Source organism: Meriones unguiculatus, chromosome 4, assembly GCF_030254825.1.
Source record: "Meriones unguiculatus strain TT.TT164.6M chromosome 4, Bangor_MerUng_6.1, whole genome shotgun sequence".
NCBI lineage: Eukaryota > Metazoa > Chordata > Mammalia > Rodentia > Muridae > Meriones > Meriones unguiculatus.
The window spans coordinates 12,853,270-12,925,358 of NC_083352.1; positions in this window are offsets into that span (position 1 = coordinate 12,853,270).

Sequence of the window (72,089 nt, forward strand, 5' to 3'; positions counted from 1 at the left end):
TAAAAGATTTTTTAAAAATATGCAGGCTGACTACGCATCTCAAGGGCAGAGCTTAACCCGGGGCCCTAAATTCAATGCCGGGACATCAGCAATAGAATGTCTAGCTCAGTATTTACAGAGTATGTGACTTATACACAGGTCACAGGTTCCTTCCTGATAATTTCCTACTTTTAGATAAGGCCACTCTTCATTCATATAAGCTCTTTACCTTAAAAGTCTGCTTTAACCCCTACATCACTCAACACACCAGCTATAATGTATCCTAAAAAACTACTTATCATTCATTCATGTCAAATTTTCTAGATGACTTAATGTGTATTTTTTTTAATAAAATACCGCTATTTTCTGAAAAGTTTTGTTTTGTTTTTGAGACAGGGTTTCTCTGTGTAGCCTTGGCTGTCCTAGACTTACTTTGTAGGCCAGGCTGCCCTCGAACTCACAGCGAGCAGCTTGCCTCTGCCACCCTGAGTGGCCCACCATGCCCAACTTTCCTGAATTTTTTAAACCAAATCAAAAATCTCTTTTGCAAGACCTGTAAGACCTGGGGTCTCACAGCTCAGGAGTTCAATCGCGCCCTTCCCAGAAACTTCCCCAGACCAAGACTCGTTGCAAAAGCAAGAGGTTTATTAATCATTGTACAACGGGGTCACCCCTGCTGGTCAGCAAAGAGTGGCACCGGGAGACAAAGGCCTTTAGGTTTTTCAAAGAAAAATTGCGGGAGATTTGAAGTTTTAGTTTTGGCAATTTAGGATTGGATGAGGAAGCTATAAAGTAAGATAATTGGTTAGTCTTAGGTGCTCAAGCTTGGCCAGTCCTGCCAAGTGTGGATGCAGCTGCAATTGAAGGTGGGGGTGGTTAGCTCATCCTTGAAGATTAGGGGCTACAGACTTTTGGCTGGAGGTCAAAAGCTACTCAGAAGAAGTTTAGGTTCGTTGCTAAGAAACGCTATCTCAAGGACAAGGGTCTGGTCCTCCTTTTGGTGAGTGAAGGTCATTGCTTGCTTGCCCTTTTTTATATCTGTCCTCACAGATAGGGTCACATTCCTTCACTCTCTGGAAAGGTACCAAGAGGCTTTAGCTTAACCTGGACCTAAAACTCAAAACTATAGGCTTTAGAAGACATATAGGTTACAAAGTTAGCCTAACCCTTTCAATACATCAATCCACTTCTGTTAGTTAATATGGACAGAATTGGCAGGCTTCAGCTCTTGTTTAACTGAGGGGTTTGCTGCTGCTGTGATTGGCTGAGGCTAGGTTGCTTAGCTACAAAAGGGGATGTGCTTGCATATGAAATGAGTGTATATGTCACCACATACAGATGCCCTCTGGACAATTATTCATTCTTCAAGTATGGTAGTTGATTTAAGATAGTTTATTTATGTTACCTCTCCCTCTTTCAAAGGTATATGTAAAATGGAGCATACACAAATACAAAATTGAAATTTTACTGCTGTAAGAACCAAAGTTTAAACAATCCTAGCTCTATATCCCCGGTTTTTAGGCTCTCATCTCAAAGAGGAAAGCAAGTTAGCCTTGACTGAGTAAATAGTTTATGATTTCCCTAGAGAAAAAGAAATATTTGATAAAATTAGAATTTCGCTGAAAATATCACTTCAGTGCTTGAGAAAACAGAGCTTGAGAAACAGCAAAAAGATGACACCTTAGCAGTGAAGTGGAGAATGCAGTACCAGGAAGAAAGGAAACATGGCAGGTTGGAGGAAGGCACATGTTGAGAACAACCACCCCCAAGCAGGAAATGGCTTCCACACAGGATGTTCACAGTTCTCGGACCCTTTCAGACAGTCTGACATCTGGTGCTATTTTGTTGCTACACCAAGCATCACTGGAAAAAATGAGAAGATATTCTGCCCTTCATTCTGTTGCCTGAATGCTGACCCCAGGGCACACACAGAAGGTAGCAAGTCTTTATTCTTCGTTGCTGGCACAGAGGCCCCTCAACCTTCAGAGACTCTGAATGATGAAGGTGGCTACACTCCTTGGGGCTCCTCGGCAGCATTAGTATGGGGAGATGTGGCCAGAGAGGAGAAGCCTTGCCTCTTCAACTCTTTGTGAGGATGGAAGGGCTGCGGGTAGAGTCAGTCTCATCTACTTAGCGAAACTTCCTTAAACTCTCTGAGCAATTGGGTTTGAAAGATTCCAGATTTGTAACCACACCACGGTGCTGATGGCACCTTGCAGAGGGCCTGGGTGCTCACTCATGTAGTTCTTCCTGAGTTGTGCCCGTTACAATAAATTAACAGTGAGTTCTCTTCAGTTCTGGTAGTGTTCAAGCAAACTTTCAGAGATGAAGACCACTCTATATCCTTATGTTTACAACTAACTGGTCAATGGCAAGAACATGAGAGACTCATGCTTTGTGTCTGAGAGTAGTGGCAGTCTGAAGGGACATAACCTATCACCCATATTTGCTGTGCTAAGCCTAGGCAGTCAGTACTGTAATTAAATTGGTAAAACACAGATGAAAATCAACAGATGTAAGAAAACTTTACTTGTGTCCCTGAGTAGGTCCCATGAAGTCGCAGAAAGCCCTAGTGGAGTTCAAGGTGTGAAGAGGAAGCAAGGTGGTGGGCTGGGCCTCTAGATGTTCTGAGGGAGCTGAGATGCCAAGCTGTCATGACCCACAGTAACCTGCCCTCATGATTGCAAACATCAAGCCATCACTTGCTTCAGTGTATGCAAGAGGAATAGTCTGGATGGACAGGAAGTTATGGAAGACTCTTGGAGAAGGAAGCAAGGCATCCCTCTGCTGACCATGCCCAAGCCTGTGTCCTGTGACAAACTGCACTTCCTTACATCTTTTTATGGAATGAAAGCTGACAGCATTTCTCTAAAATCTCACAGGGTTGTATCTCTTTGCCTGGTGACTACCACAGGGATAAATATGAAAGAATAATTTTCTTTTCAATTAAGAATCTTAAATTGTTCTATTGTAGAATTTTTCAAATGAAGAATTCACATTGTACTCTCTGTTCTGAAGATGTTTTACAGTATATAAAAAGGTGATTTTAATAGATCTGTTCTTAAGGACAGAAATACTGACTTATAAATAGCTAAGAAATCAATAAATTTCATCCATAAAAGGCAAATCCTTTAGTCAATTTATTAGCTGCATCAGGGAAATTTTAATGTTGGCTGTGTTGTTACGTTAGATGAATAGCAACAGCTGAGGACATCATTTATGTAAAATCTATAGGGTGTGAAGTTTAGGACCGTGCTGTAAACTCAATTTTTTAATTCCCTCTGTTAGAACACGGGCTGTAGCTTTAGGTCCCATCCTGCATCCTGAACCGTGCCATCCCTTCTGCAACTCTCTCTGTGATACAGTTAAGCAGCAGCCTGCGGTGGGAGTTGACAGCTCTCAGTGACTAGGCACCTGGCTTGTCCATGCTCTTTGTCCGTTATGCTATGTTGGACTAAATCATGATGAAAAACTTCCTGCAATCCCTATATAAAAGCTAGACTTTTCCTTTGCTTTGGAGATTGGTCCAAACTGCTCAGGGAGACTATGGAGGGGTTTGGTTCAGAGATGAAGGCTGTTCCCTGAAGGGCTCCTCTGGCCTCACCTCCACCTCCTACCACCATTGTTCTCATGGCAGTTATCTTTCCTTTCTCACCCTCGCTTATTTAAAGCATCTCTCCACTGTTAAAGTCCTTCCTTCCCTCTAAGGTGCCATCATGTTTAGATCTCTATACAGTAAATGTTTTGTTTTTATTTTATGTGTATGAGTGTTTTGTCATGTATGTGCCTCACATATATGCCTGGTGCCCACAGAGGCGAGAAGATGTTGTCAGATTCCTTGGACTTAGAGTTATAGATGGTTATGAGCCACCATGTGGGTGTTAAGAACTGGGCCTGAAGCAGGAAAATCACAAATTCAAGACCAACCTGGACAATTTATGTTGTTAGTTTGAATGAGATGAACCCCTTAATCTCAGACATTTGAATATTTGGTTCTGAGTTGGAGGTGCTGTTTGGGGGAGGGGACTTAGGAGGTGTGAAGTTGCTGGAGAACATGTGTCACTGGGGCCCACATATCATGACCAATTTGCCAAAGATTCTGCTTTCTTCTGGAGACTCGAGATGTGAGCTCTCTGCTGTTTCAGTCGTCATCCTGTTGCTGCCATGGTTCCTCGCTGTGACGGTGAGATACTCTTGCCCCTCAGGAACCATGAGCCAAAATGAACTCTTGGTCACGGTCTCTTATCATGGCAATAGAAAACTCTGATTCAACATTTAAACATTAAAAAGGTGAAGTATTATGCCACATGGCTATAACCGCAGAACTTGGCAGGCTGAGGGACAACTGAGATAAATTCAGGTCCAGGTGATATGGTTTGTTCCAAGCCAGCTGGGGTTACAAAGTGAGACCTCATCTCCAATAAGAAAATAGAAAGATAACACAAAGAAAAAGAGATAGCACTGAAAGAGCTTTGCCTTGGCATACATAAGACCATAGGTTCAGTCTTCAATGCGCTAAGTATGTAATAAATAGACACACCGCAACCAAACTCGCAATAGGATAGGATCCAGACAGTGACCGGTTTGGAAGGTCAAATCCTATAAATACATCATTGCCATTGACAAGAGAGCCAGAGAGGGCCCATGTCCCCTTCCTGGCAACAGCGACTGAGAGAAGGCATGATGCCCCAGAAGGCAGCCCTCAGCAGAGACCGGCAGACAGCTATCTCTGCGCTGACACAGATGCACAGATGATTAATGAGAGGCCGCCAGCGAACTTTGTAGAGTTGGTTACAGAAAATACTTTTTGTTTGGTTTGTTGGTTGGTTTTGATTTTAGTCTAAGTTACAAATTGAGATAACGTGGCTATATCTGAGACCGTTAACCTCAAAAAGATTTGCAAATTGCAGTGAGGTGAGGAACCGTTACATTGATCCATCACAAAAGACACCGAACAGCTGACGGCCATAGCAACACATTTTTCTGAAAATATATCTTGACCTCAAAGGGACTGAACTTTCTCCAGACCTCATGGCAAACTTAGTAACACCCACTGAGATCATTTAAGATTCTGTATTTAACCTGCTGTCCCACCTGTTTACCCTGCTCAGCCTGTTTAAGATTAACTGCCTTTAAGGGAGCAATCTAACCAGCCTTACCTTGAGTCCAAGACTCACGCAATCAGCTTTTTATAGCATAACCTAATACTACGCACCTTTCTATTTCCCTGACATAGAATGATGTACAAGTGGATGTGTATGCTGTGGTAATCATTTGCTGAAAGCAGCCAACAATTTGGAAGCAATTTTATACGACATATATCTACCATAAATGTTAGAATCAACCTGTAGATAAAGCTTGATAGCATGCTTGCAGTAGTGAGTGCAGCTGGAAGAACTGAAACGGTGTCTTACCTTGTAAAACTTTACTAAAGTTTTCTCTGTAAAGAATTCCCATTCCTTTCCCTTGTGATTCTTCAGTCAGATAAATACAAAGGAAAGCCCTTGTTAGAGGCAGACATAGGACAGGCATGGCGTCACAGTCAGGCATCAGAGAGACACAGCAGACAGACTGCAGACAGGTCAGTAACTGCAAACTATAGATAGATGGAAAGCACTGGGAGAAGGGTGGAGGATTCAAAGCTGGGCTCACTCTTGGTCAAACTAATACAAGAGGACACGTTTCATTTCCATTCCTTAATGCAACACCAAGACATTTCTGAACCCCCAAGGTTATCTTTTGTGTGTTAACTGATTTTACTGCAGCTCATCTCTCCAGAGAGTCCACAGTGCTTGCAAAGTCAAGGGGTGTCAGGGCCTGGCCATGCACACTGTGGCACTCAGCCAACCCCACTTCATGCTGCTGCAGCCCTGTACTTGGGAATGAATAGTCTTGGAGGAGATCCATGAATCAGTCCTGGGCACTCTTCTAGGGAGGTGCCACCTCTTGTCCTCATTAGCTAAGGGCCTCTTAACCCTAGCGGAGCCTAGAGCTGATGGCCCTGCAGCCTCTGCCCAACTGCAGATGGTGCCTCCCACCATCAGGAGTGTCATTTATGGAAGAAAAACAGCATTTTTTTTTTCTTGCTACAAGCTAAATAACTCATCCAGGGCTCTCCGCCTCATTAGCATGGTGATTTAGCCAACTGAACAAATTGCCTCTGGCCATATGTTCACAGGCTGTAAACAAAAAGGAAAGAAATTTCTGGAAGTCCTCAGCCCTCTGAATTGCTTGCTGACTGGGGTTCCTTAACTCAGTCAAGGATGGTGTTACTGCAGCAGCAAATTGCTCAGGCTAGCAACAGTGAACTCTCCTTGTGACAAGTTATGGAACTGCAGTCCATTCTACCCACATTCTTCAGACTGGAAGACCATACCACGTGTTCTGGAAAACACAAGCACAGGGCAGAACATGCAGGAGGAGACGGCAAGTGCCTCTCCTCTTTTTTCCCTCTTTCAGCCTGTGGGACTGAGACCCTGAGATTACAGACACATATTGAGTGTCCACTCAGTTCCGAGCACTGTGTGTGACTGTCTTCTTCCATCTTCAGCTAATGAGGTATGCACAGCTGATTCTCTTGTCCCTGAGAGAAAGCCTGCTCCCACTGGGTCAGTTTCAGGGAGTGGATTCTAAAGTATCCATGTCTAATACCACAGATGGTGGAAGAGGAGGAAGATTAGAAGAGGGTTTTCCAGCATCTTCTCAGGGGAACATGCTGGATCCAGTCTCTGAGATGTATTTCTGAAGATGTCTGAGAAGCTAGAAGTCACAGTAACCAGTCCAAATGCAAAGCTCAGAACTAGAAACAGACATGGTGCTGAAATCTGATCCTTCGTAGTGGGAGCCAAATCCTCTTACCTTCTAACCAGATGCTTCTGTTTAACACACTGAAGGTCAGAGGTTATATGGAATGTGCTAGAACCAAATGCAAGTCTTTGGAAGGAATTCCACATCTTCCAGCAGAGGAAGAAAGGGGAAAGACGACAGTGATCTATGTCAGACTGATGCAACTCTTTATTGACAGATAAAAAACAGGTAGGAGCTGATTACATTGCTCAGCCATGAACATGGCTGAAAGGCTGGCCATCACTGTATAGGCTGTGGTGCCGTCCTAGCATGGAAAGGGCCGCATTCAGACTGTGTAAGAGACTCAAGTGTCCACCACAGGAGGAAAACAGCAAGCAATGAATGAACATTTGTAGAGCAGTAGGAAATCATGCCTAAAGTTCTAATTAATGAAAAGCAAAACTAATCAACCTCTGTTCACCACATGGGGGTGGAGGAGGGACTTCACAAGTGGTTTCTAGTTTCCGTTCTGAGATTTTAACAACACTGCCTTTTCAATGAATTCGATGTGCAAAGTGCAGAAGAAAAAAAAATAGTAACTAGCATTCTTTAACAGCCATGAAATAGTCTTAATAGCAATTCACATTTAAAATTACCAAAATAAATGTTCATTCCCACAGAACTTTCATTATGTAAATGTTTATTATATTGGAGAGTTAAAAGGAATTTTAATATATGCGAAGCAAAACATGCATTCACAGGGCATCTAGAATTGAAAGAATTCTGTCTCTCGGATCTCATAAAGTACACCTTGGGATTTCTGGGAAGTAATTGCTTGCAAAAGCAACAAACAACCCAAGACACAAATTATGTCTAACAAATCTCTGCTTTTCAATTGCACAAAGTAACAGCTGTATATTAAATTCTTCAATATAATGATGCAATTATCTTTCCATGAACCTTCACACACTTGCTCAATAAATTTCTATTGAGCACCTACTAATTACCGTGCACTTGGCAGGTTCTTAGAGGACAAAGATAAAGTTCAAACAAGTATTGACTATAGACTATAGACTCTCCCATAGCCTCCCACAATCCCCTTCAAGAAGCTGGGATGGTCTCCCAACACTAGACTTTCCCATTGCCTTCATCCTCAGACAACTCAACACAGACATCTCAACCTTCAAAATCTCAGCAGAGACTTCTGAGTGATGGCTCAGCAACAGCGGAAGGTTCTGAAGCACCTCCAGCACTACCCATGACATGAAGTCAGTGGGTGAGACAGAAACCAGGCTCCGTTAAATAGAAATCAAATGTGTAAAAAAGAAACCTTTCAACAGCTGTGAAGTAATAGGAACTGCTCTATTCTCTGACATTTGGTCCATGCATTAGTTTCTTTCCTGTTGCTGTCACAGAGCACAGCCCAAAGTCAGTCGCTTAAGGAAGAAAGGCTTTATGTAGGTCACTATTCCAGAGAGATAGTCCTCCTGGCAGGAAGCTGTGATACTGTGGCAGGAGCAGCTGATTGATCACGCTGCATTCACACACAGGAAGCAGAAGGACAAACAGGAAGGGGCAAGGCTACAATCGCTCAAAGCTCTGCCCCTGTGACTTACTTCCTCAAGATGCTACCTCCTGAGGGCTCCATGTCCTCCCCAAAGAGTGCCACCCACTGAGGACCAAGTGTTCAAGTCCATGAACCTGTGAGGAGGGGTGCATTCCTCATTCAAACTGGAACAGTCAGTAAGGGTCGAGACCACTCAGTTCTCACCTGAGCCAGGGCTAAATAGCTACGTAAGTACCCCCTAGGTTGTTGTCCATCCCATCACATGGACACAGAGTAAGAACGTTTTGCACAAATTGCAATCAAGATTGGTGGAGTAGTTTATGATCTGAAGCAGGCTTGATGTTTTTCCTTGATGTAAAAACTCAGAGGAAATGGTAGCAAGAAACCTCACAAGACCCCCAGGACGTGAAAAGGAAATTGAGTCATATCATATATGCATACCATTAGCTGTGAAGCCCTTTACCTAATTTGATATAGAAAGATCCTAAGAGACAAAAAAGAAAGTGATTTTATCTCACTCAGGATAGTCGTGACTTCAACGGCTTTTATATAGAAGAAAATAAGACTGGGAAAGAATCAAGGACTTCACTGAAGTACTTTGCTGAGAAAAGTGTGTCAATAAAGCTTCCTTTGAGCCTCCGATCTTTCTCTTTTTCCTTAAGGAAATTAACTTGAATCTTATATACAATGTTAGCTTGACCCTTAAACTTCAAAAAGCAGCCAATTAAACCCTCTCCTGTCTGCTAAAGAGTGTTTGCAGCAAAACACAAAGAATAATGCCTCAAGGACGTCTGTAACACCAGAAATCAAATCCATGTCAGAGCTGACTGACATCACACAAGCTCCCATGACCTCACTGTGGTGAGCTTGCAAAGAGAAGGCCATGGCTTAGATGAGAGTGAGGTTGTGTGTTCAGTCGGCCCTCACTTCCCTTTAGGAAGTGAAGTTGTAAAGAGATAAGCGGGCTTTGGAATATCCTGAGCTTGATGGCATTGCTCCCTGCCTCATGACTCATCACGGGAGGGTTATCCCTCCGCATCTCTAAGGCCTGCCTCAAACATGTACAGGAAGAGTCTCTAACGTGCAGTCCCAATCAGAGGATCCTCTTTCCAGTGAATGGTGGTGGATGCAGACACCCAGGGTTACACAGGAGGCTGGGAGGAAGTGACAGATGAGGGTTCAGCTCTAAACAAGACACTTATACCACCTCTGTGCAGTTTGAAGACCATTTCATAAGAGGGGAAAAAGAGAATGCAAGAGCCAGATGGCCGGGGTTAAACTGAATAGGTCATAAAATGAAACCGATGGTCACAAATCTGATCAAGGGATGGTGGTGGGATGAGCTGGGGGTGGAAAGGAAAGGCGTGGGCAGGAGATACAGGAGGACAGGGAGAAAGTACTTACTATATGCGTGTGTAAAACTGTCAAAACAAAATTAACAACAACAAAAGAACCTGTTGTGTGTCACGGCACTGGAAATTACAAGAAAACATAGTTAGCAACAAGCCAATAAATATGTTCTAGAAGCTAAAACACATACTACGGACTTAGAAAGAAAAAGCAAAGATATATAAAAAAAAAAGAGTATGAGCTTTTAGTCTTCTTAACAACTAAGAGAAAATAAGCCCAACGTAAGCTTCTTGATTTGCCACATTAGTGTAACTGCTTATTATCGGAGGGAGAACTGTCAACACGCTCTGGCTTTAAACTTCAGCTGTTTTCCTTCCGCACAATACTCTGCTGCCACCCACTATGGCACACCAAGTAACCTCCGGAGACTAAGTGCCATGGCCAGTTCTTATCACTAATCACAGTCTGCAAGCTTTCCTTTATTTTAAAGCAGAATGTATTTCAAAGGATTATATTTCATCAGCTTGCACACATCATTTGTGAACAGGAAGATGAAGACAGAGACTAAAGCGTTGTTCTGAAAACCGTAGGTTAGAGAACAAGATCTGAAGAGATTTCTGACTTTTCCAAGACATGAGGCGCTGTGTCATGTCTTGTCATGTCAGTGGGGAAAATCCCATTTAAATGTCAGATGCACAGAAGGAAAAGAAATGTTGAAAACAGAAAAATCAGGCACTAACTTATGTTCTTAAACTCTTGGATTTACCAGTTCCTGACATCTGAATCCATAAGTCTCACCTAGTGCTTGTTTTATGAATAAGCAGACTGAAGACAGAGCCTGTCTGCACAGAGGTAACTGATGGTGTGTTGTTTTCCAAATTCTGTATGCACCTAGATCCTTATATCACTATTTTATATATTTTGAATGATGGAAATAAATGTTCTGAATATTTCTCTATCTCATGATTAGTTAGGATGGAGATCTCCAAATGGCTTGAAGTTGGTTTTTCAAAGCTCCTGGGACAAAAACCTCTTGACTCTCATCCTCTGAGTGCTTCTAGGGAGATGATAATTGTAATGTCCTATTCTGCCTGTCATATTTTATTTCTTAAGCTGCCACCATAAGTTCAATCTAGCACCTACGTTTATAATTAATTACATCCCAAAATAGAAATGGCAGCAGAGAAAAGACTGTGTCGGCGTTGGAACCATCGAGATACATTCCGCTTTCTTGGTATATTTCTCTGCAAGCTGTGCAAACATTTCTTGCCTCATAAAATTTCAGTTAAAAAAAAAGTTTTCCATTCTCTGACATTAAGAAGAAAGTCATTATTCTTTTATTCAGTAGCTTCTGTGCCATGATAGGTTTCATCTTTAAAGCACCAAATAGACTGATTTTCACTGTCTTCCACCACTGGATGGGCACATTTCTCCCCAGGGTCATTCTGAAGGATTCCTGTTCCATCTCCTTAGCCCGGCAGCGCTAATATGCATGTCAGGCTCTCTGCTCCGTGTGTCCCCTCCTCTAGCCAGGCCACCGTCACCATGCATCAGCCTGCCTGTGCCTTCTGTTGAAGATTTCATTCTGGTTAGCCTCTCTTGGGGCTAGTGACTCGACTCCTCTGTACTTCTTCATTGTATCAAAGTCTTTGTCTCATCCCAGCTCAGTCTTCTTGTCCATGTCGAACCTTCCTTGAGGTTTCCCTCTGGGCCCATAACCTTGTTTGTGGCAAAGCAATATTCTGAAGATATCTCTTACATTCTAAGATAGGTGTACCTTTTGCTGGACCCTACACCTGAAGTAGATCATACACCTTGATAAGACTTAAGACTGTATCTATTCCTCAACTGAGGGACATCTGGGCTGTTTCCAGATTCTGGCTATTACAAATAAGGCTACTACAAACATGGTTAAGCAGATGTCCTTGTTCTGTACTTGAGCTTTTATCTTTTGGATATACGCCTAGGCATGGTAGAGCTGGATCTGGAGGAAGCGCTATTCCTAATTGTCTGAGAATGCACCCAATTGATTTCCAAAGTGGTTGTACAAGTTTACACTCCCACCAGCAGTGGAGAAGGGTTCCCCTTTCTCCACATCCTATCCAGCATGTGTTGTCACTTGAGTTATTCATCTTAGCCATTCTGATGGGTATAAGGTGAAATCTCAGAGTTGTTTTGATTTGCATTTCCCTGATGACTAAGGACATTGAACATTTCTTTAAGTGTTTCTCTGCCATTTGATATTCCTTTATTGAGAATTTTCTGTTTAGCTCTGTACTCGTTTTTTAGTTGGATTACTTGATTTGTTGCTGTTTAACTTCTTGAGTTCTTTATATACTCTAGATATTAGCCCTCTGTCAGATATAGGGTTGATGAAGATCCTTTCCCAATCTGTAGGCAGTCGTTTTGTTCTGATGACAGTGTCCTTTGCTTTACAGAAGCTTTTCAGTTTCATGAGGTCCCATTTATTGATTGTTGCTCTTAGAGCCTGTAGTGTTCTGTTCAGGAAGCTGTCTCCTGTGCCAATGAGTTCAAGGCTCTTCCCTACTTTTTCTTCTACCAGGTTTAGTGTGTCTGGTTTTATATTGAGATCTTTGATCCACTTGGACTTTAGTTTTGTGCAGGGTGATAAGTATGGATCTATTTGCATTTTTCTACATGTAGACATCCAGTTAGACACAATGAAATATTACTCAGCGATAAAAAAAATAAGGAAATCATGAAATTTGCAGGTAAATTGTGGGAACTGGAAAAGATCATCCTGAGTGAGGTATCCAAGAAGCAGAAAGACACACTCATAAGTGGATATTAGACATATAATATAGGATAAACATACTAAAATCTGTACTCCTAAAGAAGCTAATCAGGAAGGTGGACCTTGGCTAAGATGTTTTAATCCCTATTCAGAGAGGCAAAGAGGATGGACATCGGAGGAGGGAGAAAACAGGGAACAGGACAGGAGCCTCCCACAGAGGGCTTCTGAAAGTCTCTACCCTGCAGGGTATCAAGGCAGATGGTGAGACTCATACCCAAACTTTGGGCAGAGGATAGGGAATCTATGACAGAAGTGGGAAATAGTAAGACCTGGCGAGGACAGGAGCTCCACAAGGAGAGCAACAGATCCAAAGTGTCTGGGCACAGGGTCTTTTCTGAAACTGATATTCCAACCAAGGACTGCTCATGGAGATGGCCTGGAACCCCTGAACGGAGGTAGCCTATGGCAGTTCAGTGTCCAAGTGGCCTCCATAGTAATGGGGATAGGGACTGTCTCTGACATGAACTGATTGGCCTGCTCTTTGATCACCTCCCCCCTAGGGGGGAGCTGCCTTAGCAGGCCACAGAAGAAGACAATGCAGCCACTCTTGATGAGTTTTGATAGACTAGGATCAGAGGGAAGGGGAGGAGGACCTCCCCTATCAGTGGACTGGGGGAGGGGCACGGGTAGGGAAGAGGGAGGGTGGGATTGGGAGGAGAGGAGGAAGGGGGTACAGGGGAGATACAAAGTGAATAAAATGTAATTAATAAAAATAAAAATAATTATAAAAAATAAAAATAAACATCATTTCTGATGTTCTTAAAAAAAGACTTAAGACGGCTGGCCTACTGTACACTCAAGCTGTTTAAACTGGTTTAAGAGAACAATTAGCCTTAATTACCATGGATTTCTCATATAACCAACTTTTACAACCTAAGTTAATGCATAAATAATCTTAAATTATGGACTATCCCATGTCCCTAGCATTATCCCAGATACTGAATGTGTATCATTTGCTGAAGCAACAAATATACAAGTTGAAAGCAACCTCCTAACCTATCCAACCTTCTCTACCATAAAAGCTGAAAGTGACCATTTGTAGACATTGGTTGATGAGAACGATGTTTGTTACCTGGATGCACTGGAATCAGTTGAAGCCAGTGGCTAAATCTCTTGTTGAACTCTGTTAAAGATTTCTGTTAAGTAACCAGTCCTTCCCCATGCAATGACTTTCATGCTGTTCAATAAATGTAGAATGTTCTTAGGGAGACACATACAGCACAGACAGACAGACACACGCAGACAGAACAGATAGGTAGGGATACAAATGCAGGTATAGATTCAGATTCAGGAACCAGACAAGGAGAAGATGAAAGACACAGGGAGCATGAAATAGAGACTTCAAATCTGTACTTATTCTTCTTTAAAGGACTCCAAGGAGAAGTGCTTTTATTTCTTTCTTTAATGAGACACTGATGCATTATTGATGACTCATAGTAAATCCCTTAATTATAACATGTTTAATCCAAGCACTTGTTGATGACCCTCTGTGCTCTCCTTTCACAGTCACAGCGGGGTATGAGAGGGTGGTCCGGTGGGTGCATGCATGAGTCAATCCCCTCAGGAAGTCAGGAGTACCATCGGATCAGGAACCACCTCGTGGTGGATCAAATTAGACAATGATGAAACTGCTTCATCAGATTTTATATGAAAGAGGTTTATTAGATGGAGATGGAGAGAGAGAGAGGAGAGAGGGAGACATGATGGGGAAGAGGGGGTTGTTCCCCAACAGAGAAGAGGGAGAGGGCAAGAGCCAAGAGAGCAAGAGGACAAGAGAGAGACAAAGTAGTGGGTTGATCCTCTTAAGGAGTAACTATGCCTGCCAGTGTGGCTACCTGGCTGGCAACACATGATGGCATCATCAGTTGCTAGGCAACCCAGAAGTGGGCTGCCATAGTACTAACACCTCAGTTTTATTCAAAAGTGAATGCTTAACACTGAATTACAACCATATATTAAACTCTCATATTAAAGTTTATGTTTAAGGCAATTTGTCAAATTTTCAAAACTGGATATTTGTGTTGCCCTATTAACATGTGAGCAGCTGGACCTGCCAGTGCTAGGTGCCCAAGTCCTTTACTTAAAGTCTCTTAAAAAAAAAAAAACTAACAGTGTTTACATAGATAAGTGTATCTTCTCACAGGCTTTAAATCATCTCTAGATAATTTATACCAAGAACAATGTGACTGCTATGGCGAAGTTGTTATATTACATTGTCTAGGGAAGTTCCCACAGGGAAAGCGCAGGTGTGTGTTCTACAAAGACGCAACTCTCCGAACCATCTTCAGTCCTCCCGTGGCAACAATGTTCCCAAGCAGAGAGCAAGCAGCGGCCACCGTGCTTCAAGCATGCTGCTCTGTGGATTGTCTTTATTTGAGACGTCTTCCCATCCTCAGAAGCTCTGTGATCCATAGAGCAGCTGCCTCAAACCTTAGCAGCGTAGCATACCTGTGAGATTGTTTTATCAAGGGATCTCACAAAACCCTAAAGGCAGGATATGTGGGCAGATGAAAGAACACAGGAGAGCTGCAGTCAGGGCAAGAAGCCAGGTCACCCATCATGTGGTAAGCAAATATTTACTCTAGTTTTCTTTAAGGTTTATTATTGCGTACCCCTCTCCCCATGTGCCTGTGTGCCCATATGCCCATTTGTGTGTATGCCTGTGTGTGTATGTGTGCTTGTGTGTGTGGCTGTGTGTATGTGTGCCTGTGTGTATATACATATATATGAGTGCTCCTGTGTGTGTTTGTGTGCATGTGTGTGTATGAATGCATGTACCCACTGAGTTCAGAAGATGGCATTGGCATTGGATCTGGAGCTGGTTATGAGCACCCATCACAACTGCTGCCAACCAAATCCAGGTCCTCTGCAAGAGCAGCACACTCTCCAAACTGCTGAGCCACCTCTCCACCACCAACATTTGCTCTGTTTTCTCGCTGCCCCAGTCAATTGTGTTTCTGCAGGTGCCGTTGGCCCTCCCACAGTCCCATCATCACCCGCACAGGCACCAGTTCCTCCCACCCCTACCTGTGGTCAGCCGTCCTCACAATACAGGAAATCCCATCCAGCCCCAGACTTAGAGCCTCCCTTCTCCACAGTCAGACACCTCAAACTAGTAACCAAGGAATTGTTGAGTCTTTTATTTTAACTTAGAAAAGGAAATTAGGACGTACTTTGTATTTTGTTGGTTTTAGCTCATGGATGGGTACAGTTGTGTCTGCTATGAGGACGTAGCACAGTGGTTTCATTTTCCCTTGGCTCACACTCTGCTCCTTATGGAATGTGAGAAGCAGGAATCTATAAACTTCTTAAAACAGTTTGCTTTCCAAAGGTGTTCATGACACCCTGTCTACAGTGAAAGACGATAACAAAACAGGACCCGAGGCTACTCTCACACCTCTTGAAATTGAACAAAGAGGACAGTCATTAGCCATAAGGTGAAGTTCATCTTTGCAGTGGAATGCCCCTTGCCTATGACAGAGCTGTGTGATAGCAGACCATGCAAAAGATGTATGCACATTACACACACACACACACACACACACACTGCTGTGGCAAGTATATTATCTTTGAATTGTATGTCATCATTATCATTCTCCAGATGTACCAGGTAGGCTGAGATTTACCTTGCAAGACACTATAAGCTAACCAGAAAGCTATACTAACAAAAAAGATAAAGTCTGGGGAAAGAAGACAAATGAAACCAGAATGTCACATGTGAGTTTCATATATGATTAACAATCCGGAAAGGTTACCTCCTAAATGGGCTTGGGAACATTTGCTGGTTAGTCTTTGTCATCTTGACAAAAACCAGAGCTGTCTGGGAAGAGGGAACATTAACCAAGGAATTGTTTCCATCAGAGTGGCCTTTGGGCTTTACTGTGTGATGTTCTTGATGAATTATAGATATGAGAGGTTCCCAGCCCACTGCCAGCTGTGCCACCCCTGAGCAGGTGAGCTTGAACTGTATGAAAGAAAGAAAGAAAGAAAGAAAGAAAGAAAGAAAGAAAGAAAGAAAGAAAGAAAGGAAAGCTAATCAGCCCTGGAGAGCAAACCAGTAAGCAGCAATCCCACCCCACCCCACCCCTCCACCCTTCCTCTCTGCTTCAGTTGCTGTCTTCTGGTTCCTGTCCAAAGTTGCTTTCACCTAAATGTCCCTCCAAGATAGACTGTAACTTGTAAGCTGAAATAAACCCTTTCTTCCTCAAGTTGATCTTGGTCACTGTTTCATCACAGCAACAGAGAAGCAAACTAAAACACTACCTGTATGTGTAAAAATAAAATTAATTAAGTCTGTCGTAGGTATGATTATGTCATCATCACAAGCATGTGGCCAAAATTCCTTCCTTGGCCTCCAGGTTTCTTGGGATCCCCACATGCCTCAGCTCCAGGTGGTAAGGTGGAACCACTGATCAGTGTTTCCAGTGCCAGGCTTGACCAATGACATGCTGTCAGTCATATTCATATTCTCCCCTCCAACACACCCCATTTCTCTGGTAGTCCTATAGCCATTTGGAAGTAACAGAGCTTCAACGTAGAAGGAGCCAGGGATACTGAACTAAGTTTTAAAGAACAGGTACCTGCCAATCAAAAGTGTTCATTTTTTAACTCATTTGATAGAAATCAACTGTCATTGAAAGAGACCTTCAAAATCTGTGGCATTGTTAAAGAAATCTAGCACTCAGTACAGACCTCTTCTTTATACCACATCCAACATGACTCAGAAGTCACAAAACGTTGTAAAGGTGGGAACTTTTCATTCTCTCTAGAGTGAAACAGGAAAATGGGGTGATTGGTAACATTACAGTAAGAACAGAGTGCTTGAGCAACACACTAAATAAAATTGTAGTCATGGGGTTGGATTGCTGGCTCCATGGTTACAAATGCACACTGATCTTGCACAAGACTCCAGATCAGTTACCAGCATCTACCTCAGGATGTTTAAAGTCATCTTCAGCTGCAGAATGAATCTGAGGTCAGCTAGGGCTGCATGAACCTGTCTCAAAATGAAGTAGTTGTGTTGCCTTCATATGATTATTACATAGGAAGATGTCCGTGGCCATCAGTGGAGCAATAACAGAAAAAGAGTGCTCTCTCTCCTTCCCCATCTTTCTCCCCCTTTCTCTCTCTCCTCTGACATAGGGGATCCATCACCCCCTTCTGGCCTCTCCCAGTACTGCACTCACACACACACACACACACACACACACACACAGACCTATATGCCAAAGACATTCACACACAGACTCAAACACACACACTCATAACTAAAAACATTTTAAATGACAATAATAAAGCATTTTCAAAATCAAAATAAGATGAAATATATATGTGTATACACACAATTATAGTAAGTCTCATAATGACATTAAATTAAAATTAATTAATTAAACTAATTATTAAATGTGAACCAATGAGGGGAAATAATTATACAACTTTTTTTTCTACACTTTAGTTCCACATCCACTAAAGAAGTGGCCATTTATCCTTTCTGCTCAAGATACCCTGATGAAAAGGAAGAAATAGAAGGAAAGTGGCTGAACATTGTTGGAAAAGATATTGAATAAAAAGAACAGGCAGAATTCAGGATGGGATCCAGGGGCTCTGCTCTGGACAGGTACTGCCTTTTATGTTACCACAGGTGGAAACTGAATGCTAGCAGTGATTAAAACCATCAGATGGACATTTGATAATGCGCCATAAACAGGATCCAAAACTAACAGAGGGCCTTAATAGCCTGGAACACAGTGGGCATTTTCACTTGGGGATCCAATTAGGAACCTGGGGTGGCCCCTCTGGTTGGCCTCTTGCTAGGAAGCCATCCAACCCTCTCAGTCAACAGCATACATTGCGGAGATAGGACCAAAGTTCACCTAGCTTCCTAAAGCTACCTAACTTGGCTGTACATATGAAAAACTGCTAAAACTGGAAAGTTCTCAATTTAGAAAATCCCTGGGGAGGGGGCAGTTGCCAGGAAGTAGCCACCATAGGTTAGGAGGAGAGACTGCAGGCCTGTAACCCAGCCTGCTCCTGACATGGCCCCAACACTCACGTCTTACATGCAGTTCTGTGCTTCTCCTAAGCATGCAAAAGGCACAGTGAAATGATCTGCACTGTTTCATAAGGTTTGTTTTTTAAATGATTCTCCCAAACAAAGCCTGTGCCCACTGTGGATTTACAGCGCCTGGCATACAATGGGTTAATGTTCTCATCAGCACCGACCTCAGCTCTGAGTGTTCAGATTTCACAGCGAACTGTGCCCTCACCTTGCTCCAACCCTCAAAGATGCAAGAGAAACAGCCATTCCATGAATTAATATCGTCTTCTACCAGCCAGATTGATTTTTTTGCCCATTTTTCTTCTGCTTCTGACTTGGACAGGATGAGGCTGGGAGAAATCACCAACAGAAGGACCCTCTAGGCTACCAGGGCAGCTACACAACGTATATCTGTCACACCAGTTCATGCAAATTAAGTCACTGACAAGGATCATTTTATAAAAGAATAAAAAGGTTCCTTTTAGAGTACAAGAAAGAAAATGCAAATGAAGAAAAAAAAATTTGCCAGGAGATGTATGCATGTGGAGTACGGCTTTCAAAACTTTGAAAAGTGCCTGGGCCCATCCTCCAAGAGGCTGCCAGTCAGGGAGAAGATGTGAGTCCCACAGAGGGTGAACCACGAGCCCTCAGCCTCCCACGCATTCAGCAGTCTCCCGGGCGAAGCAAACAGCTAGAACATAGCCTGGATGCCTGGCCTTGACTGTGTTCCTGCGGACACCAAGGAAGGAGCTGAAGTTGGAGCAGCTGAGTCAGAGGGTGCGGGGCCCAGCTTAGATGGCAGAGTGCTTGTCTGGCATACACGGAATCCTAAACTCATTCCCAGTGCTGCTAAACATGGCATAGCCTTGCATTACTGTAACTCCAGCTCTTTTTCCAGGAAGGCCAGGTGTTCAGGGTCATATAACAACTACATGGTAAGTTTGGGGATAGCCTGGGCTACATGAAACCCTCTCTAAAGGACCTAGTCGCCTTAATGCGATTTTTCACATAGGAAGCTGCCTATGACCATCAGTACAGTAATAGAGTTCTTTCCTTTGATGTAGAAATTTCTCATGTAGTCTAGGAGGAGCACCCCATACCTCAGGGCCCTGATTTTTCAGATCCTTGGGAGCATGGCAGGAAGCAGGTGAAGCTTAGGACATGGGGACAGACAGAAGGAAAAACTGTTCCATCACAAGAAGCAAGCTAATCTGTAAAAGAGTGGGGAGCAGAGTGCTGGCCATTGCTGACCATTCCACTTTGAGGTTTTCTCTGAAGAGTTATATGATTTGGGGAGAGGGGGGTCCTCATCCCACTGCTATGTGCCGGAAAGGTCCACGTGTCTCCTCTGACATAACTGGCTTTTCCAAGCCATTTTCTTTCTACGTTTATATTCCTACTGGTGCAGCTGGCCCTCTCTCTGCCACGTGCTAGTTAGTGGCTGCAGTGATGACACACAGGTGGAATACACCTGACCCTAAAGCCAAAGTTGTCTGTCTTCAAAGCAGCCCTTCACGAACACCTATCCTTGTTCATCTTTCTATTTCTCCAACCACATTTAAACAAATCTGCCTGCGCAACTAACTTCTCCAGACTACGGAGCCAAGAAAGAAATGTATCATCTTAGATATTAAAGAGCCCAGAGGAGGTTCCAAATGTCCATTACTCAAAGACACCAATGCACACATTTTATTTTGTTGCTAGAGAGCTGAGATGCATTTAGACTTTGAGAAATGCCCACGAGGAAGATCCTCACCTAGGAAGAAAAGCATAATGGCACAGGAGAGAGATGCTGAAGCCCATGGAGATGCTGAAAGCCTGGCCAATCTGAGATCTCTTAATGAAGGTGAGATTGAAGATGTACTAGTTGCCTCCAAAGCACAAATTGATTACATAAAGTTGTATATGAGGCAAGAGGCAATGGGGATGTACATACAGCCTGTGTTTTTCTTTCTGGAAGATAAAACTGCTGTCATCATTACCACAGAGCTGGACCTGATATCTGAGCCTTTGGGTGCTGGCTCTCCAGCCCCTCCCCCACCCTCTGTGCCCCTTCCTGTCCCTTTATCTATATATCCTTTCTGTTCTGTGTAACCTGAGGCTTCATGGTTCCTTGAATGCTACCGATTCCTTTGTTTGGCTGTATTTCGAAGTACCTGTGGGTACATCTCCTGCCAGGACACTCCTCAGGCCCTTCTTCACCCTAGTACCCGCTGCCATTTGCTGTTGCTCTAGTGGCCCACGCCTTGTAGGGACTGTAAGAGGTCCAGGGGTTCTCTCAAGCTTTCCAGACATTTTCCCATGATTGTTTTCATTATCTCTTACCAACAATTTGGAGGGCTGAATGTCAATTTTCTCTGTTTCATTTCCCGGTGCTGGGATGAAACACACTGGCAAAGGCAACTTAAGGGAGAAAGTATTTATTGGGTTCATAATTCCAGGTCCACCACCATGGGGGAATTAGGGTGGCTGGAACTTAAAGTAGCTGGTCATATTAGATCCATAGTCTAAGTCAGAGAACAATGAATGAATGAGTGAATGAATGAATGAATGAATGAATGAACGCTAATGCACAGCTTATTTTCTATGCCACTATATAATCCAGAATCTCTTTCCCAGGGAACAGTTTCACAGTTGGCAAGAAAGTCCTATAATCAAAATAATCCCCCATAGACAAGCCCACATACTATCCTAATATCAATAATCCCTCATCGAGACTCCATTCCCAAGCGATTCAAGATTGCATCAAGTTGATGAATGAAACTAACCACCACATCACAACAGCATTCCCACTTTTTTTTTAACTCTGTAAATTGCACAGTTCAACTGTCACTTCCAATAACTGACTAAATTTAACCCCAAAACCTTTCTGAAGATAAAACAACAGCTAACCTGACCTTCAATCCTAAGACTTGAGATAGATATGAACATTAGTTATCAGCCACAAAACTATTTGCTCAACTATGTTCGTAGCAGCTTTATTTGTAATAGCCAGATGTCCCTCAGCAGAAGAATGCATAAAGAAGCTGTGGAACATTTACACAATGGAATACTACTCAGCTATTAAAAACAAGGACATCTGAACATTTACAGGTAAATGGATGGAACTAGAAAATATTGTTCTGAGTGAGGTAACACAGACCTAGAAAGACACACATAGTACATACTCACTTATATGTGGATATTGGCCAATATAGTATAGGATAACCAAGGTACAACCCACAGACCCAAAGAAGTTAAGTAACAAGGAGGGCTCAAACAAGGATGTTTGAATCCCACTGAGAAATAAACTAGATATTGGAGGTGGAAGCACTGGAAACTGGGTGAAAGAGAGTGTGGAGAGGGGAGTGGGGTGGAAGTCAGGTTGAGGGTGAGAGGGCTGGGAGAGAGAAGGAATATCGAGTTTGGGGCATCTCTGTGACAAGCTGGAGATCTGGGATTGAAGAGGCTCATGGGAAGATATGAGGGTGACCCTAGCTGCGACTCTTAGAGGCAGGAGATACTGAGGCTGAAGTTGCCACATCTTGTAGCCAGACAGGACTTCCAGTGAAGGGATGGGAAAAACAACCCAACCACAAAATCCTCGCCGCAAAATTTATCCAGTCTACAAGATGTGCAGGGATAAAAGATAAAACAGAGATTGGGGGAATGGCCAACCAATGGCTGGCCCAACTTGAAACCCACTCTATGGAAGAGAGCCAACCTCTGACACTATTAATGATACTCTGCTATCCTTGCAGACAGGAACCTAGCATGACCATTATCCGAGAGACTTAATTCAGCAGATAATGGAAACAGATGTAGAGACCCACAGCCAAACATGAGGGAGAACTCAGAGAATCCTGTGGAAGAGACGGAGGGAGCTGGAGGAGTAAAGGATACCACAAGAAGACCTACATAGTCAACTAACCTAAGCCCATGGGGCCTCAAAGATCATGAACCATCAACCAAAGAATATGCATTATCCCCTATATGCATGAAGCTGATGGACTGCTTAGTCCTCAAGTGGGTCCCCTAACAACGGGAGTGGGTATTTTCTCTGACATGGACTCTGTTGCCTCCCTCTGGATCCCATTTCCCTAGCAGGGCTGCTTTATCTTGCCTTGTCAGTGAAAGAGTCCTGATATGACTTGATGTGCCAGGGTGGTTAGTACTGGGGGAAAGGGCAGGGGACGGGTGGGTGGAAGAAGTGGGTGGAAGGGTGGGACTGGGAGGAGAGGAGGGAGTGGGGTTTCGATTGGGATATAAAATGAACAAACACATAATGAAAAAAAAATAGAATCCTAATAAGATTATAGGGACTGTGGGTCTCTATGCTTACCAGTAAGTCAGGGTCTTCAAAGATCCTACTATAGCAAGAGAAATCTTTGAGCCAAGTTTGGTCTGTAAATGACAACTAAGCTAACTTTAAAGATGGATAGTTCATGACAGGTGCAAGGAACAAAACACAGAGATAGATGAAGCTGACAGAGCCCTTGGAGCAGGAGAGAAAGTGGCACAAGGCAGAGGGTGTCAAGGAGATAAGGGACAGTACTCCCAATGCGTGGGGAAGTTAGATGGCGGGAGAGGGAACTGATTCGGGAGACATTAAGAAATTATTTTGGATATGAAAGAAGGGGGAGTTTGTATGACGGGGAAAGGATAGGAGCTCCACAAGGACCCAATATATCTGGGCGCAGGGGTCTTTTCTGAGACTGACACTCCACCAAGGACCATGTATGGATATAACCCAGAACCTCTGCTCAGATGAAGCCCGTGGTAGCTCAGTAACCAATTGGTTTCCCATAGTAAGGGGAACAGGGACTATTTCTGACAGGAACTCAATGGCTGGCTCTTTGGCCTCCCCATCCCCCCCAAGGGAGGAGCAGTCCTGCTAGGCCACAGAGGAGGGCTTTGCAGCCAGTCCTGAAGATACCTGATAAAACAGAATCAGATGAATGGGGAGGAGGTCCCCCCCTATCAGTGGACTTGGAAAGGGGCACGGTGGAGATGAGGGAGGGAGAGAGGCGATAAGGGAGGGAGGGAGGGTTTGGGAAGGAATGAGGAAGTGGGATACAGCTGGGATACAAAGTTAATAAACTATAACTACTAGTACTACTACTAATAATAATAATAATAATAATAATAATAATAAAAGACATGTAAGACAAAAAAAGAAATTATTTTGGATTGAATGATATTAGTGGTTCAAGAACAAGAATTCAGCATTGAAGTTTTATCCTCACAAATTATCCAGAAGAATGGAAGTCAGTAGAAAAGCAAATGTAAGACAGAATAAACCCAAGACACACCTGTAAATAACCTTTCCAAAGAACCTGGGATAAGACAAAAATGAGAGAAGAAATGCTACCACTACTCAGGCTTGGAGAAAAGCCCAGGAGAGCGTTTTGAATTCATTATCCCATTATTAAAAGAAAGTAGCATTATTTTGCTTCTTGGCTAGTGTTCTAGTTTCCTTTCTGTTGCTGTGACAAAAACAATGACCAAAAGAAACTTATAAGAAAGATGCATTTGGCTCTATACCTCTAAGTCACAGCTCATCATTGAGGGAAATCAGGACAAGAACTTGAAGAAGAAACCATGGAGGATGCTGCTTGCTGGTTCAGTCTCAGGCTCATGTTTAGCTAGTTTTCTCATACAGCCAAGAACTGTCCACCAGGGATGATGCTACTTATAATGGGCTTTGCTTTTCTACATCGATTAACCATCAAGACCTTCCCTCACAGACTTGATCTGGGTAGTCCCTAAGACTCCATTCTCAGATGACTCTAGTTGTGTCAAACTGACAGATAAAGGTTACTCTAAGTGTGGCTCCTCAGGGGTAGGGAACAAGTGAAGGCCTGAGTGAATGAAGCCCTGTATATGTGTACTGTTGACATGGCCATGGCCATGTGGAGGACCTCAGTGCTTTAACACCATGGGAGTGGCAAGGCTTCCCTTGGATGAGGCTTAGGGAGGATTCTGAAAGCCTCATTTGGGAACAACGTGTACAAAAACGAGCAACTGCTGCTTCTTCCTCCCATAAGTTTATTGACTGAGACTGGTCACCTACAGAGACCTCCTACCCAGGCTAGCTCGTGCCAAATGTCGTGCCACCTCCCACACCTGCCTAAATGCACCAAAGTGCTGGGTTGTTGCCTAGTTCTGACACAGCCCACCCGACACCAGCTTTTCTGTGCATGTGTCTATGTGTCAGTCCTTTATTCCGTTGCCACCTCTAGTCTGGGTTCTGCACGAGACACACCAACGCCAGCTTTTCATCTTGCCTACCAGGTTCATACTTCTGGAATTTTCAGGATTTCATCAGAATTTCTCTAAGTCAAACATTACCTGAAAAGCAAGTTTGTTTTTCTCCAAGTTACCTACCAACAATGAGCCTTGAATATTTACATCTCCTCTCCTGCTCTACTCTCAAGAGTTTGCAGCTGAACATTCGTGACTATTCAATCAGCACAGACTGGTGGGTGGGAAATTAGATGTCATTTTATGATGCCTTTGAGAATCATATTTTCTTCCTCAAAAATTCAATAAACACCCCACAGCACTAGCCATCTTTAAGTTCAAATCATAAACCTGCTACAAAATGTATATGATAAAGAAATGTACAAAATTCCTCAATTATTTATTTTTCTTTGTTTTATGCCATTATTTCAATTCTCATAATCCTTCAGATGATGACTTGGTAGAATGTTTCAATTCCAAAGTCAATGAAAATGATTGTAATAAAATACTTGACTGTAAAAATCTACTATAAAAAGGAGATGGCTTACACTTGCCCCTGGCCAAGTAATTGGTTGAGAACTTGAACATCAAAATACTTGGTTATAAAAATGTCTCTACAAGGCTGACAAGATGCCAAGAGAAAGAGAAAGGACCTTAGCTCAGTTCCCTGGCCACGATGGTATAGGCTTGTGACCCCAGCTATGGAGAAGCATAGATGCACACAGTGGATTAAAACAGAACTGCCTGGCTTGGGCTTCTCCGACCACCAGCTTCTAGGATGGGGCCACTGGGTTTTCCTGCATTCATCCCACCGCACACCCATTGAGGTCCATATCCCTTCGTAAAGCCTGCCCTGCAAGTTGGGCCTTCTCCTTCTCCATGGCCTTTGATTTTACCTTTGAGGTGTGTGTTGGGGGGGGATTTATTCTGCATTGCACTGTAGTCACTGATACCTTCACACACGGGCCTGTAACTCATGCAGGGCTCATTAACTCACCCCACACGGCGTCAGCATCTTCACAGGTGTTCGGCAATATCCGTTAGATAAGTTCTTCCCACTTGACCTTCAGCCTTCCCTGTTAGATATTTTCAGAAGAGTGTTGGCTGATTGTACTTCCGCAGTCAATGAGAATAGAGTCTTCAAGACAAAAATCCATCTATCGTCTCGTCAGGCCACACATCAAGCCCATCTGTGCCTGTGCCACAGACAGCTTGAGTCGCATCTGTTAGCCACACACATTAATGGGACTCTGCAGCCACATATCCATCAGAATCAGTAAGGCAGTGAAACTAATTTAATACACCACAATCTCTATCCAAAGCCCGCTAACAATGAAAACTGGAGATATATTATACCCTCAGTAATTCCTTTCTGTTAATTTGGAAATCATCTACTGCTGTTGTCTCATAAGAACAACACAGCCCAGAAGACCTGAGGAGGGGCTGGTTAAATATTTATTTCATGATGGCCCTCATTTAGTTTTATATTCAAACAGACTTCTACAATCCATATATTTTGGCCACATCCCTGTTCCTTCCTTTCTAAGAACACATCATCTCTCCACCTCTGAAAAGAGTAATTTATTCTAAAGATGCAAGGCGATGTTCCTTGCAATCCCAAGAAAGACAATTTCATCGCGATTATATTTTCAACAAATTTAACTTTTAACTTTCACATTTAGTTTGAAATACCACCCCCCTGCCATTTTCATTGAAATGTTTGCTTTGCAAACATTGCCAATACAAGTGTTAAGAGAGGAACATTGTTGGAGAAAACTTTATCCAATACTATAGCTTGATTAACTAGCAAATGATTCTCTATCAGCAGCACCGTCCTTCTTGATAGATGAGGTAATATCGCAGCAAGAACATATGGCATCCATCAACATACGAAATGGAAATCTAAACACTGGCCCAACATCTGAGCCTGGAGATCATCTGGAAGTGCTCATGCATATATGTATGACTTCTCAACCAAGAGCTTTGGAGATGCATCTTCTGTTAGAAAACCCTCACAATGTGACTCAAACAGAAATCTGAGTGGTAATTTTGAGAGACTTCATTAGTTTTTAGGGCTTTCCATTGTTAAATAAATAACCTTTGCTTGTGTGTTTTGCATATGTGAGGAATTTGATGAAGCTAGTACACACTAAGAAAAACTTAAGAAGTAGTGGCATATAAAACAATCCAAAATTCAAGATGGGTGGTCCAATTTTAATGAATGGGCCATGTGGCAAAGCCATACTCATGGGCAGTTATTAGTTAAGCTCTAATTAAATGCATGACTCAACCTCATAAAAACTCAGAAAGGTGGAGTGGTCAGTCTCTTTTAAAGTTCACAAGGATGAAATTATAAACTTTTAAACCTTAGAAACTTGACCATTTCCACAAATTCAAAGCAAATTCATAAAGATAAAATGAAAACCAAAACTAACATCATAACACACTACCAGAAATGGAACTAGATACATATCTTTAATGTGTTACTCTGTCTTATTAACAAAGATCTGTTTGGCTCCAGACTGCAGTCTCTTTGCTTCATGGCCGAATGCATATGGGCAGAATAGCAGAGCACTGGGAATATGAAATCTTTATACTTCTTCATTCAACTCAAGACAGACCGGAAGAGGAGAGAAGGGAGAGGCTGAGAAACTGCTATCTCCTCAAAGGTCCCAACCCGGGGACTCCAACAAGACACTGCCTGCTCAAGAGTCTTCCAGTTTCAAACAGCTTTGACACTGAGCCCATGGGAGAGACATTTTTCATTACCTGACTTGATGTGGTCATATTTAGTTATAGCAGTGGTGTATCATGGGAAAACTATATTTCCCCAGAGAGTATATAATAAACCACTTTTAGGCACAGGATATGCAAAGTAGACCTGCCTACCAATAGGCCTTCCAATGTGGTGGCATCCCTTACTTATATAAAAGTATATGTTATCTTTTTTAACAATTGTCTTTCAAATGTTCTTAACAAGAGGTTTAAAATTATCCATGAGCTAGTGTGAAGTCATTATTAAAAAGTAAACTCATTTCCATAGTAACTGAAATCTTTGTCCCACCAACAAAGGTGGAATGAACCAAATTCATGTAACACATGAGAGCTTCGATCTCATCCTTCAGAGTGCCTTATCAAAGGAAGTCTCCATAGAACCAGCTCTCAGATGAATTCTTGTGGAGCACATGAGCCCAGCACAAGTATTTCCTTGTTGCCAATTGGCAATATCTAAGAAGAGCACCTTTCCCCCTGAAGTCCTCCAAATCTACCTACCATTTTCAAAACTGTTATCATTTCTCTTTTACTGTCAGCTATGGTGCCATAAAAACAAAATGATTCCATGTTGTCAGAACGGGAGCTGGTTTTACAGCACTTCCTGAAGGACCACACAAGACAATGCTGAAGAATCAATAGGAAAACAAAAGGACTTTTAGAAGGCTGCCTGTGACATCGCTTTGTCCTCTATTGTAAGGAAAGGTGCAAGTTGCTTTACTGTGTTTAACCCCTGTGCACTGCACAGTTTATTTTTATTTTTGAAGTTCTGGGGGTAGAAGCCAAGGTCTGCACGTGGTAGGCGAGTGTTCCATCTCTGAGCACACACACAGACACACACACACACAGACACACACACACAGACACACAGACACACACACACACAGACACACACACACACACAGACACACAGACACACACAGACACACACACACAGACACACACACACACACACACACACGCCTTTTCTTTTTATAAGGAAGCAAGCTGCTACCTTTTGAGACAAAGCCGCTTTAAGCTGTGAAATAGGCCGGTGTCTTCCTGCGTGAGAGTGCTCCTTTCTGCAGGGTGCTCCAACAACTCCCAAGGCACCATCATTCTGGGTCTTTGTGAAGAAAGACCAAGGCAATGCCACGTGGTAGTTTAATTCCAGTGCTTAGTTCCCCATCTCTGTAGACCATGCAGTCTGTGCTGACGGACAGAATTAAAGTTGGAGGATGGGGCCTCCATGCACTACAATGTCATTTTCAAAAAGCAAGAATATGACATATCAAGCAATAATGCCAATAAGAAAACATTTAGAGAACAATAAGAACAAGTGTTCTTTCTTTTCTAAGAATGGGGTTTGAGGGGGCAGGGAAGGAGCGAGGTGGGAAAGAAGATAGGAAAGGAAGAAAAGAATCTGCCTATAAAAAGAATTACGGCAAGATCTTTAAGTTGTCTGGATCTCTCAGCTCTCTTATGTGAAATAGATCATTGGAGGGATATAAAAGATAACCATTAGCAACAAACTAGAAACTAGGGCCCTCAAATCTCCCATCTTAGGCATGTTTAAGACCTCAAAGGCAGAAGAAGACAGTATAATGGATGCTTGTTTTAACTTCCCTGTAGTTGCTGTAACAAATTGCCAGGAATGTAGTGACTCCAAACGGCAGAGGTGCCTTTTCTTATGTGAATATTACCAAAGGATAGAGACACAAAGTCCACATCACTGGACTATGGTCAAGGTCACAGATGGAGGCCAAGGCAACATGCTCTCTCACCACTTCCCGAATCTTTGGCTTGTGGCCAGTCTCTCCAGCCTTCCAGGTCAGCAGTGCCTTCTCCTCTGCACTCCATCTCACACCACCATACTCCAGCATGCCCGCAACTTCTGCTGCTGCCTGTCCCTCAAGCCATCCCTGACGCCGTTTACAGCTCCCTTGGATAATCCAGAATGATCCAGTCTCCATCTCAAGACCCCAGACTCCATCGCATCGACAGAGGTGCTTTTCCAAAGTGGTGCAGAGCTGATAGAAGCGAGCCAACTCTGATGTCCGGGAAGATGTCTGCATGACAGTAATCACACAAAAGAGGAAATAAAAAGAAACGTTTCTATCTTGTGCCTAGTGATAAATTTACAATTGCTTCAAAGACAACAGGTGAAGACACTGATTTGCTTGCCCAGACTCCACTCATCCTTCCTACAACGCTCACATGTGTATGCAGTGTGTGTGTGTGCGTGTGTGCGTGTGTGTGTGTGTTTACCTATGCCATCTAAAAAGACATGCTCTGCATTTCGCTGTCATGCACGTCCATATGTTTACCGCAGACACCAGAATGTACTGCAGACATGTGGAATTTTCATGCTGTAGTTTTTACAACATGAATCCTGGCACCGCTGAAGAGCTGTGCCAGTGTAAATAAGTAGCATGCTGTGGTCCTCATCCCCTGCTTGGGGACTGTGCTCTTATGTTCAAGTCAGAGTTTAGAAAGGAATAAAACATCACACCTGTTGGTGTCTCCTGCAAATTGCCTTTTTCAGAGGTCTGCATATGAGAAACATTTCTGCAGTCTTCAGCAGGTGAGCGTGGCAATATTTTCGTTACCTGAATGGGATCTCAGATGGAAAATCGATGGCGTTGCCCAAAATGACAGCAATTTTATCCTGCTGCCCAAGCTTAAAGACTAATCCCTTCCCAAGTGTCCACATGTGAGCTGAAAAGATGAAATCGTATTCTCTGGCCAGCGGCTGTGTGACATGCTGAGGTCAGCAACCTATTAATCTTAGGGGAACACAGCCTTGCTTCATGATTGCTCCTTGAATTTCTGCCTTTCCTGCTGGAATTTTTATTTTTATTTTTTGCATATGCTTTTTATATCTACTAAAAAAAATGTCTCAAAGAAGACACACCTGATATGTAGCCTGTAGGTGAAAGGATGCTATTGGAGACCTCCATATTACATGGTGTGATGTGTGGTTCCTAGATGTTACAAAAATATAAACTCCTATGTGACATGAAAGGAGAGATCAAACAGCCCAGGCACAAAGGACTAGGTGGAGGGGAGAAGGAGAAGACAGAGCTGTGAGGAGAGGAAACACCCAAGGCACACACAGATCTGTTTGAAACTTAAAAATGAACAAATAAAGCCAGGCACGGTGGCACATGCCTGTAATCCCAAAACTCAGGGAGGCAGAGGCAGTTGGATCTCTGTGAGTTTAAGGTCAGTCTGGTCTACAAAGTGAGTCAAGGACAGCCAAAGCTACACAAAGAAACCCTGCCTTGGAAACAATTGAAACAGCAAAAAAAACAAAACAATAAGAAACTCAAATAAGTAAATAAGTTTCTTATAGATGTCCACATTTCTTTTTTGTGACTTTTGAAATTTTCTGTGGGGAGGGAAAAAGACCTTTGAAAGGGCCCATCTGTCCTTGGAAACATCACTAGAGAAAGGCATTTTCAGAAGAATGGAGGTTTGCAGAGACCCTGAGCATGGAGCATTAGAACCAGAATTCTGCAGATACATCTTTGGAGTCAAGCACAAGATCATGTTGGCAAAGACCCAGCCCATGGAAGAGCAATGTGTGGCCTCCAAGATTTAGGGTGCAGCACACATCATAAGGATAACTTGAGGGACCAGAGCAAATGTTTCAAAAGCAGCATCTCAAAAAAAAAAAAAATGGTGAATAACTAGGGGAGACAAATATCAAGAGATCTAGGCAGCAAGGAACTGAGGGGCCGGGCAGCTGTTATTTAAGATAGCCAGACTCTTGGACATTCTAAAACAAAGTAAGTTAGTTTGCTAAAACACTATGAAAACACAAATGCAAGCATTCCCTCCATCATTCAAGGGAATGACTGTTTATTAAGACAACTGTTAGGAATTATAAAAAAGATGTCGAGGTTACACAGAGGTTACACGCGGGTCCACAGATCACACCACGAGATTGGTTCCACGCGGGAGGTTTATTAGGTAGAGGGGGGTTACAGAGAGGGAGGTAGATAGAGAGAGAGAGAGAGAAAGAGAGAGACAGACAGACAGAGAGGGAGAGAAGAAGGAGCGAGAAGAAGAAGAAGCAGCAGAAGGAGAGCAAGGGGAGGGGCCCCAGTTCTCTTATAGGGGGTCCAGAGCATGCGCGGTGGTTCCAGGTGGTCAGCAGGTGGTCTGGGTGTCTTTCCAAATGCCTGATACTTGCCGGGGTCTGCCAGGCCCCAGGGGCTGCCTGTAGAAATGCCTGCTTGCTGATCCCAACAACAACAAAATAATCTTCCAAAATATCTAAAAGGAAGTCCTAAAAGTATAATGCATAGGGCAAACAGTGCAAGTAAAAATGACTTAAACTCCACATTTAAGAGACAGAAATAAGTAATGGTGCTGAATGTGGTAAAGAGAGGACTAAACAGCAACAAAGAGAGATGGAGTTGTGTTGTTTTACAGATAAATCTCCCCTGCAGATGTGATTAGGAAGTAACCTCCCACGCACGCCACTTGCCCAGACGACCCAGCAGCAAACCCTTTGAAGTTGTCTCTCCTCTGTTGGGAAAACAGCCTGCCTCATGCTCACCTACAGAGGTCACAGATACCATGGTGACAAGGGCCTGGGGAGTGAAAATGACACAGGCATGCTGCCATCCCTGGAGGTCACAGGCCTGTCTAGAGCAGCCAACTTACTGATGAAACCAAGTTCCATTTCCCCTCGCCTGGCAGGTGGAGGCAGGCATCCACCCAGGGTCCTGTTCATTTTGTTCACCCTGCTCCTTCCGACCTCACAGCACAGGCTGGCAGCCCTCTGTGTGCTGCTGCTGGCTCTTTTATTCCAGTGCAGGACTCTGGGGTGAGCGTTCAGTTGGAGTTGGAAGGAGGGACAAAACAGCCCTGGTTCAGAAGCACAATGCGCATGTCTCTTCTCACCATCAATTGAAAGTGTTCTCACACCACAAAATCATAAAAGACTAATAAGATGACATCCCAAAAGTGACTGCAGCATGGACAGTTTTTGGAAAGCTGCAGAGCAGCATAGCAGAGCCTGGGTGGGAAATGGCTTCCTCTCTGCCTCCTCTCATGCCTCAGAGTAGCATGGCTGACCAAAGGCTGGAGCAATAGATCAGCCGATACAGTGCTGGCCTTGAAAACATCGGGATCTGAGGTCCAGCCCCTCGCTCTTCCCTAAAATTTCCAGCAGGTGTGGTACCACCTGCTCGCAATTCTCGTGCTGGGGAGACGGAGACAGGAAGATCCCTGGGGCCCCTGGCCAGTGGGTCTACCTACTTGGTGAGCTCCAGACCAAAAAAGACCCTGTCGTGAAATGAAAGGTGGGTGAGGAGCTGGAGTTGTCCTTTCCAGTCTCCACCAGTATTTGCTGCTGTTGTCCGCACATGTACATAGATCAAGATTCACAGAGGACTGACAGATACACGATTTAGACATCTGTTCCTTGGACAGAACAGTTACTTCAGATCTGCAATCACCTCGCAGCCCGCCCCAAGTCTTCCAGGATGGCCTCCCTTATTCCCCCGTATTTAGGAAAACAACAAAGGCAGTTTGGTTTCAAATACAGAAAGGAGAAACTTTTCCCTCAAGGTTAAAAGATAAAAGAAGGAAATAAAATGATACGGTTTTCCCACTTAAAATGCTCTAAAGGTCAGTAATATATTTTTTTGAACACTACCAGAAAATTTAGCATGAAACTTTAAATCACCATTAAATCATGGCTGAGAATCCCTTTTCCATTCCGTGTCAGAGTGGTACACAGCCACAAAATGCCAACAGATGAGAAAAAGGCCTCTCTACTGTGCGACAGTAGATAGGGTGGTTTCCCAGTTCTCCAGAGTGCCAGTTTCAAATGTCTAGAAAAAGTAAGAAAGAAAGAAAGGAAGGAAGGAAGGAAGAAAAGAAAGAAATAGAGAGAGAGAGAAAGAAAAGGTACTTAAGAGTTCTTCTCTCTGTGCTAAGAATAAAAAAAAATTATTTTTGTAAGCCTCTTGAGACATCAAGTAACAGTCTTTCCCAACAGTAGCATCTCAGCTACAGCTTCAGTGGTCTCTTCTTCCAAAACCCTCCCACTGTCTCCATTTGCTTTTGTTACCGTGGAGAACATCCTGACCAATGGCAACTCGAGGAAGAAAGGGGTTTAATTTCATCTTACACTTTCAGGTCATGGGCCGTATTTGAAACAAGTTGTGGCAGAAGCAGAAATATGGAGGTAGGAATTGAAGAAAAGACTGTAGAGGGGCACTTTGTACTGGCTTGATCCGAGGCTCACATTCAGCTACCTTCCCTGTGTGGCCCAGGCACACCTGACTAAGGGATGGAACCACTCGCAGTGGGCTAGGCCCTCCTATTTCTATTAGCAATGGAAATATGCCGCAGCCGTGGATATCAGCCAACAGGAAAGACTCAATTCCTCACCTGAGGATCCCTCTCCCCAGCTGTGTCAAGTTGACAGTGAACATTAGCCATGACACCCAGCTAACAAGTAAAGCCAAAGAAAGATCGCCCACCCAACTTGCAAATGACATTGACACTCTGAAACAGCCAGTGCAACTCCCATGAGGCCTGAGCTCACCATTTGATGGGACATGGTTGGTTTCCAGCAGGGTCCAAACAGAATTTGGTAAGGCAGGAAGACAAAAGCCAGGGCAGATGATGTCACTACAAGCCACCTTCCTACAGACATCTATCCCACTTCCAGGCCCTTCATTTTAAAATCAGGCTTCAGATCAGCAGGAGACAAGTGGCAAACGTTACATCTTCTATCAGAGAGAGTTTAGTTGTCTGCCTGTAGGATGGACAAGTACTGAATGTCTTCTTCCCAAACTTGATCCCAACAAGGGGGAGGAAGAAGTCACTAGGACCCAAAGAGACAATATGTAGGAGGTACCAGCTGTAGGAGCCACCCAAGCTCTGAGCTCAGAGCTCAGAGTGGTGTGAACCCCCTGGTCTCACTTTCCCTGTTTCTACTCTGATTTATTTCCTATTGCTGCCGCAGCATACACTGAAACTAAAATAAATACAGTGTATGGTTTAATGTAACACAAATGTGAACTTCTTTTAAATGTCTGAAGGTCAGAGGTCAGAGTTGAGCCTCACAAGCGTGGCTCCTTATGCAACGCTCATGGGTGACCAGCCATCTTGCTGTTGTGGTCAGCACTGGCTCACCTGATCTCTCATATTCTGCTGGCCCTTACCACTCCTGAGCCCAGCACAGCTGGGGCCAGAGGAAGGTCTTTCTGCAGAGGAAGATGGCTGCCTCATAGGTATCATAAGTCGCTAAACAAATTGTTCTTACCCTCATGTCTTGCAACAGTGAAGATGGAGGATTTTCTACCTACTTGTAGATGAAATTTCCCAGGGAACACACAACCACTGGAGGCTTTGCCTTCCAAATGTCTTAACACCAAGGAGACTGACAACGTTGACCTCATCAGATGCTGTCGAATAAATTGAATTCTGTTCATTGGGGAAAGCAATGAAATAATTTCTTGTATACGTGTCAGGAGCTCTGGGTACTGCATTAATTACAGTTTTCACAAAAGTCACCTGTCAACTTCATAATTGTTACATTTCTGAAGGTTATACATTTGCTGCCTGAATCAACTTAATTTTTGTTGACAACGTGCAATGCTTCTTGTCCAATTAGCTGTTATGGTTTATATTCAATGCTTAATCTCTTGATACATTTTCTCCAGATTAAGGTAGATAGGTGGTTCAAAGTTCTTTCACTGAAGCAAAGCAACGAAATATTGAAGAAACAGTAAGCCAAACTCTAAAATTTAAAATGGCACTTGCATTGCTGCGTTGATCAGATGGGTGGCACCAATGAGAGACCACAGACTGGGCAGCTCAGATGACTGGCATTTATCTTCATAGTTGTGGTTCCTGACCATCCAGATCCTATGAAGCCCTTTTCTTTGGCTCGCATATGGTTTTCACCATTATGGAACCCATAGCAGGAACAGAGGAGAAGTGAAAGCAGGGGGTTGGGGAAGAGGGGAAAAGGGAAGAAATGTGGGGAGGGGAGGAAAAGCGAAAAATTAGGACAGATGGGCTTTCACAGCAAACCCACTCTCAAGACGTCCCTCCTGGGATAATGGCACAGGGACCTGTGAATGTATGCCGCCCCTCAATACTGTCGCAGAAGGGACGGTGCTTGCACTCACACTCTAGACACACATTCGGGTCACACACAGCCCCTTACAGGTCTGAGGTCTGACATCAGGAGTGCAGCTGTCAACATATGTGGGGCTGGAGAGATGACCGAGCGTTTAACAGCACTTACTGCCCTTCCAGATGGGGGATCCATTCCCAGCACCCAGATGGTGGCTTACAATCATCCGGTTCCAGGGACCGGAACTCTCTTCTGAACTCGCCAGGCAGCTGCACGGGGTGCACAGACACACTCCGGCATACACATATACACATCAAATTAAGTGAATGTTTTTAAAAGAGTTCAACATATGGATTTGGGGGACACTGTAAACAGAATTTCCTGGGGAACCTGGAATCTGAAATAGCATAGATTGAGATAACTTCATCCAAAGTATAATTATAAATAGTGAAAAAAAAATTAATCCAATATAAATTATGTGAAAATTGGGCTTTGAATAAATGGATTGTCCATTTAACCTCAGACCATAAGTAGAAAAGTGTAAAAATGTTTTGAAGAATATGATACAACCATCTTACAAAATCTTCAAAGACAGTATAGTGCCCTACCTGAAAAACCCACCTGATATTAGTGCCAGAGAGAAGTGAAAATTAATATTCTCCACCCAAAATTGGTTTCTCACCTAAAGAATGCTGAGAAGAGACCAAAATCTAAATATACTTACAGACCAGTATGCTGTCCCAGGTGGAAGAATAAATCTCTTAGTGTAATACGGAAAAACCTACTGTGTTCCAGGGAGCCACAGCTCATCTCTAGCCTGTGGGTTTTACTTTCTACTGGGGACACAGTAGTCATGCAGATGAGCATGGCCACTTCCAGATTGCAAGAGTCCATGGAGAAAGTAAAGGCAGGAGGCCCAGAGAACAGCCGAATCCCCATGAAGCCGGTTCACAATGACTTCCGTGGGAAAGGTGACCCTAGAGGAGAGAGTTAAAAAGAAGAAACACACCCTGCCATATAGAGAACAAGGAAGGAGACAGGTTCCAGGTCTGGAATGCAAGAAGGTCAGACTGGTCTAGAACAGATGCTGTCATGGCTGCGGAAGACAGACAGAGATGTCGTGAAGCAGACAAGATGGCTCAGCACAGGGCTTCCTCCCGGACAGCATCCCAGTACCACAGTAGGATCCGGCTTGTGGCTCGCCAGGCTTCTGAGCACAACCTGTTCACATCTATGTCGGGAATTCTGCTTGAGTGGGGAAGTTCTCTGTAACTCTTAGGTCATGACTAACAAGATCTTCAAGCCACCAAAACACCTGTAACTGTAGGCACAGTGTCCTCAGTCCACATAATGAAAAGAGAGTATCCATTCGCATGAACTTGGACTTTTCACAAGGAAGCTTGCCTACAGCTCTCCTAAGGAGGTGATGAGACTCCTCAACCCAGTCAGCAACATAAGGCAACTACAAAGATCACGTGGCTTACACTGTTTTATTTGGACTTCATGTTGGTAATGATACATTTTTGGCTTCGTTTTGTATTTTTGAATTTCTTTTTGTTTTTCAGTTTACAGATTATCAGCCCTGATTAGAGAAACACCATGCAACAATAAATATGATTTTCTATTAATTGGCAAACACCCTTTAATGTTTTCCTTGTCTTGTGTGCTCTAATTTGATTCTCTTCAAGGTGTGAGAATGGCTGTTCTATGTCTAGACTTCATCACTTGTCAAGGATCAAATGGTCTTGATAAAGGGAATGGTGCCAGGTGCCTGCAAGAAAGGAAGTTTGTTTGGTGATATCTAGGATGCATTTTATCTGAACTCCAAAGTTCAGAGGGAAGAAGGAAATCCCTTGTAAGAAGAGGCTAGGGGGCTGGACAGGTGAGATGCCTGGAGAGCAGCTTTCATACTCTCAAGGTTTGAAAGGGGACAGAGCAGCTGTTCCCCCTCTCACAGACAGCGAGGAACTTTGAAGTCTCTGGCGCTCCATGAAAGTGCAAGGATAAGAAGGCGGGGGAGGGCACTCGTTTGCTTACAAATGAACGCAAACAGACCAGCAAGTCACAAAGGGCACACCCCTTATAAGGAACGGAGGCATCTGAGAAAAACGGGTGAAAGAAATTCAGCCAGAGCACAGGAATACGAGGGACCATGCGTGGTGCTTGTAGACATTGTTAGATGTGCAAATAAACCCATTCGTTGCCAAGGGAGCTGGATGGAAGACCACACTCACTCACCCACAGTCCTCCAGACTAGCAGCCTTGCGCATAGCTGCATCCACTCTGGCTCTTACAGAGGCATGGCTGCTCCCGGGCTTGCTGATCCTGCTGTCTTATAGCACCCCGGACTACCAGCCCAGGGTTAGCACCCTCCACAATGGGCTGGACCCTCCCCCGTGAATTACTAATTAGGACAGTGCTCTACAGGCATGGCTACACCCCAATCTTAGGAGGCATTTTCAGGTACCCAGAAATTAGAGGGTAGACATGCTGCATTGAACTGTCCATACAGAACAGCCCTCATTACAAACTGATATGAATGAAATAGCCATAGTGCTGGAGCTGAGAATCCCCAAAGGAAAGGAAATGGCACTGCCTAACTCATAACTCACATCAGGGTAATGCCAGTGGGGGGTGTGGCATGAGGCAGCCTGGCATTCTGAGGCATCAAGAGGCTCGTGGAAGGTAGGACTAAACCTGTCAGGTTCATCAGTCCTCAGCTCTGCTTCCCCTGCCTCCCTCCCTCTCCCTCCCCTGTCCTCCCACATCTCTTCTCCAAGCTTTTCCTCTTCTCTCTCTGTTTTCCTCTCTTTCCATCCCTCACCTCCTTTGCATTCCTCCGAGTCACCTTTTCTGCTTTACCTTGTGTCCAGTTCAGATTATGAGCTTCCCTAACTCACAGCGGAGGGGCACACCCATCAAGGTGGCCTAAGCACCCCCTTCCTCTTCTCACCAAGGCAGGAGGACAGGCTTCTCGGAGACCTCTGAGTCAAGTAAATGGTCCTGCGTGCCCATCATGACAGGCTTGATGTCCCCTTGTGGAGACACCACCCACTACTTGTCGCCTGTGTTCCCAGGGCCTGGAAAGGGGACAGATTCTTTTGAAGCATAAGAATTATCTGGCCCTTGTGGTCCCTGGGTAGAGAACCACAGAGCAGGGCAGAGGGTAAGAGGCTGTGGCTGTGTTTGTAAACAGAATAAACTGGAGAAGGAGGCACAACCGATATCAGCGCCATTGGAAAGACGGATCGGGTTGTACTGAGTGTCCACACTCTCAGTTTTCATTTTGTTGTGCTTGAACATTGAGTGATACTAAGCTGAGAATCCAGGGTCACTGAGCCAAAAGCAATACAACCCATCAAGTGCTTATGGACACATAATAGCAGCTTTGGATTCTGGCCACAGGGGTTGGGGGCGGGGAATTACACCAAGAAAACTGTGAGGAGATACTATGTCTCAGTCAACAACCACCGGAGGGTGCCTCACAGCTATGTGTGATCCCAGCTGCATCAGAGGAAGGCACCCCGTTGTTTGTAGGTGTTGGCATTTTTCTATAACCCGCTTCAGTTGGATTTTCTGTATTATATTTATAAGTAAAGGCACATCAGCCACATTTAATTGATAACGTATTCTTATTTTGTTAAGGGCTCATTGCTGCAACATCAGGTATCCTACCTTGTTCCTTGAGCTCACTCAACTGAGAGCAGTTCTGGAGGTGATGTGCATAAAGTTTGAGATGAGGGTCGGGGAAATCATCTGCCTGCCCCTGATTAGCCACTCGGCACTGTGGTGTGGCCTTCTGGGACCATGAGCCCACTGGCATGCATGGGGATTACTGAGAGAGAAAGAAGGTAGAGAGCAGGGGAAAAGGGGATCAGAGTTAACATGAAACTGTAAAATGGGCCCTGGGAAGCCACGTCCACTGCTGGGCCATGCAGAGCTGAGCACATGAACTGGTGCCCAGAGTCAATGCCTCCGGCCATTGGCCAAGGCACGTGGCTGCCTGGGAGAGACAGAGCCAGATGGAGTGGCTCTCTGCAACAGTGCTGTCCTCTGAAGCTGCACAGACTTCCCAGGTAGCCAGGTAAATAGAAACACCTCTGGGCTCTGGAAGGCACAGCACAGCCCCTGGAACCTTCTAAACCTGAGGTACCAAAGTGACAACCTGACAACACCTTTAAATTTTGGAGAAGCTTGGGTCAGACATGCTACGCATCCCCTCACTCCAGTTCATGTGTCTACCTGGCAGGACTATTAAGCTCTTACAATGTTCTGGGCACTGTGTTGGGTACAGTGGGGGAGACTGTTCAGCAGCCACTTTCTCTGTGACACCATAGACTTAGTCAGCTCATGTCACACTCAGAGACCCCTGAAGACTGGGTTGATGTCCCATGTCAGTAGATTGCAAAGGTCCTGAATGATCCAGTATTTGGCTTATAGCTGCCACAGTTTAATGATATATTATGTCAAAAAGGAAAGAGAGAGAGAGCACACAAGGACACACCGTAATAAGGCAGCATGTGTTCTCTCCCACAAGAAGACAAGGTCAGTTCATACTTACAGACACCTAACTTTGCCTCGTCTGTGACTCCCCTGGTGCAGGGTTCAAGCCCCATGCAAGCTTGCTCTCCCTTGCCTCCATCCCCATCTCTCTACTTCTCCTTCTTTCTTCCTCTCTCAGGAAGGAGAGGAAGAACATACACCTGAAGCAGCACTCCACAGTCCCCTGCATACCTATGTACGCTGCAACAGTGTTCACAGTCACCAGCTACAGACCCAGCCTCTCTGTCAATCAACTGAGCCTCTATGTAAAGGAAATTTTCAGCCCCAAAGAAGAATGAAATGATGTCATTGGCTGGAAGGTGGGTGCAAGTGGAGATCATCATCCTGAATGAAATAAGGCAAATACTGAAAGTTTTCTCTCATTTAGGGGCCCTGACATTTTCTGTAGATACACGAAAGTGCTGATGTGTACATACAAGTCATGAAAGCAGAAGGGAGATAAGGAGAAGGAGGAAGGCTGCTAGGAGGAGAAAGGAGAGGCGGGGCTAAAGAGGGGCAGGAGGAGAATGAATGCAAAGTCCACCACACACTTGAAATTGTCTACAAAGTATACAATGCATACAGACTAATAAGATAAAATAAATCAAAAGCAAACTCACGCCTTCAGACTCTCTCGATCTCTTTAGCTGTTGTTTCTCCTGGAGATGCCCGTGTTGCCTTGGAAGTTACAGTTTACCCCTGTGAACTCCTTAGTGTGTGGCATCTTGAGGAGCCACCGCTGACATCGTCTCTGCATGTCAGTGATGCCACTGCTTATAAATTTCTGCCCCTTGCTGCTCTTGGTGGGCTCCAAGAACAAGAGGCCTTCATCGACACCTAAAGCCTAAATTCCATGTCTGGCCAGAGGCAGGCAGGCTCTACAGCTAGATACCATATGGTTTCTACTTAACATTCCAGCCTTGAATGTGGAATTGGTTTCCTTTCCGTGGGAAGAAACCAATGTTTCTAATATACTACACACTTGGGCTGCCATCCAAGCTGTAGCCTGAAATAGGAAGCAGCCAATACTACACAGAATATTCAACAGTCTCCCAGGAAAATCCAGCCACTGCGAGGTTCTCCACAGGCTGACGGGTCTCACAGCCACATTAACAACGTGGACATTAACAATGGAAAGAGCCTGCGTGCTCAGTGTGGGCCACGCAGCAAAAGAGCCACGAAGACCCTTCACCCAGAGTTCCTGGAGCATTACTTTGCAGGGGAGTGCGGGAGTTCAGAAGAACAGAACCGGTGGTGGACTTCTGTGCGCAATTGTTGGGTACTACGCGGTGTTTTCATTTCTTTATGCTGCATATACTGTTTAAGTCAAGATGGGCACATCCACCTCCTAAATATTTACTGTGTCACTGTGAGGAAAAGAAGATCCTTTCTTGTAGCCTCTTTGAATAACAAGGTATGATATCATTGTTCCTAATCACCAACATGTATACGGCCCTCAGAAACACCATTTCTCTTCCAGCTGTACACACACACCCACACACACCACCACCACACCATGCCACATCACATCACATCAATTTCCCTGGCCTCTGTCTCACTTTAAAGGGACGACCCACACAGGAAAGTTTCCCTCACCAAAGTCCAGGCCTCACTCTGGCTCAGCCCCAGTCTCTGACAATGGATACCTGGCCCACCTGACTATGGCTGCCTCACCCACCAACATTTCAGTCATGCCCAACAGTCTGCATTGTCTTCTTCTTGGTACATGAAAATTTTTTTTTCTATAATTATATTGATCCTAGCAAATTGCAATGTCCGTCTGAGCTGATGTTTGAATACGAACAGCCAAAGCTTTCGGTGGGAGAGAAAAGCAGCAGCATTGTGCCCCCGTGAGATGCATTATTCTCTCAGACTCTCTACAGGAGAAAAACAGGCATTAAAAGGAAGTAAAAACTGCCTGATGAAATGATGGGAGCCTAAAAAAATAAACAGCCACTTCAATTCCAGGCAATCACAGTTATACCCTTTAAGTGTTCATTATTCTTCTTGCCTGAAAACTAGGTAAAAATCAAGGGTTGAATCTGTATTTATGATTTCAAGTTTCTGCCTCAGAGGGTGATCAGGCAACGAATCAAAAACTAAGTGATGTTTTAAAATCAAACGATCGAGCACTTCCATCAGCCACAGCAAAGAGCAGCCAGTGCATGCAACTCAAAAGGCTGGCATCCCCCTTTCAGAGCCTGAATGAGTGTCTGAGCCCACCTGCTGCCAGTACCTAAGCTTTCATCAGCTCCTGCCATTTATCTCCATGTGAACCCCAATGCTTTCTCCAGCCAGGACCGCCACCTCAGATGAAGAGTCCTCTTTCCTGAGTCAGGAGCATAGAGCCACACGACATCACTTGTTTGGGCATCCACTTGTGTGTTTACAGTAAAAACACTTAACCAGCACTGAGGGTCAGCCTCTGCCCGGTGCTTAGTGAGACTCTCGCTGTTAAGATGAACACAATGAAAACGGCATCCACTCTGGTCTCCCAAGCCGGGGTGCAAAGTGTCTCACCTCTGACCCATCCATTTCTATAGCATGTCCACTCTGTTGGTCACAAACAGGAGACCTTCCACAGGTGCAGGCCTCCTCCTTTCCTCCTACACCACCTTCCAGGGAAAACACCTCTGCTTTCACCATCTTTCAGACATCACTGCTTCCTGCTTCCTGTCTTTCTCCAATGCATTCATGTCATATTAATGATTGTAAAATAGGACACAAGGTGTCTTGAGTGTAAACTGTCCCAGGTACCCACTCGCTGCCACTCACACATAACTCCAGGTAACAGAAATCTGGTTGAGGAGGTGACACAAAAATAGTGATGTTCCTCTGAATGAGTCTTATGTTGTTTACTTGGAAGAGGTAGACCCTGTACTGCAGCCACTGAGAGCATCAGAGGCTGACCAGTCCCTTGGCTTGACAGCAAGAACCAGAACCTAAGCATCAGAAACCCTGAAATGCAAACTCGCAGTCTAAGCTGTCTGAATACCTGGCCTTCCAGGACTTCCACGTGATCCCACACATTATCCCACGGGAGACTGACAGAGCCCCCAGTGGCGCTACATGTGACACCAGACCAAGGCTGATGAACAGGGCTTAGTTCACTCTTTCCTGCATCATTCAACATCTTCCTATCTCCCACCCCAAAGCTCAAGAACTTACACAAAACACTTGTAGGCAAAGAGCTCTTGAGTCATAGCACAAGACAGGTCCCGCTGTCTTGTCGGGCCACTCTATGTAAAATATCATTCTGGCTCTTGGTTTTTGTTGGCTCCAGAAGAAGTGGCTACGTCAAGATCAATGACCTTTGACCTCATCTCTGCCCTCACATAGGAACACGTGCTTCAGCATCAGACATAAAAACCCCCAGTGGACATTTCTTGTACCCCAGGTTCTAAAGTTTCCCTTTAAGAAGACAGTGGGATGTGTGTCAGTCAGGATAGGATAAGTTGTGATCAGTAAAAAATAACTCGAAACTTGGTGAGTGCAGATAGGAAAGGTTTTTCTGTCTCCTACTCACCATCCATCCTAGGCAGGAACTAGTGCTGCAGTTGTTTTCCATACCTTGTCCTCATTCCTAGTTACTAGCTGAAGAAGAACATGACTTCTGAAACTTCACTTTCTAGATTGAAGGAAAGAAAACAATGGGGAAGGGAATGGGAGTTGTGGATGTAAACATGTTTTTGTTTTAATCCCAGGTGTAGGTTATGGGACTGATTCAGACTGTCCACAGTGGCAAACTATTTGCCTCGTGTGGGCACTGAGAGGGGCTCTTTGCCAGCTGCAGATAGTTTAAATCTGAGGATGCTGGAGAGGGAAGGAAGGCCAGAGTCCAGAGAGTGTGGAGGCACTCCGAGAAAGAAGAAGGCTGCTCATGTTTCCTCCCTGCTACTTCTGGTTTCTATTGATACAACTGGATGAGAAGTTAAAGATATCCTGAAACAAAGACTGGACTTGCAAAGATTGGAACCTGATGACCCTTACCAGCAGGAAGTAGTTAAGCGAACTCTGCTCCCTCTCCCCACTAACCTCCTTTCTCTCCTATCAGGTACTTGGGGTACTAAAAGGGATTGAGAAGGAAGAAATATAAAAAGCATAAGTAAGAGAGATTTTAAAAGTATGCTAACAGGGTGGTGTTTAAACACACCTTTTAAAACAAATTCAACTTTGACCAAGACCAGCCCAATGCCATAAATTACTTCAATGACAGGCATAGAGGGGACAGAACACAGTCCCACCAGAGCAGAGGAGAGACCCACAATTATTGAACCCAGTATTATAACCACACAGATATCTCTGAGCGCTGCTTCTTCTGTGAACCCAGGTGCCCAAATGCCTGGGTCCAACTGTGCACTGGGGCACTTGTCTATGGTAGCTTTCTTTGGAGCAAGACTTTCCTAATCTGCAATTGTCACTTGATTCCTAAAGATGCCCCCACCACCACACACACACACACCATCTCCCTGAAAACACCTACCTGTCAGTATACATGTCTATCCTGTTTCTAGAGAGTTACTCAAAGGAGATCAGGCAAAGACTGAGGGAGGGAAACACCTGAGGGCTGGTTGAACTCAATCCCTGGCCATTTCTGTGACTATGCCCTGCAGCCTTGCTGTCCCCATTGCCTAGTACCATCTGCAACAACATCTTGGTGATTATGCTTGCAGGTGCTTGTTAAAGGGATAAGTTAAAAACCATGGCAGGAATAGGCCCCACTCTACCCCTGGCCATCTCCATGACCAGTCCTAGCAGCCTTGCTGCTGTTATCATCTAGGCACATCTGCAACAATGTCTTAGTAACTGTGACGCCAGGTGTTTTTTAAAGTGATAAATTAATAAGCATACCTAGCACAGGTATGGTGGCATGTGCCTTTAATCCTAACGCTCGGGAAACAGAGCCAGGCAGATCCCTGGATTTGAGGCTAGTCTGGTCTACAGAGTGAGCCCCAGGACAACCAGGGTTTCACAGAGAAACTCTCTCAAAAACAAAAAACAATAAATGAACATACCTGTTCCTATGCTGTTGTCTCACACTAACAGTAAATGCTTAATTGTAATTACTATCAGTGTTGCCACAGCTAATGTGTTATTAGTGTTAGCCCAGCTAATGCCATGTATAGGCCTGGCAGCTCACTCTCTGCAATCTATAAGTAGGAGAGAAATTACTTCTTGTGATAGTCTACAAAACCAAGGTACAGTCATCAAATGCAGAAATATCTTACTCTACAGCATTTATATAAATAAGTTATCATCACGTATCTTTTGTGCTTTTAAATTCATGTATTTTCAGGCTTAACTTTATGGTTGACATTTAAGAAGTGGGGAATAAATGAAACTTTAAGGGAAACCAGCCTTATCTACTCAGATGCATTAGCATTAGAATAAGTTTGGGTTTCGGCTTATTTTTCTTCCACCTTGTAAATTTCTTGATATCCTTTTATAACATTCTTTTATTATTATCATTTATTACAATTTAGTCAATTTGTATCCCAACTGTGGCCCCCTCCCTCATCTCCTCCCATTTCTACCCTCCCTCCTTCTTCTCCCCCTATGCATCTCCCCTAGTCCATCCTCCCCTTCTATTTGACCCTAGCCTATCAGGTCTCATCAGGACTGGTTGCATTGTCTTCCTCTGTGGCCTGGCAAGGCTGCACCCCACAAGGGGAGGTGATCAGAGAGCCTGTCACTGAGTTCATGCCAGAGAAAGCCCCTGCTCCCCTTACTAAGGACCACACTTGGATACTGAGTATATGGGCTACATCTGAGCCGGGTTTTAGGTCCTTTCCAACAAATTCCCTCACTTGCTTGAGTGTGAAAAGTTATCTGTAAGGAAGTAGTAAACACAGACGAAATTAAAGTAATCAAAGGAAAAATAAAGAAGAAAAATAATAGAAAGAAAACAAAAACAGCGCAAATCCAAGTAAGCCCCATGTGGTGGCTTGTGCCTATAATCAGCACTGAATAGGCTGAGACAGGAGGATGACCTCAAAATGAAGCCAATTAGGATTACAGTGTAATTCTAGAGTCTGTCTGAGCCACAGAGTAATAGCTTACCTTCAAAGAACAAAAACAAAAGCAAGTATATGAAAATGAGGGAGGCTTGTAACATATCACATTGTGTGTATACATTTCGAGACAATTGTGACAAGTTACCCACATTTGCCACTGAAAGCAACCGGAGAATCTACCTTTACCCTCTGGGCTGTGTGCATGTGCTAAGCTTTTTAATATCTCCCCCACTTTCTTTCGAATTCCAATCATAGAGACAATCTCAAAAATAATTATGGGGAATGTAATCCTGTCACACACATCCCTTCTGGGTCAAGTTCAGAATAACTGTCATATAAAACATTTGAAAGATGATCAAACTCAATTTTATATCCAAGGGCTTATGTGTGAATGAGAATATGCTGGAGAGAGAGGTCGGGGATGGAAGGTGTGTCAGTGACCTGTCTCACAGAGCCCACAGAATAACTGAAAAAAGCAACTTAATGAAGAAGAGACCGATGAACACTGGTATTCAACCTTATTTCTCCTCTCTCAGTAGAGGACCCCAGTTGTGGAACCATGCTGCCCACATCTGGGGCGGACCTCCCTAGCTCAGATAACCTCATCTATACAACCCATCACAGCCTCATGCAGAGATTTGTTTCCGTGGTTACTATCATCCTATCAAGATGACACCCTGATTTTCATGTAACTACACCTTCACCCATCACTTATGTGAATGTGTAAGACTCTCTTGGGTGCCGGTGTGTGTGGCTGGTTGTCTTCTGATACGTAACAAGCCTTGGTGAAAGCGAGCTCCTACCTACGGTGGTGTTCAAGCACTACCACCACCAGCAGAGCTTAGAAGATTCCAAACAGCCAAGAGAAGTGATCACACTTGAAATGCCTTCAGAGAGTTATGAGCTTGGAACAAGAGCTGCGGCTCATCCCAATCATATCCTGTGGCTGCAGAGCCAGCTCAGCCCTCATGATCATGGAGAGCCAAGCTGCTTCCTCTCATGACTGTGTCAGATTTATAAGCACAGTGTCAGCTCCCAATCTTCAGCAAGCCTCTTTAGCCTCAGTTTCCCCACAATTATAGAACCACAGTTCTACCAGCCTTGAAAAGGTCACTCCTCTGCGCTAAAGGCCAGTTGTTCTGAGACATCACCCAGGACAGAGGACGCTTCTGGAAGCTTCTCATCATGATGGAAGACGAAAGAGACAGCAGCTGCTTAAAGTTCTCATATCAGAGAGCACGTGGGACCAGCCAGAAAATAGTTGTCGTGTAATTTGAAAGTAAGAACAGGCTTGAGAATACTAAATATTATCAGTTTGGTGAGGTTTCCATAACTTAAACACTTAGGTAAAACCACTATTCACCTGAGAACATATGAAGTCAAATAAGGAATAAAGCCAAATAGACCATGCTGGAAGGAAAATGATCTTTGCCCAGTCCTTTATGCTGAGGCACCCAATAGACTGTGCTTTTTAAACAAATAATAAAGTAAGAGAGAGGGCCACGAAACGATCCTGTAAGTAAACAATGTCACGATACATAGACAATCCTCAGTGTGCCTCACTCTATCCCTGAAGAAGAGTTAGGACCCCATGACCTGCTGATGCAGCGTCAGGCATCAGAATTCTTATATCTGGAAGAGCAAAGATGAAGCAGTCATTATTAACATAACCTACATTTTTTAGGAAAAAATGATTTATAAATTTCCTCCAGAGATATACACAGGGATTCTTAAGGATATTTTGTATCCATATAAAATCTAGGAACCACATATGAGAGAAAATACATGACAATGGTCTTTTTGAGACTGGACCAATTCACTTATTCTTGACAGTCTACAGTTCCACCCATTTTTCTGCAGACATCATAACTTCATTCTTCTTTGTGGCTTAAAAAAAATACATTTTCTTTATCCCTCTATTTATAAACAGCTAGGTTGGTTCCTTACCATAATAACAGTGTTTCAATAAACACATGTGAGCATGCATAGCTTGGAGTCTTTGGGGTAAATATCCAGGAGTGGCAATAATTGGAGCGTATATTTGTAGATGTATTTTTATTTTATTTTGTTTTGTTTTATTTTTATTTTTGTGTGTTTATTTGCGTGCGTGGGTGGGGAGTGCATGCCATGGCACATCCATGGAGGTCACAGGAGAACTCTGTGGCATTTGTTCTCTTTTCACACCTTCTCATGGGTTGTGTGGCAAGCACCTTCTCCACTGGCCCTGCTTCAGGTTCTTAGGTTTATTTGTATTTTTTAAATCAGCATATGTGCTAGATATGGATTTTCAAAAAATTATGCTTAGGTTTTTAAGAACCTCCACTCTGACTGGAGATAATCAAGAGTCCCCGGCCTCAGTCCTAATGAGACCTGCTAGTCTAGGGTCAGATAGAAGGGAAGCAGGTCCTCCTCTATCAGTGGACTAGGGGAGGGGCATAGAGGGAGAAAAAGGAGGGGGCTACAGCAAGGATACAAAGTGGATAAATTGTAATAAATATTTTTTTTTTAAAAAAAAAAAGAGGTTCCAGAACATACTATTATGGGAACCAGAGATAAGGAGAGTTAAAATAATTCATGGAAGACACTTGGGGATCCCTGTTCCTGAGATGAGGACTGGACACTCCATACAGAACATTATAAAAAGAAACTGTCACTTGTCCCACATTCTTGTTGGACACTCTTGATCTGTTTCTCCTGCAGTTCTACCCCAGTCACAGTGTCCTTGTTTCTTTATCTAGGCAGCTGGCTAGCTCGTGCCCATGGCAAGGTGGGCTGCAGGCTTACAGACAGCATGACTTCAACTGTCTGGGCAGATGGGAACTTAGCTTGTCAGTTTCTCTCACGGCACTTATAAGAAATGAGAGTTTTTGAAGTTTGTCAGAAGGAGTGATGAAAGGATAGCATTCTGGCGTCCTCCTGCGTGTGCAAGGCCAGTGGGGAGAAACTGCCAGCCTGTGGCTTCTCCAGCATCTCGGCAGGAGAATTAGGGACATAGCCAGATAAAGAAATCAAGGCTCTTTCTTTCCTATAAACACTTTATACCCATGCCCCTTTCCAGCAACAGAGCTAATTAGGAACAGAGTAATTATACTCTCCTGCCCCACGTCCCCATCAATTCCAACTTCATAAGGTGCTGCCCCAAGTCAAGCTGTTGCTGATGACAAATAATAGTTCTTCATAATCTGGGCTTGGAGTGAGTCATACTCCGCTCCCGCTGCCCCCTCCCACACACACACACACCTCTTGTAACTTCAAGAGCCCAAGGAAAGGCTTAAATTCTCATCGCTCTCCACTAGGAAGACAGTTCTGACCTGTGGCCTTCCCACTTCTGAATTTAGCCCCCAGGGAACTTTCTACAGCTGTTTGGGTTTCCGTTTGATTGCTGCCATCTTAAAATGCATGTGTTGCTTGCAGACTCCCAAGTCATGATCCAGAGAAAACTCAATTCCATTTAAGAGCAAAAGAATAAAACTCCCTCCAAAGGTGAAGCGGGATGGCAGGCAGCGCAGGAATGAAGAGACTAGAGTCCTGGGAGGAAAAGAAGATTAAAGACAGAGCTACAGCTTAAAGAGAGCTGCAAGACCCCAGCAGCACTCTGGGAGACAATTTCCACACACCTGACTTCTTCAATTCCAGAAGTGCCAACTGAGACCCCGGGCCCATTCCGACCTTGACTGTCACTGCGGGGTAAGAGGTGGGTTCTGGAGTTGCTATGGCAACCTTTCTTTCCAGCCTTTGCCTCTCATTTTCTGCAATTCAAGTTCTGTGAGTTGCTTATCTCTCCTCTTTATCAAGCTACAAGCTCCTATTCAATTATTTTTTAAATCTGAGTTAATGTCCCAGCTGTATTGTTAGGGATTCTAGACACATCAGTGGAATAAAATGACTTCCTGCCATGAGCCACTGGCTCATGGTGGTGGGCTTTATTAAACAGCTAGGATCCACAGCTCATTTTAATTGTGAGTTAACATAACTGAACAGGGCGCATGTTCGAATGTGGGGTGTGTGTGTGTGTGTGTGTGTGTGTGTCAGAAAGATTAAGATAAAAAGGTTGGAAAAGAGTTCCAGTTGAAGGGTCCATTTACTTGAACCTGTTCTTCAGAGTTCTGCTGAATAAATCTCAACTTCCAAGCTCTGACAGCCGTCTCCTTGGATCCATCTCTGTGTATTTCAGCAAAGAAGGACTCTCATCATGGCAACAGGAGGGGTGCCTTGGTCGACCCATCTCAACCCACTGCATCTCGGGTTCCAGCTCTGCACAGTGCGGTGGTTCTTGGGTAGGATCGTCCCGGGACGCTGCATTTAGAAACAAAGCTCTGCTGTGCACTGTTTCTGTCAGTTGGATGCCTTCTGCACTCATGAGAATTCCTTCCCAGGGCAGCGCTGCTTTGTGGTGATGGCCATGTACAGCCTCCGGAGTGTAACTGGGCCGTGGGCCACCCGCTTCCCCATCAGCTAGGTTTTCCTTAAGAACGAGTTCCCATGTTTGGATGTTTTTGCTGTTGTTTTTTCTCTTTCTGGTTGCTAATTGGATTTAAATGCTAGCTTAGAAGCTGCTGCTGGCAGTGAATGAGAACTGCCTTCATTTCTTTTCTTTTCCTTTTTTTTTTTTACTTAAGCCTTGTTTACGCCTACTTGTTTACTTGTTTCATTTTTTACTCAAAAAATTTAAACAAATTTCATTACCACGTTAAATGTTAAAAACATGAAGAGGAATATAGTATGTGCAGTATGTGACTATATGCCCATGTGCATAAGTGTAGCAGAATTTGATTACATTTTGGTTGATTTTAGGGACTTTTACATAATAAAGGGAATTTTTGGAAAAGAACTTTATTTACTTCTGCATAACATGAAATGTCTGGTACCAAGCGAATTCTAGGGGCACAGCATTTCCTCCTGGGTTTCAGTCCAATTTTAGGTATAGCCGGCTGCTGCCATTTATGAGCCTTGGTGTCTAAAAATGCCATATCTCCGAGCATTGGTGTGTACGCCTCATGGTGTCGCCTCTGCCATGGCTTTGCTGGTATGTCAGGAGACAGGGTTCCCTGTTCCTCACTGTTGATGTGTCTGGACAACATCATGGTGAACAGACCCAGCATGCCCCGCCATGGTGAAACCCCTCTCCTGAACCTTCAGAGCAGAGCGCAGCACAAAGTGAACACCAGCTCTGCCCTGTCCCCGCTGAGCTCCTGCTGTCCTCACAGATGGGATTAACCAACCCACACACTCAGGGACCATTTTAGAACTTATGTCATCTTTCCTTTCATTGCTGTATCAATTTGTCTGCTTGAGGTGGGACAGCATGTTTCAGATTGGGAGGAGAAGGACCTGACAACCCTTTGCTCTAAAGTTAGATACATGGTGGTTAGGTAGATAGACTGAAGACAAACAGACAGATGCTAGGTAATAGGACGATTAAATAGGAAGATAATAGAAAATAGATAAGATGCACACATAAATATATTAATAGGTGTTAGGTAAATGATAGAGATAATAAATATATTAATAGAGAGGTATAGAGGGCAGATAGACAGATAGATAGATAGATAGATAGATAGATAGATAGATAGATAGATAGACAGATAGATAGATAGATAGAAAGATAGATAATTGGAAGATAACTAATACACACAATACACATGTAAACACACATCAGCCTCATGCTGAAGCATTCAAACCCCATACCTGTGGTTATAGAAACCAACATGCAGGAGGCAGAGTCAGGTATATCTTTGCTGAGTTTGAGATTAGCCTGGTCTTTACAGAAAGCTCCAGGACAACAAGGGTTACATAGTGTGACCCTGTCTCAAGAAGAGGAGGGAGGGAAAGAGGTGGAGGAAAGAATTTAGAACAAAAAAATGCCATCAGGATAATATTAACCTAGAATCAATTATCTAAATCATCAGCTGGGGGGGGACTAAGGAATTAATTAGAATCTCCATTTCCTTTGAGAGAGCAGAGAACTGAGGTAGGTTCTCAGAGGTTGTGCGATGGGGTCAGGCAATGATCCCGAACCACAAGCCACATTTCCCTGGTGGCGCAGAGCTGGTAGGGCTGCTAACCACTCACCCTCAGCTTCTTCAATGTGGAATAAAGACAGGAGAGAGAGCCAGGTGACACACGGAATGCACCTGGCACCTGGGGACAGCCAGCATGCAGTAAGCTTTAGCCACCTTTCCTCCATCATCATTACTGCTGTACAGACCCGGCAGCTGCCAGAACATACAGGATGTGGACAGAGCTGCACCTGCCCCGTGATCCTGGATATGGCTAAAACTAATCGCTATCATCGGTAGGGGCGTGGCCACAGGCTGACCCCACTACTGGGCAGGTGAGGTGGAACTGCAACTCAGAGCAGGGAGCTGTGATGTCTTTGGACACCACTGGCCAGGCTCAGTTCTCCTGAGCGCCCTCCTTAGGTCGCAGATGGCCTATCGTCCCTCACATGAATGGTCTTCTCTTCTAATAGGGAAACAAATCAGACTTCTCTGGGGCTCCACCTGTATGATCTTACTTGTTCTGTGCGTGCGTGCGTGCGTGCGTGTACTTGGGTGTAGTTGAGCGAACTTGTGTGCATCCATGTAGAGGCCAGAGGTCAACCTTAGATGTTGCTCCTCCAGAGCCATACCATTTGTTTCTTGAGGCAGTATCTCGTCAGGACCTAGAGCTTGCCAACTAGGCTAGACTGGATGGCCAGTGAGCCCCAGGGTCACCTTCCTCTACCTCCCCAGCCCTGGGATTACAAGCTCCTGCCACCACACAAGGCTCTTTACATAAAGGCTGAAGATCAGTCTCAGGTCCTAACTGTTGTGTGGCAAGCACTTCCGTGGCTGAGACATTTCTCTGGCCCTTTCATCACCTCATTAAAGGTCCTGAGGTCCAATACAGTCACGGCTGAAGCCTCACAGTGAGCTTGGCAGGATCGTCCACAGTCACAAAGCACACAGCCTCCCTCCCTTCCATGTCAGCAGGGTGGGAGTTGGTGGCTTTATTCCTCTTCCCTCATTTCCTCAGAAGGGGGCTCAGAGGTGAGTGGGAGCAAACAGGCACATTGCTAAGTAAGTAGGAATCACGCCTATGCTACAGAGGTGAGCCAGGGTACTTGTAGCCTGCTGACTGGAACATTCTGGAGCCATAGCTGTGACTCGGAGACTTTCTCATGGAGACATCACAACCACCTAAAGAGGAGCTGAACTTTATCTTTTTGGAAGTTCCAAGTGAGCCACCCAAAAGCTTAATGAGGGAAATAAAATGATCATTAAAAATATAGACAGACTCAAGAGCACATTTAACTAAGTTCTCATAACTCCATGCAGAGAACTGTGGGTAATTATTATGTGAACTTGGTTGAACTGCTAGCTTCAGAATAGTGTAATGTCTACGTGAGCGGACCTGATGAGTGCATTGTCTATCTCTAGCATGTAGATAGACCTAAACGATCCCTCTTTCCCCTATTTCAAGCAACTCTACATATTTTGATAACAACTGACTTTTTTTTTCTTATCGTCTTTGGGACATTATAGAGAGAAAGGGTGGGATGAAGCAAACTCTGCCTAGTAACAAAGACTTTGCTTTCCGAGGGCTGACCCAGTGGCTTCCTTCAGCTCTCAACTCTCCTGTTGTCTGTCAGAGTGAAGAACATTTTTTTTTTCCTCCAAGGACTTCGGTCTAAGCTCAGTTAAGGAACAGCTGAGGCTAAAATTCATGCTCATCTGCCATGATTCTGTTCCCCCTGAACTCTGCCATCTAGACTCTGCCATCTGGACTTCTGGTTTTCCTCCCAAGCTTATGCTTTGTGTTATTCAACTATTAGAGTTGTCAGTGGCAAGGGGGAGGCTGAAGATTTCGGAGAGCAAAGGCACTTGACTATTATGTGACTGATTTGACGAAGAAATGGCTAATTTCCTGAGAAGTTTAAGAGACTGGGTAAAAGTCACATAGCCACACAGAAGAGATCAAAACATGAATCCAGATGTCTGGGGACAAGGACAAGGCCGTGTCCACCACCAGTCTGTGAGGCCAAGGTTCTTCCCACTCCCAGCCTCTGGGGTCAAGACCATGTTCCAGTCCATGCATCCCAGCATCAAGGCATGTTAATCAGTTACAGAAATGGGAAAAGGCAATCTTCGGCCCCTGTGGCCATCATGGGCCTATGTTCTGATGCTGTGTACTAATTTGGAATACTTCCCACTCACTTCTGCATTTGGTTGCAGGTAAAGCCCTGCCAGCTATACTCTGATTAGATAAAACCATTTCACATGTAACTGAGATACCATCCACCCACTAACAAAATCATATTGCACCTGAGCCCTCATGGCCAGAGAGACATCATTAAGAAGAGGGAGTTGTTATGATCTGGACTGGAGCACAAAAATGAGCCATTATCCCCTCCTGTTCCAACAGCATTCCTGAGAGATGAGACAGGAGGGATGAGGCAAGCTGGTGGCAGTTTCCCGTCACTCACCTCCCTCTCTGGAGTCTGAAAACACGTGTAGCTTTTCCTGAAGCTGCCTGGAGATGTAGCCTCACAGAGGTCCAGGCGAGAATCAATCTGCCCTCTCCATGGAGCACATCTGTGGATAAGCACGACTCGGGAAGCCACTCAGACACAGCTATAGAGAACAGAAGCCTGCCCCAGCCACAGCTCTCAAAGAGGGAAGGGAGGGCAACAGCCAACAGCAAGGACCTAATGTAAGAGTCCCTCACCTTCACAGAACCAGCTCTGTCTGTCTGCAGAAGACTGGTTGCTCTGTGCAAATCCTTTGAGCGGTTTCGCCTGTCTTGTCCGTCTTTCCACACCTTCATCTCCACCCTGCCCCACACATCCGAATCTTGGCTCTCACCTACTTCTATGCAGGGAAATTGATTCCAATCTCACATATACACACAGGAAACAGGGAGAGTTGAGGGCAGCTTGGCAATTAACTCTGCCAATAATGCTGCTTTCTGCATGATTGATGGGCCCTCCTTGCTGACCGCTCGTCTTTACGTACAGTTGAGGAACCTCTGTGAGGCACACATGGACATTGTACATAACACACAGCTCCAAACTCATGAGACAACTCATGAAACTCTCGCTGGGGTTTTTATGTACAGCAATAAAGCACTCTGCATTTTGTCTGGACACCCCTGTCTGTATGCCATCACCTGATTTTGTTGTAGCTGTTGTTGTCTTTCCACACCTGTGCCTTATTGACAAGACTCACAAAAGAAGCGCCGTGTTCCTTTAAGTGTCTTATGAAAGGTATGCTTCTGTTAAGAGGCTCGCTGAGTTTCAGTGCAGACCAAAACCATAAATGATTTAAAAATCATTAAGTATATATTGAGCTAAGCACTAGGGTGTAAAAAAAAAAAAATCCCACCATGGGTTATAAACCACTGTTTCCAGCCTCAAAAATCCTTCAGTTCAATTGCTGAGAAATGAAGCATAAGCAAAAGCTCCAGGCTTCTGACGGACAAGGGCTTCTCGGAGAAGCTTCGGACAAAGATGTGTGCAATCGCACCCAACTTGGGCAAACGCAGAGCGAAGGATGAGTGGAGTGAAGAGGAGGGATGGGATTAAACAGTAAAATTAAGTATGACAGGAGGTCTCCTAAGGGACCAGCACAGGACGAGCTAGCTGAGTTTGGATTCAGAAAGTTTGGATTCTGCATTTGTAGAGAGTTGAGGATGGGTGAGATCTACAGGACTGGGCTCTCATGAGTGGGAACTGTGCTCAGCATGGCATGGGGCTTCTAAGATGCTCTGGATCACTTCATGTCAAGCACGGTCATCACTGAGGTATCTCCACCAGAGTTCTCAGCTCAGCAAATACTCAGACTGGTTGGTAAAAGTTTCTGGAGTTTAAGCTGGGCCCAGAGACTCTGATTCATCAGGTGGGGAGTGTACCTAGGCTGTGGAAGTGCCCATTGGCAGGGAGCACCTTGAAACTGTCAAAGGTGACCCTGCCAGAAATACTGTGAACAATGCTAGGGGGTGGGTCAAACATCTGGGCCTGGAAGGACGACAAATGTGCTAAGAGCAGGTCCTGCACACAGCCCAGTAGGAAAGAGAACAGCAACAAAGGTATGCACAGTGGGGGGCCCACCCACCCCACTCAGACACGCCCCCATAGCTTCCTGCCCATTTAAGACAAAGGTTTCTGTAAGCACTGTATAGGCATATACATGTGTACAGGGAACAGGGCCAGACACTTCAAATAATTTGTAACACTACAGAGTTACAGCTCTGAGGAAATACATAGCCACTGTGGCCGACACCCACTGGCACTCTACAGACACCTCAAGTTCACCATCTCTTACAGGCATCTTAGTGGCCCTAGGTGTGCCCCTCATCACCTCAGCCTGTGTGAGTGCCGGAGGCTTTAAGGTGACCGCCCCTCAAGAACCTCCTCCAGCCTTGATAACTTACCCTTGTGGAAGCCTCTGGCCTCCTGTGTGGAAACAAAGTCAAGGATTCTTCTGGCTAGACAGCAGAGTTATAGCCCTTCCTCAGCCAATGGGGCACTCTGCCACAGGACTCTGATTATAAATGAATGAGTGACTTCGGGAACAGAAGGACAGAGGACTGGCCAAGGTGACGCTGAATGCAACAGCCACATCATAATGTTTCTGTGAGCTCTGGTACCTGTAGGCCCGTTTCTCCTGCCTGTCACATCATCCCATCCTCAGAGGCCTTGATCTCCACTCTTCCAAGGACCATATTAGTAACCCTCTTCTTCTTTACAAGCCAAAACTGACCTGGTAGTGACCAGCCACGAAACTCCGATATCAATCCACTCTCACGCTAGAAGTGATAGTAACTCTAAGCAGGGGTGGACACTTCCATAGCATGTCTGACCAGAGAGGGACAGGTACTAATTCTGAAGCCACTTCAGTAAAATGGAGGCTGTTGACATGCTCAGGCTCCACCACACATGGGAAGTATAGACGCAGGTTCTACACTGTACCCCACCCCACCCCAGGTCACTTTGCTGTAGATTCTCTCTGTCAAAGGGCCCACTGTCACAAGGAACATCTGTAAGGCTCATTAAATATGCCAGCTACGGGAGGTGATGGCATAATGCCAGCTGTGCTCAGAACTTCTTAGGTGAGCCTGACGCTGACCCGGGGAAACCTATGCCTGTAGCGAGAATGTTGGTTTCTTTAAACACACACGCATAAACACACAGACACAGTTATGTTGTGTGAATGATTTCATTTTAATCCATCCCAGGTGTGGGATATGGGGCCGCTTCACATTGTCCACAGCAGCTGACTATGATTCGCTTTGTGCTCTAGGAGAGGTGTGATCTTGCCAGCTGAGGATAGCTTACATTCAGAATTTGGGGGAGCCTTATCAATTGCCAGAGCCCCAAGAGGAGCTCTGGAGCAGTCTGAAGAGTTGGGCGCTGCTCCCCATGCTGCTGCTGTGATTTGCTGCAGTTTGTCAAGTTGTGTGCAAAGATATGAGTAGAAGTTGGACATCCTGTCCGCAAAGATCAAATTTGCCCCAAGGGACTCAACTCCCCTCATCAACAGGAAGTAGTCTAATGAGACCTATGTCCCCTCTCCCCTCTATCCTTCTTCTCCCACCTAGCACTGGGGGGTTGGAAGGAATTGGGATGGGGTAGGGAGGTAGATATAAGAACCCAATAAAGTAGCCCCAAAGTCGGAAGCATGTGGTCTGCAGGGCTAGACCCTTCTTCCACTTTCACTAGAAGGAAACTCTCTAAGGCTGAAATGCCCACCCTCACCAAGACTTGCACAGCAAAGCTTGAGACCATTTCTAATGATGACCCTTTCCCACCAATTCACAGGAGCCTACAAAGTCGGCAGCTTTTGAGTCTTTTTTTTTTTTTTTGGTCTTTCTCTGTGACCGTCTCAGATAAGAGAAACTATTCTGCACAATTCTACAGTGAGTCTCCTGATGGATTTTCTGTTACTAATAAAATTTGCTGTCAGGCCACTTTGGCAGTTCTGTTTTCATTAAAGGTCATCTCCAAAGTGGCACAGTGACAGCTACTGGCAGGTGCTGATATCCACCATGGTTCGTGCAGTGACATCTAGTGGCCACAATGTGTCCCTGCACAAACAAGGTGAAAGGGGTAAAAATATGCCTGGTATAATGGTGCGCTTGTGTGTACAAGTGTGCATGCCTGTGTGTGTGCGTGTGTGCATGTGTGTGTGTGTGTGTATGTGTGTGTGTGTCTGTTTGTCTCTGTGTATATGTGTGTGTGGCATGCAGTGTGACAAAGGAAACTCAGAAACACGGACAGCTCAGATGGTAAAGTCCCCAAACATCCTCATTAGACTTCAGTGTCCAGGCCTTTCCTTCCCCATGTCCCCAGTGGGGACCTGATTTGCACACAGTGAATATGGTTAGTTAACCGGCTAGTTGACCCTCTACCCCTAAGAGCCTTTAGAATTATCATGCTTACTTAGGATAGATTTCTGCCAGGTCTTTTTTCTTATGCTTATATTCAGTCATCCGTGCCTTTTCTAAAACACTTTTCTCCTAGAGAAAAGGGACAATGACCCTCCATACCCTGGGCCAGATATAAAAGAGAGAAAATAAAACTTTTTCCTTTAAGGCAAATGGTGACACTCTGGCTTTTACTCAAAAAAACTCCATAACAGTCTCCCCACTTGAAACCAGATGATCAAATCCCATTTATTCAGCACCATGCTGTGCTCAGCCTCATAGAAGAGAGAGTAAGAGGAACCAGCCCTCTGCCATGCTGGTGGCTCGCTGCATCTTGCCCTTTCATCTCTGACAGATGCTTTAGCTATGCTCCGCAGACAGGAAAACGGGGGCTAAGCAGGTGGAGCAGCTGAGCCCCCAGGACGAGGGGGAGACCTTGAATACCTGAGACACACAGAACATTCCAGGGAGAGAGGGGTCACAGAGAGCCTGCAGCTGGGGGGTGGGGGGCTGTGAGGAAACAGCTGAGCCAAGGACATTAGCAAAAGTCAGTTAAGGCAAAGAGCAAGGAAAGTCCTTTATACAAGGGGGCTGGGTATGTGTGAAGGAGGCCCAGGTGTGGGGTTGGCACGTGAGAGCCCGGCAGAGCCTGCTCAACATGTAAATTGCATATCAGAAGCTCGGGAAGTGAGTCCACATGAAGGGAATGCTCAGAGCAGACAGTGTCCTAAATATCTGTGGAGAAATTTTCGATCAAGTGAGGTAGAAAATAACTGCTATTGCTGGTTTTGACATAAAGGGACACTTCTCAAATGCATAGCTATTCAAGAGGCAAAAAAGGAAGGCCTCCATCCTTCACCCACCAACGGCTTCTGGAAAGTCGTGGACGTGTACCAGCGCATCTTCTGAGGAAGTGTTGTCATCAGTGACCACGCAGCTATGAGCATCTGATGTTGCCTGTCTATTCACCGAGAGCAGAAAAATAAAAACACCTGTTTTTCATTATCCGCACATGCAGGCTGCTACGTCGGGTGCTTCAGCACATGGGCAGAAACAGCTGCTTCCAGCCAGGAGCCCTCCTCGCTCCTAGTGAATTTCCTCCCAGGATGCTTGCTCCCTAGTGGAAGGGCCAAGCCTACATGCTGGCTCATCCTTACACAGGGCTCACAGGGACACTGAGGCTGCTATGGTGATGAGGTAAGCAGGCTGAGGACTTGAAAAGAGACTCTGTTAACTCCTGCAGGAGTAGGACATGGGACCTGCAAAGAGCATGGGAAACCAAGGCTGGGAGAGAGTACTTGTCAAGAACCACTCTCATCCTCTGAGGGAAAACGCTTTATCTTTCAAAGCCCAACTATACCATCCAGTTGGATTTTGTTTGTTTGTTTGTTTTGTTTTGTTTTTCCACATGGCAGCACACAACTGTCTGTAACTCCAGTTCCTGGGGATCTGACATCCTTACTCACACAGAGACAGACATGCAGGGAAAACACCAATGCACATAAAAATTAATAAATAAGATAAAAGAACAGGATATTAAACATTCACAGAGAAGCTGAAAACGATAATTAGGGACCTCACTGCTTTGGGTTTGCCAGCACATGCTTGAATAGAAGGAGGTCTCATTAGACCACATTTCTATGGCATTACTCCAACTGAGGCTCCAATTTTAAGTCAGAATCATTGCAGGGGCTTACCTATTTGGGAGCTTGTAAGAGCTCTTCCTAAGAGCTGACCAGGAAAGAATTTATTTTTAAATTTTTATTTTTCATATTAATTACAGTTTATTCACTTTGTATCCCAGATGTAGCCCTCTCTCTCATTCACTCCCAATCCCACCCTCCTTTCCTCATCTCCTCCCATTCCCCTCTCCAAGTCCACTGAGAGAGGAGGTTCTCCTCCTTCTCCATCTGACCCTGGCCTATCAAGTCTCATCAGGACTGGCTACCTTGTCTTCCTCTGTGGCCTGGTAAGGCGCCTTCCACCCCCATCAGGAGGAGGTGATCAAAGAGTTAGCCACTGAGTTCATGTCAAAGACAGTTCCTGTTTCCCTTACTAGGGAACCCACTTGGATACTAAGCTGCCACTGTCTACATCTGTGCAGGGGTCCTAGGTTATCTCCGTGCATGGTCCTTGGTTGGAGTATCAGTCTCAGAAAAGACACCTGGGCCCAGATTTCTTGGTTCTGTTGCTCCCCTTGTGGAGCTCCTGTCCCCTTCAGGTCTTTCTATATCCACCTTCTTTCATAAGATTCCCTGCACTCTGCCCAAAGCTTGGCCATGAGTCTCAGCATCTGCTTTGATACCCTATTGGGTAGAGTCTTTCAGAGGCCCTCTGTGGTAGGCTCCTGTCCTATTCCCTGTTTTCATCTTCTTCTGATGTCCAACCCATTTGCCTTTTGAGTGAGGATTGATCATCTTACCCAGAGTCCTCCTTCTTTCTTAGCTTCTTTAGTTGTACAGATTTTAATATGTTTATCCTAGAAACCCACACACCTATAGTTACTTGATTTTTTACAAAGAAGCCAAAACCATATGATGGGAATAAAAAGCATCTTCAAAAAATGGTGCTGATCTAACTGGATGTCTACGTGTAGAAAAATACAAATAGATCCATACTTATCACCCTGAACAAAACTAACATCCAAGTAGATCAAAGACCTCAATATAAAACCAGACACACTAAACCTGTTAGAAAAAAAAGTGGGGGAAAGCCTTGAATTCATTGGCACAGGAGACAACTTCCTGAACAGAACACCAACAGCACAGGCTCTAAAAGCAACAATCAATAAATGGGACCTCATGAAACTGAAAAGCTCCTATAAAGCAAAGGACACTTTCATGAGAACAAAATGACAGCTTATAGACTGGGAAAGGATCTTCACCAACCCTATATCTGACAGAGGGCTAATATCCAGAATATATAAAGAACTCAAGAAGTTAAAAAGTAACAAAACAAGTAAAAATTAAAATATGGGGTACAGAGATAAACAGAGAATTCTCTGTAGAGGAATATAGAATGGCAGAGAAACACTTAAAGAAATGTTCAACATTCTTAGTCATCAGGGAAATGCAAATCAAAACAACCCTGAGATTTCACCTTACACCCATCAGAATGGCTAAGATAAAAAACTCAAGTGACAACACATGCTAGAGAGGATGTGGAGAAAGGGGAACCCTCCTCCATTGCTGGTGGGAATGTAAACTTGTACAACCACTTTGGAAATCAACCTGGCGCTTTCTCAGACAATTAGGAATAGCGCTTCTGCAAGACCCAGCTATACCACTCCTAAGCATATATCCAAAATATGCTCAAGTACACAACAAGGACATTTGCTCAACTGTGTTTTTAGGAGCTTTATTCATAATAGCCAGAACCTGGAAACAACCCAGATGTCCCTCAGTTGAGGAATGGATACAGAAATCGTGGTACATTTTACACAACAGAATACTACTCAGCAATTAAAAACAAGGAAATCATGAAATTTGCAGGCAAATGGATGGATCTAGAAATGATCATCGTGGGTGAGGTATCCCAGAAGCAGAAAGACACACATGGTATATACTCAATCATAAGTGGTTTTTAGACATATAGTATAGGATAACCATCCTGTTTTTAATAGCACACCCTGTCTAGATGGAGCTGTACTCCTGCCAAGCCACACCTAACCTGGCTTCCTGCTTCTTCCACGTGCACTTCCTTATCTGTCTGCCTCTCTGAGACCATGAACTCTAGCAGCTGACCTCAGAGTCAAAGCACATTGAGTGGGATCCAGAATACCTGGGAAATGACCCTAGAAGATGCACATTGCGCCTCATATCCCAGAGTGATGCTCACTGCCTCATGCCCATGGAAGAAGCACAATGCACCTCATTCTGGTGAGAGGTTGGTTAAATGAGAAACGCTTCCATAGGTTACATATTTGAACACTTGGTCCCTGGCTGGCGGTGCTGTGTGGGGAGGTCATGGAACCTTTAGAGGTGTGGCCTTTCTGATGAAGGTCCATCACTGAGGGTGAGCTCTGAGAGTTTATAGCCTTGCCTTCTTTCAGATCTTACCCTCTCTGCTTCCTACGTGAAGTTGAGATGTGGTCTCTCAGCTTCCGGCTCTTAACACCATGCCTTCCCCACCCTTACAGACATCCACCCTCCTGGAAAATGAGAGAAAATAAAACCTCCTCCCTACAGGAGTTGCTTTTGGTCTCAGTGTTTATCACAGCAACAAAAAAGTAACCAATACACTCTGCAAGGTGCTCATTGTGCATTTCGCCAGCTCCACACGTCAGCCTGACACCTGTGTTAACACAAAAATCTCTGAAAACCGTGTTAAATCTTCAGACGTCTGGCGAAGGATGAGAAGGGCAGTCCCACAAAAGGCATCTGAAGAATATGTACACTAGACTAAGGGAGGCAGAGGAGCCTCAAATAAGGTTGGTCATCCAAAGGTTCTCAAAATCAAGCATTTATCCACAGGCATGCAGCCTTTGGGAGTACTGACATCTGTGCTTCTTTCTGTGCCACTTCTGTGTGACTTCCTATTGCTACTGCTACACATGGTATGACCGAGGCGGCTTAAGGTGACACACATTTATTCCATTTCTGTTCCAGAGCTCAGAAGTCCAAAGCTGAGTCCACTGGGCCCACACCAAGGTGTCAGCAGAACTTTGCTCCCTTGACAGGCTCCAACAGAGGCCTGTGTCCCACCTCCACCAACTTGCAGGCCTGTGGGGTTGCATTCCCTGGCTCTCGGCCCCTTTACCCCAACCTCCACTTCTACTGAGCATGTCCTCTTCTGTTCCAGAAGCTCCCATTTCCCACCTAGAGTAACACATGTCATCAGATTTAGAGGTTCTCTGGTCATTTCAGAATAGCTTCCCATTACAAAATCTTAACTATTCATCTACAAAGGTCCCCACCCCTAATATAACACACAGGTAACAAACACACAGGTCCTACAAGTGAGCACCTATATGTCACTGGGATCACTTCTCAGCCAATCACATCCACTCCTGTACATACTTTTAGATGTTACGTGCATGGCTCATCTCCAAAGCCAGCAGGAATTTCTGACACTCCGAGACTTGATAAGTCTCCATTATCCTTGCAGTAGACATACTAGCTTCACTCTCCCTCTCCCCCCAACTGTAGCATCCCATTATCTAGTCTGAAAATAAAAGGTAGCATTTTGAAATGCCTTAAATTGCATAGTCTGGTAAGTGATAGGCAAACGTTATCATGTATGTCCAACAGGAAAATGCTGTTAAGTTGTGGCTGTCACACCGTTGGGGAGAAGAATCCACACATGGGCTGCCTGTCACCGCCGAAGAAACTATGAAAGGAAATCGGTTTCCTACCCAGTGTTTGTTACACACCAAATGACTGTACATTGTCACTGTTCTTCTAAATGCACCGTGCTCCATTCGATGATATATCAAAGTATTTTTACTATATATCAAAGCAACAACATGGATCCCTGACAAGTTAAAATTTGATGCCGTTGTGCTGTTACCAGCAGAGTGGAAGTCCCAGGAACTTTCACACTTGGGCAAATCCCCACAGGCATTCTCAGTGGCAATGACATCAGAATTTACGGTTCTGCCGAGGAGTGCCGCTTTCCTCTCGATCTTGCCTGTAAAGTGCCTTTCAACCAAGGGAACTTTAAAGTGTGTGAGAACAAAAGAAAAAGCCACCCTGAACTTAAAAGCAAGAGCACGTTGAGGCAAGCTTCCACTCTACTTTTTACACAAATGTGACCCCCTGAATCCACTACCTTTGTTAATCTACGCCCCAAGATAAATTTTTGTAGCCCTTACACTGGCTCATGTTTTATGGCCCTTAAGGTAAGGGTGACATAATTTCATAGTAAATAAAAAGTTACTCTGCTGAAAAGTTATTTCCAAAATAAATAAATAGAATCTCACTCATCCCCAGCTCCTACTCAAAACCATCACTGATCAGGTAGAGCTACTTCCTAGCGTCACATATTACAAAGTCAAAAAGCCTTCAGTCTACATAGAATGTTACCTCTGAACAATAAAAATGTCACAGTTTCCTCGGCACCATAAATATCACAAGGTGTTCAACTGGAAAACTCACCTCTGTGACACAGAGCCCTGCTAATACTATTCCACATGCGACATGGAAAAACCATTCTGCAGACAGTGGTAGGATGATGCGTGACTCCACATGAGCATTTCATGATGATGTGAGTGTCGCTCACTCATTTGTTCATTTTATTTGTGCATGCCTATTTGTCTAGTGAACAAATGTCTTGGTAAGCATTTCTTCCGCGCTGGCCCAGGCCAATGACAAATTAGACTGGTTAGGAGGAAAATCAGACAGAGAGCGTTTTATTATCAAGATACAATCCAAGTCCTATAAGAACACGGGACCATGGGACCCTCCCAACACCATGTAGAAAAGCTGGTGAGGTGTTCCTAGAGGGTGCAGCAATTAAATGTGTGTTAGAAAATGAACACAAGTTACCAAATGCACACCCTACACTATTATCCATGTGTGTGTTGGGTTGCTAACAGTGAAAAGTTTTACAGTAGTAAGTCCGAAGAGAAGTCAGGAGACCCAGGCTCTGGGCTCCCAGCCTACCAGCCCCATGTGCTCAGGTACATCAGGTTTTCTCTGCTTCTGTGCAGGGTTAAACAGACAGACACACTTCCTATCTGAAACTGTGTGGTCAGAGATCCAGTCATACTCCATTTCCCTTACATCATCAACATGCCTTTCCCCTCGTACACTGTGACAGCCTGATGACTATAGACAGGCAGAGTGACCAGCTTTATTGGAGAGGCAGTCTGCCTTATTGCACCAGCTCCTCTACTCATAGACATGCAGTTGACTGACTGGCTCCCTCGCCATCTTGAATAGTACATGATGTGTTGCTATTTCTTACTGTAGCTGGCTGGCACATCCAACGGGAGAATGACGTGACTGATGGAACCGCACTGCATGGTCCTCTCCACGCCAACCAGCGGGCCCTTAAAGTATGATCTGTCTGAACGTAGACTCTCCTATGGGAACCTTTCCACCGAGGTCTACTGCAGTGATGGGTGGGATCTGTAGCTCTACCCCTCATCGCTTTCTCCACACAAATTCTTTCCTTCATTTTTTTTCAAGAGGTCTCCATTTCCTCTACCCTTGTACCAGAGGTTGCAAATCTCTGGCTCTTTAGCTTTGACAGCAATCAAAGTTTTCATGGGTGTCCTAACCACCACCACTGCCCAGCGACACCATCTTTGGGTGCATCGTGAAGTTGATGTGGTTGCTTTTATGATACACTTTTGTCATTCCCCATTGATCCTTCAAGGAGAAAAGACTCAAGTATCTTTCTGACTTACACCAGTCTCCTGAGGGTTCATGTCTCCCGCATTCTGTGTCTATAAGTTAAGCATTATAACAGGATTTTTACATTGGCAATGCCAATTTTCCTGTACAATAATCTTATGGTAGCTTTTGTTGGGTTCTCGTTCTGTTGTGTGGAACAGAATTTTTCTATCCAGCCCACACTTTCTGAACTTGCAATACTCCTGTCCTGGTGTCCTGAGTGTTCAGATTATGAGTGAATCAGCCCAAGGTACCATTTTAAAAGCCAGAGGGATTCAAAATGTTGAGAGAATTTTATTCAACTTCTTACTAACAGGAACTGAAAAGTTCAAAAATTGAATTAATGTCTATTACTCTGAAATCAATATCACTATATTATTTTCTCACGTTAAAAATGTTTCTAAATAACATGACCTCTTCCACCCTTTGCATTATACTATGTGTCCTATTTGGTCCTTTAATGAGCTACCAAGGCAGGACACCGAGCCACTTCATTTCTCCTCCCCACAGGGCTTTGAGCAGCACCAGGCTTACAGTGGATGCTTCACATCTGTTAAGATGAAATTATCTGAAACGGGTTCCAACTGTAGTCCCTAAAAGAGCTGGAGGTTTTTCCTGACATGGGGTTAATGACCCTCACTCTGCTTCTCTCTGGACCAGGAAACATGCCTTCACCCACCCAGCCGCAACATTAGCCAAGCTGAGAGCAATTATTGACCATCTCTGCAGCCTGACATCTTCCCCCGGCAGCAGTTGGCATCTTCCCGCATCTGCTATGGACACACATTTGCACACAGCCACATCTTTTGGTTGAGCATCTTATTTTTACTTTACAAATGGCTACGTGTAATGGCTATGTGCAAATCAGAAGTAAATCTGCCAGTGGAGTGGGGAATATGCAAGCGCTGTTGCTTGTAATCTGAACAGTGTGGGGTTAAGTGTGCTACAAAAACTGAATTAAATCACTGCCAAACCCAACGCGATACCCAGAGATATCCCACACTCAAGGAAGCTGGGCCTTGCTATTTCTAAAGTGAATATCCAGGAAAGCAGGAAAGATGTTGTATAGAGAACCTAAGCCATTACATGCTAATATGGAAGTTGGCAGTAATTATCACAAAAGTAGACAATTCCATGCAAGATTGTGCTCTTATTTCCATTGATTTCGAGGAAAGGCATTGAATCACTTGATTTATTTCTTCTGTTGTTCTTCTGTTTCTTCTTCCTCCATTGCTGAGGAAGAAGACAGATAGATGCCCCTGTTTCAAGGCTATCCATAGTTCTTTTTATTTTCTCTTCCACTTTTTAATTTTTAAATTTTTATAATTTATTCACTTTATATACCAATTGTAGCCCCTTCCTTCGTCTCCTCCCAGTGACAGCGTCCCTCTTCCCCCCTTATCTCCCTCCCCTAGACCACAAAAAGGAGGAACCCTACTCCCTTACCATCTAACCTTAGCCTATCAAGTCTCATCAGGACTGCCTGGCTCCTCTTCTTCTGTGATCTGACAACCACCCCCACCCCCACCAGGCAGAAGTGATCAAAGAGCAGGCAACAGAGTCCATATCAAAGACAGCCCCTGCTCCTGTTACTAGGGAAACCACATGGAGACTGAGCTGCCTATTGGCTACATCTGAGCAGGGGGTTTAAGTCCTCTCCATGCATGGTCCCTGGTTGGTGCACCAGTCTCTGCAAGACCCCCTGGGCCCAGATTTTTGGCTTTGTTGGTCTCCTTGTGGAGTTCCAGTCTCATCTGGGTCCTTCTATCCCCCCCAATCTTCTCTAAGACTCCCTGTGCTCTGCCCAAAGTTTGCTGTGAGGCTCAGCATCTGCTTCAATGCCTTGCTGGGAGGAATCTTTCAGAGGACATCTACTGTAGACTCCACTCCTGTTTCCTCTCTTCAACAGCTCTGGTGTCTGTTCTATTTGCCTTTCTGTATGAGAATTAAGCATTTGCCCCTCTATGGTCCTCCTTGTTATTTAGCTTCTTTAGGTCAGTGGATTTTAGTATGGTTATCTTGTATTATATGGCTAATATATGCTTATAAGTGAATATATACCATGCGTGTCTTTCTGGTTGTGGGTTACCTCACTCAGCATAATCTTTTCTAGTTCCATCCATTTGCCTGCAAATTTCATGATTTTCTTTTTTTTTTTAATAGCTGAGTAGTATTCCATTGCATAAATGTATCATAGTATCTTTATCCACTCTTTGATTGAGGGACATCTGGTTTGTTTCTAGTTTCTGCCTATTATGAATAAAGTTTCTATGAACATAGTTGAGCAAATGTCCTTGTTGTTGCAGATATGATAGCATACATAAGTGACCCAAAAAAAATTCTACCAAAGAACTCCTAAAGATAATAATCACCTTCAGCAATGTGGCTGGATAAAAAATTAACTCAAAAAATCAGTAGCCCTCCTGTATACAAAAGACAAACAGGCTGAGAAGGAAATTAGGAAAGCAGCACCCTTCACAATAGTTATAAACAATATAAAATATCTAACCAAGCAAGTGAAAGACTTGTATGAAAAAAAAAACCTTCAAGTTGGAGAGGAAGGAGGAAGAGAGGATAGGACTGAGAGGAGAGGAGGGAAGGGGCTACAAGGATGTAAAGTGAATGAAATAAATAAATGAGGGAAAAAACTTCAAGTCTCTGAAGAAAGAAATCAATGAAGATATCAGAGGATAAAAAGATCTCCCATGCTCATGGATTGGTAAGATTAACATAGTAAAAACGGCCATCCTACCACAAGCAATCTACAGATTCAGTGCAATCCCCATTCAAATATCAGCACAATCCTTTACGGACCTTGAAAGAACAGTTCTCAAATCTATATGGGGGGGAAAAAACAGAATAGCCAAAACAATCCTGTACAATAAAAGATCTGCTGGAAGTATCTCCATCCCCAATCTTAAGCTGTACTATAGAGCAACAGTAATAAAAACTGCATGGTACTGGCATAGAAACAGACCATTGGATCAATATCCATGGCTCTCATAGTTCATAACTCCCTTCTCTGAGAAAGTCATCCTGTAAAGTGTGAACAACTGGGCCCAAGAAATGATGAGCAGGGATAACTAAAAACTATGAATAATTATAAGCAAATACTGTCATGAAAGTGTCTTAAAACCTAGGAGACATTTATTTACACCGAGTTCCTCTTAGGCTTCTCAGACCACAGTTGACTGTGGGTCACTGAAAGTGTAGGAAGAGAAGCCCAGGCCACCAGATGTGAATCACTCATTTCTCTACCGCGCACTGTGCCGATGTTACGTGCACCCATCCAAGTTTCAGAGCTTGTTCCCTTCAGAGCCTGATGAAAGGAGGTCTGCTCAGCGAATCTTTATGAACCTTCAACAAAGAGACACACAGCCAACACAGGTGAGGAGAACACACACCCAGTGAGCGACTTCCCGGAATCAGCAAATCGGATGCCAGCCTAGAGACAAGTTGTTAGAAATTAGTGCATGGAGCTATGGTTTCTGGACTAAGAACAGCAACTTACATATTAAGTATTCTAACCTTAAGACATGAAAATTATAATGCTGGCTTAGGTGATTTTTAGGCTAACCAGGAAGATTTTAAAGCACCCCAACTATATATTCTATGATTTTATTGGCATCAGAAATACAATAAGCATGCATAAAAAGTTACACTGTCAAAATTTATTCTCCTCAATATATTTATGGAGACACTTAACAGCTGTGCTCCTGAAATATGGATCGTAAATGCATAAGTGGGCACTTGTCAGGGTTCAGGGATATAAGACATCAGAATGCTGTCTTCTACAGACACCCAGATGTGGCGAAGACTTGGGGCTTCACTCAGTGAACACCATTGCTCATGTGTCACACTGATATCACCGCAGCATGCATCTGTGTAACCTGATGTGTGGTGAGGCCTAAAGCCTGAAGAATACAGGGTATGACCATTGCCAGAAGAGACGTAGCAGGGGCCAGATCAACAGTGAGGTACAAATCCTGCTTGTCTCAGAATGGTCTGGTTCTGCTTGAAGCATGGCTTGCAGGGTCCCTCTGCCAAGGGTTCTGATGCAGTGGATATTAGGTTAAAGCTACAGAGCTTATATTGCCGCCAGGTTCAGGGCAACCCACCTGAACCTCACCCAAAGACCTTGCATGAATGCAACCCTGTCTGAGTTTGAGAGGCTGACATGTAGCCTTGAGCAAGGAGAATGGTCCTCCGCTAACGTTACCTCTCTGGGGTGACCTAGAGGAGGTGGAGGATTCAGTACACTCTGATGTAAGAGCTCACAGATTTCCACCCCATCACCACCACCCATTTAATCTTGGATTTAAAGCATCTTTGCTCATATGAGAAAATTTAAAATACACGTTAGATTTTAAGTCAGAAACACTCATGAGGATGTCTGAGTTTCATTCTTGTTGCTGTGATAAAATATCCTGACAAAAGTCAACGTAGGAGAAGAAGGGTCTACTGACTTACAATTTCTGGCTGCAGCTCACTGCTGAAGGGAAGAAGTTAACTCAAGAACTCAAACACCAGCCCGCAATATCCACAATCAAAAGCAGAGGAGAATAAACACATCCATGTTGCATGCCTGTTCACTCAGCTAGCTTTCTTCATTTTTATATATTTAAGGCCCACCCTGGGGAACAGTACTGCCCACAGTGGGGCGGATCAATGGACAATCAAGACAGTCTCCCACAGACATGCCCACAGGACACCTTGACCCAGACAATGCTGCCATTAAGACTCAAGGTTTTGCAAGTTAACATTTATAACCCACCAGCATGAACTGGACTGGCTGAAGGGTATACAATTCTAAATAATGGTTGAAGAGATAACTCAGTGGACAAAGCATTCGCTACACAAGTGTGAGGACATAAGTTCAAATCCCCAGAACCTAAACAAAGCTGGGCACAGTATCCCATGCCTAAAATACAAGCATTCGTATATTGTGACAGGAGACAGAAACAGAATTCCCAGAAGCTTAGAGGCCACCTAGCCTGACTTACACAGCAGGAAGAGCAGAATAAGGACCATGTCTTAAAAGGTAGAAGCCAAGGACTGATGCTAAGGCTTTCCTCTGACTTCTACACATGTACCATGGCACAAGCATGTCTATGCGAGGGCGCGCACCCACACACAGACACACACACACACACACACACACACACACACACAAACACACACACACACCAGACAGACACACACACATACACACACACACACACACCAGACAGACACACACACACACACACACACACACACACACAACTTTTCAACTTTTAGTTAGGTGGGAAGAACATATCCAAAAGGTTTGTGGTAGCCAACGTAACTGCCGTTAGCAGTATATTACTGTCCTGAAAACTGCTGAGAAAGCTAAATTTATTCATCCTCACCGCAGAATAACTTTTGAGGTGCTGTGTATGTTAATTAGCTAGATTTAACCATCCCACAATGTACTATACATTTCAAAACATCACATCGTTATACATGAAAAATATGCATGATCTTATTCATTTTAAAAACAAAGGTTTTCAGGAAAAGAGAAACGCTTCTAACTCCTTACCCCCCCCAACCTCTTAATCAGCATTTAGCTTTAAATGGACTGTAAGTGGAGGTTTGATTTAACCCAGTTGTTATCTGTGACTATTCTGAAAGTAACCAAGCAGCTCCCGTGGTGAATCAATACACTCCCCTTTGGAGCCAGTCCCCAAATCAAAGTGTATTTGTGAATCTGAATTTGTTATTGGCAGATAGCAGTTTGTGCCTTCTGTATTGATTTGGTCTCAATTGCTGTTGATAAAAAAAAATAAATTAATCAAAAAAAAAGAAGAAGGAGGAGGAGGAGAAGAAGAAGATCAAGGAACTACATCTTTCAGGAGAGCAGGAAGAATGGCTTGGTTCACTCGGCAGTAGAAGTCAGACGAACAGAGTATCTGTGTATCGTGAGTTGTAGAATTTGGACACATGCTTATATTGTATTTGTTTTAGGGACCTTTTTGTCAGAGTTCCCCATGAGCCGAACTTAATAGCAAATAGAAAGACAATTCAGCCCCAATATGGGACTGGTGGACAATCAGCCTGCCAGCCACAGGCTGCTCTTTGCTGCAATTTGATGCTGTAGCTGCTTCTCCACGACACTGAATACAATGGGACAAATTGCTGACACAAAACATATGC